This window comes from Apium graveolens, chromosome 1 (genome assembly GCF_009905375.1).
Source record: "Apium graveolens cultivar Ventura chromosome 1, ASM990537v1, whole genome shotgun sequence".
In the NCBI taxonomy this organism is placed as follows: Eukaryota; Viridiplantae; Streptophyta; class Magnoliopsida; order Apiales; family Apiaceae; genus Apium; species Apium graveolens.
The window spans coordinates 2,929,812-3,001,900 of NC_133647.1; the positions used below are offsets into that span (position 1 = coordinate 2,929,812).

The 72,089-nt window shown below is 36.6% G+C and overlaps 1 non-coding gene across 1 annotated transcript; it reads right to left on the bottom strand.

Moving 5' to 3' along the window:
* Window positions 1–40,736: 40,736 nt before the first annotated feature.
* LOC141680918 (small nucleolar RNA R71) lies at window positions 40,737–40,843 on the bottom strand. The gene has a single exon (XR_012558448.1). It is a non-coding gene; the product is annotated as a small nucleolar RNA R71 (small nucleolar RNA).
* Window positions 40,844–72,089: the final 31,246 nt, after the last annotated feature.

Consider the following 72,089-nt stretch of genomic DNA (forward strand, 5'->3'; position numbering starts at 1 on the left):
TATTTTACAAATAAACGAAATAACGCGCGGATTAAATAAATCCTAAAAATCTCCAAAATAAAATTAAAATTCCGGGAATATTCCAAACTTAATAAAGTACAAATCTCATAATTTTTAAAACACTTCTGAATTTAATATTGAATTTACAATATAATGCAATCAGAAAATCATTTAAAGATTATTAATCAATAAAATATTGATTTCTAAATTTCATAAATTCCTAAAAATAATAATTAACATTGTAAAGTGATAAGAACAATTTTAGAGTCAATCCAAATATTTATGGAAATATATTTTGAATAAAATCACCTCTAACCATGAAACAAATAACATAACGTCAGCGCTAATTACACAAATGCTCCACGAACACCAATAATCACACATAATTATTAAAATATTAACAAAAATAATATCCAACTGATAGAACCCATATACATAATTTATTTATTTAATTATTTAGTAATCACACCTTTAAAAATTACAAAAATGTACGAGTCGTTATATCCTTCCCCCCTTAAAAAGATTTTATCATCAGAATCTGATCTAATTAAACAAATGAGGATATTTGTCAAGCATATCTGACTCTAACTCCCAAGTGGACTCTTCCACTCGAGGATTCCGCCACAGTACTTTAACTATAGGAATAGACTTATTTCTAAGAACTCGCTCTTTATGATCTAGGATCTGGATCGGCTGTTCTACATAGGACAAATCTGGTTGAAGCTCGATCGGTTCATATTCAATAACTTGGTTTAAATCGGGGATATAACGCTTCAGCATGGACACGTGGAATACATTGTGGATATGTTGTAATTGCGGTTGCAATGCCAATTCATAGGCAACCTTACCAACTTTCTTCAGTATTTCAAAAGGTCCGATATATCTAGGACTTAATTTGCCTCTCTGTCCAAATCTAACCAATCCTTTCCAGGGCGACACTTTTAGCAACACCAGCGATCCTATTTCCATCTCCACGTCTTTTCGATGAAGATCAGCGTTCTTTTTATGTCTATCTTGAGCTGCTTCTAACCATTTTCGAATCAATATAATTGCATCCTTGGTCTGTTGAACCAACTCAGGGCCTAATAATTTCTTTTCTCCTACTTCATCCCAATAGAGAGGGGACCTACACTTACGTCCATACAGGGCTTCGTAGAACGGCATTCATATACTGGCATGATAACTGTTATTATAAGAAAACTCAATCAGCGGCAAGTGCTCATCCCAATTTCCATTAAAATCCAAAGCACAAACCCTTAACATATCTTCTATCGTCTGAATGGTTCTTTCACTTTGTCCATCTGTCTGTGGATGGTAGGCGATACTCATTTTCAATTTAGTCCCTAAACCTTCCTGGAATTTCGTCCAAAATCTGGAATTAAATCTTGGATCTCAATCCGATACGATTGAAACAGGAACTCCATGCTTGGTGATAATTTCATCCAAATATAATTTAACTAGCCTGTCCAAAAAATACTTTTTATTGATCGGAAGAAAATGTGCAGACTGGGTCAATCTATCAATAATTACCCAAATTGCATCATGGTTCGATTTCATGTTTGGTAGTCCTACTACAAAATCCATCGCGATTTCTTCCCATTTCCACTGTGGAATATCCAACAGTTGTAACAATCCACTTGGTCTTTGATGTTCCGCCTTCACTATCTGGCATACATGGCATTTGTTAACCCAACTTGTAATTTCCTTTTTCATTCCTGGCCACCAAAAGTGCATCTTCAAATCTTGATACATTTTAGTGCTTCCCGGGTGAATGGAAAACTTAAAATTATGAGCTTCTCGCAATATCTCATTCCTTAGTTCAGTTACATTAGGAATCCATATCCTCGAGGAAAACTTATACATACCCTTGCTATCCTTTTGTGTGCAGAGTTCTTCTCCAGTTAAACTATCTAACTCTCGATCCATCATTTCTTCCTCACACTTCTGGATCTTGTCCATCAATTCTGGCCGAAAAGTGATCTCATACAATTTTCCTTGATTTTCGTCTGTTACTCGAACCTCAATTTCCAGCTTCTCCAATTCTCTGGCGAGTTCCTCAGAAATTTTGATTGCATTCAACCTTTCCTTCCTGCTGAGGGCATCTGCCACTATGTTGGCCTTGCCTGGGTGATAATTAATAGAACAATCGTAATCCTTAATCAGTTCTAGCCATCTCCATTGTCGCATGTTTAGATCCTTCTAAGTGAATATATACTTTAAACTTTTGTTATCTGTATAAATTTCGCATTTTTTCCGTATAAGTAATGTCTCCACAGCTTCAACGTGAACACGATTGCTGCTAATTCCAAATCATGCACTGGATACTTTTGCTCATGAGGCTTTAACTGTCGGGAAGCGTAGGCAATGACTTTATCATGTTGCATTAATACACAACCCAAACCTTTCAAGGAAGCGTCACTATAGATCATGAAGTTTCCTATCTCATCTGGCAATGCTAATACTGGAGCTGTTACTAACTTCTTTTTCAATTCTTGGAAGCTTTCCTCGCACTTCTCTGTCCAATTAAATTTCTCATTTTTCCTGGTCAACTTGGTCAATGGAGTCGCAATCTTGGCAAAATCCTTTACAAATCTTCGATAATAACCTGCTAATCCAAGGAAACTTCTGACTTCCGTCGGAGTCTTTGGTTGTTCCCACTTGGATATAGCCTCAATCTTTACGGGATCCACTTTAATGCCATCTTTACCTACTACGTGACCTAAGAATTGAACTTCCTCCAACCAAAATTCGCACTTCGACAACTTTGCATACAACTGCTTCTCTCTTAGCCTTTGCAGGGAAATCTTCAAATGATTAGCATGATCTTCTCTAGTCTTCGAATAAATGAGGATGTCATCAATAAATACAATCACAAACTTATCCAAGTATTCTATATACACCCGATTCATTAAATCCATGAAGGCAGCTGGTGCATTGGTCAATCCAAACGACATTACTAAGAACTCATAATGTCCGTATCGAGTCCTGAATGTAGTCTTTGGTATGTCTTCAGTCTTAATCTTTAACTGATGGTAGCCTGATCTCAAGTCAATCTTCGAGAAACAACACGCTCCCTTAAGTTGGTCAAACAGGTCATCTATCCTTGGCAGGGGATACTTGTTTTTAATGGTTAACTTGTTTAATTCCCGATAATCAATACACAATCTCATACTTCCATCCTTCTTCTTTACGAATAACACTGAAGCACCCCACGGGGATACACTTGGCCTAATCACGCCTTTGTCCAATAATTCCTGGAGTTGCTTAGCTAGTTCTTTCATTTCCACTGGAGCCATGCGATAAGAAGCCTTTGAAACTGGTTCTGCTCCGGGAACTAAGTCTATGGAAAACTCAATTTCACGATCTGGTGGCAATCTGGGCAATTCATCTGGAAAAATGTCTGGGAATTCCCTTACTATTGGAATCTTGTCTAAATCAAGTACTTCTTTCTCCACGTCTACCACATGTGCTAAGTAAGCTTCACATCCTTGTCTTAACAATTTCTTCGTCTGGAGTATCGAGAGAAATTTCTTTTCTTGCCTTTGTCCTTGATAAGTCACCTTAATATTATCCTCAGTAACCATCAAATTTTTCTTCTTCTTACAATCAATGTTAGCCTTATACTGGGACAACCAATCCATTCCTAAAATCACGTCGAACTCTCCTAGCTCGAAGGGTATTAGATCAGCCGAAAAAGAGTATCCGTGGATTTCCAATTGACACTTAGGGCAAAACTGACTCACTGAAACTCTATCCTGATTGGCTACTTCTATAGTCAAAGGTTCAGCCAAATCTTCTAACATTAAGTCCATCTTAATCACACAATTCCTTGATATAAAAGACTTAGATGCTCCTGAATTAAATAAAACTTTAACAGGTACGGAGTTGAGAGAGAGCGTACCTTCCACTACGTCTGAGTCCTGAGCATTGGACCTTTTTGTCATTTTGAAAGTTCTGGCTTTAGCTGTGCTGGATGCCGGTCCTTGAGATGCAGTACCTTGAGTAGCTGTCTTACAATACCAAGCAACGTGTCCCACCTTCCCGCAGTTGTAGCAAGTAATTGCGGGTTTCTCTATATTGCATTCAGATGCGTAATGACCCTTTTGATGACATTTGAAGCACTGAACATCCTTTTTGCACGGGCCACTATGTCTCTTCCCATATACCTTACAATCCCTTAGGAATTTGATGACTGAGCTGGAGTGGAGGCAACTGAGGTGGCAGCAGGCCTAGCCTGAGGAAAATTCTGTCTTCTAAATCTTTTATTTCTGTTTTGGCCAAACCTCTTTTGAAACCTCTGACTAGATCCCCCTGGATTCGTTTCACCAGTGATGCTTTCAGATTTCCGTTTCCTATCGCCCTTTTCCTTGGCTGCCAACTTCTGGTCACTTTCAATTACCAACGCGGCCAGAACTACGGAGGGATATGTCTTGAGCTGCAAGGCTTCAACCCACTGCGAATTTCTGGCTTCAGTCCTTGCTGGAACCTCTTCGCTTTCTGAGCTTCAGTATTCACATACACAGGCACCATTCGGGCCAATTCCGTAAACTTGGCCTCATACTCGGCTAACTCTTTTCATCCTGCTTCAATTCCAAAAACTCAACTTCTAATTGGTTCTGAAAACAGTCCGGAAAATATTTTTCCAAGAATAACTCTGTAAACCTGGCCCAAGAGACAGGGCCTTCTCCTTCCACAGCACGGGTGGATTCCCACCAATAATTCGCTTCACCCTTGAGAAAATAGCTCGCATAGTCTGATATAAGATTATCACTTACTTGCGTAAGGGTGAAAGCTTTCTCTATTTCCTTTAGCCAAATCCTAGCAACAACTGGGTCCACCTCGCCCTTAAATTCTGGGGGCTTTACCGACTGAAAAGATTTAAAACTCACAGTTTGGTTCACTTCTCTTTGCTGAGGTTGTTGCTGAAGCTGCAGCTGTTGTTGTTGAATTTGTTGTTGCTGCTGCTGTATGAACTGCTGCTGTTGTTGCTGTTGTTGTAGAAATTGCTGCTGCTGCTGAAATTGTTCTTGCTGCTGAGCCATTTGATTAGACTGTTGGCGCAGCAAATCTAGCAACTCACCCATAACCGGGCCCCCTTCAGAAGCTCTGCTAGAGGAATTGGATGGGATATTCTTCTTGGGCGGCATTCTCCTGAAACATAACAAATGGTTTTAGTTAAAAAGAATTTCCCCCGGGTAGCCACATTTTCATATGCCAAGAGAATGCTGCTGCAATAAAATATTCCCACCCTCAATTAGTTGGGGTCCGATTGTAATGAGTGGCTAGATTTAACAAAATCAGCAACCAATTGCAACAATAAAATAACAACAATAATAACAGCATGCCACTAGCCGCATACACCAATACTTATAACTACCACTAGTTAATATCGCAACCTACTAACTAAATTCACGTGGTTGGACTTATTCTCGAGGAAAACTATCTAGGAATCCCTATTCACCATTACCAATGGCACCTATAGCAGGAAAACACACTAAAGATCAGGGCAGTTCCAGAATCCTCAAAATATGTCAGGGTTACACCTTCGAACCCTCGACTAGACTCTTAAACTTGCTCCTCCAGATGTGAGTTGCTGATTCACTCCCTATATACCAATATTACCCCTTTCCAACTCTACTCCTAACCTAAATCAGGGATTCAACCCTGTAGCTCTGATACCAACCTGTGACGGCCTCAACCCAGGGTTAGGAGTTGACGTCACTAACAAAAATGAAACTATAATTATAAGACAACTACTTACTTTATTTCAACATAAACAACTCTTCCACAAGATCTTTTCCAGGTTCAAGTATAACTTAGGTTACACACTTATTACAAACCGTCTTATTAAAAACAACCTGCCACCTGTAACTATTATTTTACAGCAACTCACAGACCACACTTCCCAGACACAACCTATTCAGAGGAGCTCGACACAGGAGGAGTTGGAAACTGGCCCTTAGCAAAACAACAACATCCCCTAAGCATCTGCAATGCGAAAATATACAAACACATTTGCAAGAGTGAGCGATCAACCGCTCAGCATTACCACTTTATGATTGCTAACTAAAACAGTTTATAATAAACAATTGTAGGAACAGAAATTACAACTTGTTAGTAGAAAACAAGTAAAACAAGTATAAATAGATAAAAACTGATAAACTGTTAAAAAATGGATCTTTAATAGCTAGCATGCTCTCTAAACATTTATTAATAGTAATGTGTAAATAATAATGTTAAATTTTAGCATGCTACTTCCATTTTCAAATCATTCGTCCCATCGCAGGACCTATAAAACTAAATGTTCCGTCACGGGAACCATAAAACTTGTCCCATCACAGGACCTATAAAATTTTCTCATCTCCGGGAACCTCAAAATCGCTTGCTCAGATATAAAAGCATTGGATGATCCCTGGTGGGACAGCTGATCAGGCTATCCTATGAAACTTGTTCCGAAACTCAGAGACTAGCTAGGTCTCTGTCACGCTGGGCGGGTGGTTATAACAGGGTGCGCAACCACCTCACCTCTTACACTAACTTCCAGGCTGTTACGGGCCTTCTGCGCACACTCATCCAATTATCTGATCATTTTTATCCAGTTTTTCCAAATTACTTACCTATCTCTCGTCAAAACAATTATAACACAGCACATTTTCCCAAAACATTTTCGTTTTATTCAAAACTTAGAGATAGGTATTTTCAGAAGTTACTTTTCCCCCAAAACACAAGTTAGTAAAGCAATTTGAAACCTAGGGGATACGTAACTTAAATCGTTCTGTTCCATTACGTAAGTGTAAATCAACAATTATGCATATAGTACTGAACTGTAAAAGATTTGTTCAGGGGTACTTGCCTTAATACGCTTTAACACTAATTTTTGACTGGCTTTGCACTGACCGGGATGCTAAGGATTTCAACTGGAACCTACAGGAACCAAAATACCCTAAATTAGACGTCCGAATATGCTTGACTATCCTCGCTAACAATCTACCCATATGTTAACAAACCCGATTCGTAACATTCTCAATATAATAATACACGTATCAATTAGGGTTCACGTCTTCAAAAGCCGGTTCAGTGTTCATTTTCGTAATATAGGTATATTTGTCCTTTTATGAAATTAGGGTTATCAGTTTCGCAAAGTATTCCATCACAACGCATAATCAGGTTTTGTACAAAATAGTTACATATAATCGATCGACGTTCTGATAGCCATTGGGTACGTCCTCGTATTTCCGTAATTAAATTTCCCGGAAATCGGGCAACACCTCCTTTGATTATCAGCTAACCCGTCGAACATCCCGACATCAAAACAATCACAATCACAATCAACCACAACTAAATCCCAACCACCGATTTCAGTCATCAATATCAGTCCAAAAATTCTCAGTTACCAATCAAATACAATTATTAATTATTAGTCGTGTTTTTATGTTTTAATCGTACTTTATTTGCAATTCGCACATTAAATCGTATTTTGTATATTAAATTGTAGGACTCAGAACAACGTCATCACGGTCCACCGTCGGCTCGCCGAAGCTCATCGCCGACGGCGATAAAATTCGCGGGTTCCGTTTATAACAGACATCCAACACGAATTTCATCGATTAATTATGATAATCCCGCACGAATTTATTTATATCATAAAACCTTAATCAAATAATTCCTGCAGCAGATAAAATAAATTAATTAATAATTAATATCGAATCACCACTGGACCAAACAGAACAGCTGAAATCAAGAACACAAACACAATTCACGCGCACACAACTACAGGCAACCACCGGAAAGCCTCACGCCACCACACGCGTTGCACGCACAGGCGGCGGTGACTGTCACCGGAAAACAAAGAACCCGACACACACACAATCACAAGCACGCACATACACACCGTTACACGCACGCACACACAGCTACACACACAACTATACACGCACGAAGCACACAGGAAAAATCGAATAAGCAATCGGAAAAGGAAGGGAAGTAGGGGCGACGAGTCGCCGGGAAAGAAATTGAAGCAACAGCGGCTTACCAGGCCGAGAAGAACGAAACGAACGGAATACAAAGAGGAGAGAAAAGAAATTGATCGAATGAAGATGAGACTGGAGGAAGAGATCGATTGTGAGAGGAGAGGAGAAAGGCGGTGAGAAAGAAAAATGAGAGAGATGAGGGACGGGGGAGGGTTACAGGGGATGGGAGGGTTTGTATTTTGTATATTGTTTTCTTTTCTTTTTTTTATTCACAACACGAACTCTGAAATACCCGCAAAACACGAAACACATATATTTAAACGGGCAAATTTCGAGTAAAATAATTCTAACATTTTACCAAAAATAATTTTAAGATTAACACAATAATTAATAATTAACTAAACAAAATTTTTATAGATTTTTAAAACATGCACTGGATCCTTATTTTACAAATAAACGAAATAACGCGCGGATTAAATAAATCCTAAAAATCTCCAAAATAAATTTAAAATTTCCGAAATATTCCAAACTTAATAAAGTACAAATTTCATAATTTTCGAAACACTTCTGAATTTAATATTGAATTTACAATATAATGCAATCAGAAAATCATTTAAAGATTAATAATTAATAAAAAATTTATTTCTAAATTTCATAAATTCCTAAAAATAATAATTAACATTGTAAAGTGATAAGAACAATTTTAGAGTCAATCCAAATATTTATGGAAATATATTTTGAATAAAATCACCTCTAACCATGAAACAAATAACATAACGTCACCGCTAATTACACAAATACTCCACGAACACCAATAATCGCACATAATTAATAAAATATTAACAAAAATAATATCCAACTGATAGAACCCATATACATAATTTATTTATTTAATTATTTAGTAATCACACCTTTAAATATTACAAAAATGTACAAGTCGTTATATGAGGTCCTCATGCATGTTTCTCCCCTGAGACCCGTTCCAGAGATTCCATCCCCTGAGCAAGAGCCTGTTATGCCTGCTAGGACTATTCCTGTCCAGATTGGTGGCAAGTTAGCCCAGGATCGAGACTTTGTTTACTCCCGCAAGTTTTAGCATGTCATTTATTGTAATTATTCATACATATATATATATTCTTTTTTTTCTCTATTTTTTCATTTTTTATGAAGATATATGCATCCCATAACTTCTCCAAACTTAAGTATTTACGTACTAAACTCAAAAGAGAATAACCAAAATTCTAAACATCAACAAACAACTACCCCTCAAGAAACAAGCATATCCCATTCTCAATTTAAGAGCACAATAAGTGTGTGTTAAGAAATAAGCTCTGCACAAATGAAACTACGCATGTAATATCTTTGACATGTGATCATATCAAGACTTAGTCAAAAACAAGGTACACATAATATCATCACAAGTCACCAACTATGACTACTACTAATTTGAGATCATGCTATGATGAAATACAATGCAATGTAACTAACATATATGTAACTATATGATACAATGCAATCTATATAATTTTTTTTATGTTTTTTATTTATAATGCAACCACTGAGAATACATCCCCATAGTTAAATGAGTCAATATCTTCAATGACATAGTAAACTAATATTTCTACAATATAAAAGAATGAAAGAAATTGTTTTTCCTGAACAATCTAACAACAGAATTACAGAAGGGGGATTGAATGGAATTTTAATTTCATTTTGAAATTTGAAAACTTTTTAAGAATATATATATAACAGTGTTTGAATAAGCTAGTTGTGGATAAGAAATATTGAAGTATTCAAACACAAAGTAAATAAACATGAATGTTTAAAAACTTTCTGGTGGATTAATTTTCACCAGAGATATATATAAATGTGAAAGATCTTTGTGATGCAAAAGCACACGGCTGCTTAAAAGAGTTCTTACAAACTAAATTGGAGAGTGCTAAAGATACAACTTACAAATACTCTCTTGTTCTTGCTTGTATTGAGTGTGTCAATGGATCGATTTCTTTAATTCTTGCTACTCTTGGTTTATATATTACCAAGTTACATGAGTGATAAGACAAAACATATATCTATTATCTAGGTCTAATAACATGTTTCTCCATTTCTCTGTCCCTTGCAATCCAGATAGATATAACATCTTTGAATGTATGTCCCTGTTTTACATGAAAATGGAAATGCTTCTTGATCTTCATAATCCTGATTACAGGCTGCCACATTCCATTTGTGTACAATCAACCCGTTTAACTGTCAAGTCGCTTTCAAATGCTATTCAGATCTGATTGTTCTTTGAGACTTCAATATTATCCGTTGAGTCTGTTGTGAATCATCCGTTGAAAGTGCCTTGAGTCATCCGTTAAGGACTTTGCAGATTATCCGTTGATAGTGTTTCCTTAGCACTTGATACTCTTTCACTTATGCAGAATTACAATGCATCATCTATGTTAGGTCACACAACACTATAGAAGGGGGTTGAATATAGTGTCTATACAATCAAATCAATTTAGAACACAAAGTAGTAGTTTATTCTATCGTAAAAAATGCTATTACAGTAGGCTAAACTACTCTCTCAGTGATGAACAATATCACTAAGAGCTGCTAGGGTTACATGAATAATCTTTCTCGTGAATAATAGCACATATAGTATAAACCCTATGTGATGTTTATATAGTACACAGTTACAAGATATCTTCTAATTGATATGAAATATATATCTTCCTAAAATATAACAATCAGATATTATCTTCTACAAATATTCTAGTCATCCAACTCCTAAAGCATATCTTCCTTTCTTTTAGTCCAGATCCTCTCCTAGAAATCAGCCACACTTTACTTCTAAAGCATATCCTTCCTTAAGTTCTGATATCACAAGTTCTGATACCTTAAGTTATGATATCTTCCTGTCTTCAGTAAATCCTGATTTCCAGTAAGTCCTAATAAGTTCTGATATTAAGTTCTGAAACTAAACAAATCAGATTAGACATGACATCACAAATATACCTAACAATCTCCCCCAACTTGTAAATTATGAAAAATATACATGTTAATAGATTTGATGATGTCAAAAACATTTAAGTACAAATTCAATGAGAGTTTATTTAGATAACTAACTACAACTTACAGTCACCTTTTACCAATTTTACTGAATCAACCTGAATCCAAAATGATTCTTGACAAAGTTTGATATCAGCTACTCTTCTGCATTTCTCAGGACTTGAGCTAATGTAGCCTTGACTTTCTTCAGTTCTTCATCTTGACTTCCAATCTGGTAAATGGTAGTCCTAAGTACTGAAATATGATTTCTTTCCAATCCATCACCAAGTCTGATTACCCTTGGATGAGAGGAGTCTTCATTGTAGCATAGACATTTTTCTTTCAGAATAACTTCCATCTTAGCAGAATTCTTCTTCATTGGAATTTCATTTCCATCATCTTCAACTATTTTTGGAATAAATTCTGCAACCCTTGATCCAGAGATTCTGGTTTTATCCCTTATGGTCTTCATCATGAAATTTGACCATCTTCTGGTAACCTCAGACTTTACCTCCAAAAGATAATGTAAGAATTGAAGTTCTTTAAGAGATTTGTTCAACACATCTGATTCTGACATTCTGTATGTTCTTCCATCTTTAAGAAATAGAATCAGCTTTTCCTTGACATTACTCTTATTATGAGCATTCAGTACCACTTGAACAGATATAACCTTGTCAATGTGTTTTTGTGTAACTTCCTCAAGTGGTTTGTTAGTTAATTAAAATGGATCTTTGATAGTTACTTCAACTCCGGTTTTCAGCTTGGCTTCGCTTGATCCTAACCCTGACCTGTCTCTTGCTTCTCTTGCATTTAATTCAACAGTCAAGAAATCAGATAGCAGTTGACTTTTCTTAAGATCTGATGGTTTAACATATTTCCATAGGAGTTTCTTCTTATCAATAACTATCATCTTGCCCAAATCAACTTGACCTATGTCAGAGGTTGATGTCTTGATGACTTGTTCAGGATTTGCAGATTCTTCTATAGCTTGCTGTTTTGAACTTTCTTCACTCTGAACAACTTGAGCTATGTCAGAGGTTGTCTTAGATTTGTTAGATATATTTGATAATGTCACGACTAATATGATTTATGTTTAGTTTTCAGATCTTACTTAAACAGGACAAATCAGTACTTAACTGAAATCAGCACTTATACTGAAGTCAGAACTTAAGTCATCAGTACTTAAAATTCAGGAGATATTTATCAGAAGATAATATCAGGACTTAAAGGAAACGTTCAGATAAGGAAGGCAGCTGATTTACAGGAAGAGAAGATCGAGACAAACATAAGAAGAGATATGCATGAAGATGGAGTTCTATGAAGAATAGAATACTTGGAAGAAAAGATATCTGATTGATATATTTTAGGAAGCAGAATTATATTCCATATCAATTAGCGATTATCTTGTAACTGTGTAGTATATAAACACAGACATAGGGTTAACACTATAAGTGTTATCATTATCGAGAAGATTATTAATTGTAACCCTAGCAGCTCTCGTGATATTTGTTCATCACTGAGAGAGGATAGTTCCATACTGTAATAGAGTTTATTGTTTGAATAAAGTTTGTTTTCTGTTACTTGAGTTATTAAAGTTCGATTTGATTGTGTTATACACTGTATTCACCCCCTTCTACAGTGTGTGTGACTTAACAAGTGGTATCAGAGCCTATCAGTTAACACACAAACAGTTTTAAGATCCAAAAACAATCATGTCTGAAGTAGAAACTCCAACTAAGCCCACCAAAACTGAAGAACCTCCAAAGACACAAATTCAAAGCCGATATGAGACTATTAGAGTTCCCATATTGAGACCATCTGAATATCCCATATGGAAGGTGAGGATGACCATGTTTCTGGAAGCTACAGATCCAGAATATCTTGATAGAATCAAGGAAGGGCCTTACAAACCAACCGAGCTTGCTATTGCAGTTGCAGGTGAAGCAGCAAAGTCAGTACCAAAGGAGAAGAGTGACTACACTGCTGAAGATATCGCATCAATTGCTAAGGATGCTAAGGTACGACACTTACTACATAGTGCCATTGATAATGTAATTTCAAACAGGGTAATAAACCGCAAGACTGCAAAGGAGATATGGGATGCCTTGGAAATAAGATGTCAGGGAACTGATACGATTAAGAAGAACAGGAAGACAATACTCACTCAAGAGTATGAACACTTTGACTCAAAGGCTAATGAGTCATTGACTGATTTCTATGATAGATTTGTCAAACTCTTGAATGATTTGTCACTGGTTGATAAGGAGTATGATCTTGAAGATTCAAACCTTAAATTCCTGTTGGCTCTTCCTGAAAGCTGGGATTTGAAGGCAACAACAATAAGAGACAACTATAATCTTGATGAAACAACTCTTGATGAAATTTATGGGATGCTCAAGACTTATGAACTTGAGATGGAACAAAGAAGCAAGAGGAACGGTGGAAAGTCAAGGACAGTTACTCTTAAGGCTGAAGAAGAATCCCCTAAGGCAGCTACCTCAAGGAAAGGCAAGGGTAAAGCTCTCTTCACAAAGTCTGATACTGAGTCATCAAGTTCTGATAGTGATGATGACTCAGAATCTGAAAGCTTGCCTGAGACAGATGCTGATGAAGAGATGATGAAGCTGTGTGCCCTTATGGTAAAAGAAATCACAAAGATTGCATACAGGAAGTTCAGGAAGGGAAAGAAGTTTTCCAGGAAAGGTGCAAGTTCTGATAAGAAGAATTTCAGAAAATCTGAGGGCAAAGGAGGAAAGTCTGACAGAGGAGATTATACAAATGTCAAATGCTACAACTGTGGTGAGAAAGGCCACATATCTCCTGATTGTAAAAAAGTGAAGAGTGACAAAGGCAAGGCTCTTGTCACAAAGAACAAAAGCTGGACAGACACCTCAGAGTCCGAAAGTGAGGAGAATTATGCCTTGATGGCAAATGCTGATATGGCAAGTGCTAAAAGCAGTTCTGAAGCTGCTGAGTTAAAGGTACCTCAAACTACTTATGCCTTTCATACTGATGATATTAATGAGTTGAGAAGATATCTTAAAACCATGTTCATTAGCTATAGAGATCAAACTTTAACATGTGAAAGATTAACTTCTGAAAATCTTGCTTGTAAAAAGAGGAATGACTATTTAGAAAAAGAGTTAGTCATGTTCCATCAAACTCAGAAAGATAGAGATGATGCTTTCTATGTTAGGGATGAAGTACTTAAAATGAATGAATCTCTAAAAGCTGAGTTAGAAAAGGAAAGAGAGATTATAAGGACTTGGACTAACTCTGGCAGAACAATTCAGAATTTGTTAAGTAATGGAAACTGGAAAGAGGGCTTAGGTTATGGAGATGATAAGAATGATAAAGGAACTGTAGATATTAAGCCTATAGTTGTTAAACAAAAGCCAAAGTTAAAACCTGTTAAGTTTGTAGCTGTAAAATCTGATATTGAGAGATCAGAAGTTAAAGAGGAATTAACTTTTGACAAACTATAACAGGAAAAGACAACTGAAGTAAACGTAGGCTTAATGACAAAGAAGCAGCTTAAGCATAAGCTGAAAGATGTTAAGAATGCAAACAAGGTAAAATCACCTAGCAAAAATAGGAATGGAAATGAAGGTGTGAATAAAAGCAATGATTATAAGCCTGTTCCTGATGCTCCTAGAAAAACATGTCATAACTGTGGAAATTCTAACCATCTGGCTTCTTTTTGCAGGAAAAATAAGAACATAAACTCCTTACTTTCAAAGTCAGGAGTTAAGAGTCAGTCTGTTAGATATAAGCCACAAAATCCTTGTTTTCATTGTGGTAGTTTATGGCATTCCATTTATACTTGTAAGGAATATCATAGTCTGTACTATGATTATTATCAAATAAAACCTTCTTTAAAGAAAGTTAGCATTGTTCCTTCTAGTGTAAGTTCTGATTCAAAGTCTGATAGTGTAAATTCTGATAAGAAAAATGTTAACATAAACTCTGATGCTAAATCCGCTGCAAATGTTAACAAACTTAGTAAGGCCAAAGGATCCAAGCAAGTCTGGGTCCTTAAAACTAATCATTAGTGGTCTTTGTGATTGCAGGGCAACAGGAAAAACATCCTAGTACTGGACAGTGGATGTTCAGGACATATGACTGGAAATAAAGCCCTGCTATCAGACTTTATGGAGAAGGTTGGCCCAAGTGTTTCTTATGGAGATGGCAACATTGGAAAAACATTGGGATATGGCAATATCAATCTTGGGAATGTCATCATTAAAGAAGTAGCTCTGGTCTCAGGACTTAAACACAATCTGCTGAGTGTCAGTCAAATCTGTGACAAAGGTTATCATGTGGATTTCTTTGAAGAACACTGTGAAGTTGTAAGTAAATCTACAGGCAAAGTTGTTCTGCAAGGATACAGGCGTGGTAACATTTATGAAGCCAAGCTTTCAATAAGTACCGATGGTTCTGCAATCTGTCTGATGAGTAGAGCATCAATTGAAGAAATCTGGAATTGGCATAAGAAACTCTCTCATTTAAATTTCAACAATATAAATGAACTAGTCAAGAAAGATCTTGTGAGAGGACTGCCAAGTCAGTATTTGCTCCCGATGGTCTTTGTGATTCTTGTCAGAAGGCTATACAAAGGAAATCTTCATTCAAGAGCAAGACTGAATCATCAATTCTTGAGCCTTATCACCTACTGCATGTTGATCTATTTGGTCCAGTAAATGTCATGTCTATTGCAAAGAAGAAATATGCTATGGTCATAGTGGATGAGTTCACCATATACACATGGGTGTATTTCTTGCACACAAAAAATAAAACTGCATCTATCTTGATTGATCATGTCAGGCAACTGGATAAATTGGTCAAAGATTCTGTGAAGGTAATAAGAAGTATAATGGTACTGAGTTCAAGAATTTGATAATGGAAGAGTTCTGCAAAAAACCATGAAATCAAGCAGGAATTTTCTGCTCCTGGAACTCCACAGCAAAATGGAGTTGTTGAAAGAAAGAATAGAACTCTCATTGAAGTTGCACGTACAATGCTTGATAAAGCAAAGCTTCCAACCTATTTCTGGGCTGAAGCTGTGCAGACTGCTTATTTTACTCAGAATGCAACACTAATTAACAAGCATGGAAAAACACCATATGAGATGGTGAAGAAATAGAAGCCAAATCTGAAGTAATTTCATGTATTTGGATGCAAGTGTTTTGTTCTTAAGACTCATCCTGAACAGCTATCCAAATTTGATCTAAAAGCTGATGAAGGAATCTTTGTTGGATATCCACTTTCCACAAAAGCCTTCAGAGTCTATAACTTGAGAACAAGAGTGGTCATGGAATCTATCAATGTCTCTTTTGATGATAAGAAGATTACTGGACTTGAAGATTTCAATGATCATGAACAGCTGAGATTTGAAAATGAAGACTTAAATTCTGATCCTGACAGTCTAAATCCTGATACTGCAAACTCTGATGGATTAAACTCTGATGTTATTGAAACTGTGGTGACTACGCCAAAGGATGATGCACCTAAGTAGGGGGAGCATACTGAAGATACAACCACATCTCAAGAAACATCGGAACATACATCTGGCTCTTCAAGTTCTGATTCGTCAAGTTCTGATAAGCCAAGTTCTGATAATTCTGAACACTTAAATTCTGAAGAATCCAACTCAGAGAGCATAGTTTCAGGGGGAGCATCAGAAAATATTGATGAAGATAGCACGGATCATGGGGGAGAATTCAGTTCTAGAGAAAACCTTCCATCTGCAAGGAAGTGGACTAAATCACATACACCTGACTTAATAATTGGAAATCCTGATGCAGGTGTCAGAACTAGAATAGCTACTTCAAGTGAATGTCTTTATAATTCTTTTCTTTCTCAGACTGAACCAAAGAAAGTGGAAGAAGCTCTTCAAGATGCTGATTGGGTGCAAGCAATGCAGGAAGAGTTAAATGAATTTGAAAGAAACAAAGTCTGGACCCTAGTGCCAAGACCAAAGAACAGATCTGTTGTTGGTACAAAGTGGGTATTCAGAAACAAAATTGATAGTGATGGCATAATTACAAGAAATAAGGCAAGGTTGGTTGCAAAAGGATATTCTCAACAGGAGTGAATTGACTATGATGAAACATTTGCACCAGTTGCTAGATTGGAAGTCATAAGGATATTTTTGGCTTATGCTGCTCACAAAAAGTTTACTGTCTTTCAAATGGATGTGAAAAGTGCTTTTCTCAATGGAGAATTGGAGGAGGAAGTATATGTTGAACAACCTCCAGGCTTTGTAGATCCCAAATATCCTAATCATGTCTACAGGCTTGATAAAGCACTTTATGGCCTCAAGCAAGCTCCAAGAGCATGGTATGAGACTTTAGCTCAGTTTCTTCTGGAAAGTGGATTTAACAGAGGAACTATAGACAAAACACTATTCTACCTCAACCATGGAAAGGACTTACTTCTGGTTCGGATATATGTTGATGGTATCGTCTTTGGTTCTACAAATGACAGACTTTGCAAGAAGTTTGCCAAACTGATGCAGTCAAGATATCAAATGAGTATGATGGGGGAACTTAGCTATTTTCTGGGCCTTCAAGTCAAGCAGAATGAAGAAGGCACTTTTATTTGTCAAACCAAGTACACCAGAAATTTGCTGAAGAAATTTGGAATGCAAGATTGTTCAAGTGCATCCACTCCCATGGCCACTGCAACAAAACTAGATAAGGATACTGGTAAATCAGTAGATATTACTGATTACAGAGGTATGATTGGCTCTCTACTTTATCTAACTGCTAGTAGACCTGATATCATGTATGCTACCTGTCTTTGTGCAAGATTTCAAGCAGATCCAAGAGAACCTCACCTAACAGCTGTGAAAAGAATTTTCAAGTATCTTAAGGGAACAGCTGATCTGGGATTGTGGTATCCCAGAGAATCAGATTTTAAACTAATAGGTTACTCAGATGTAGATTTTGCAGGTTGCAAAATTGATAGGAAAAGCACAAGTGGAAGCTGCCAATTTCTTGGAGGCAGATTAGTTTCTTGGTTTAGCAAGAAACAAAAGTCAATTTCCACATCAACTGCAGAAGCAGAATACATTGCTGCAGGAAGCTGTTGTGCACAGATTCTTTGGAGGAAAAATCAGTTACTGGATTATGGGTTAACATATTTTAAAATCCCTATATACTGTGATAATCAAAGTGCTATTGCTATGACAGGTAATCCAGTTCAACACTCAATGACAAAGCACATCAGCATTAGGTACCACTTCATAAGGGAACATGTGGATGAAGGTACAGTGGAATTGCATTTTGTTCCAACAGATCAACAACTAGCAGATATCTTCACAAAACCACTCTATGAAGCTACTTTTACAAGATTGGTAAATGAACTTGGAATGGTTTCAGGTTCTTTCTCTAAATCTGCCTAGTTTTTGTTCTGATGCATCAGACTTTATGATCAGTATTTACAGAAATTACTCTCTTTATGTATTATATGCTTAATTAAAAATTGCTTAAGTACTGATTGTTGTCTGATGTGAATTTCTAAACTCTGATAGTGATATGACTGTTTATGTGACTATTCAATCCTATGAGGATAACTGTGCTAGATACTAACCTAGTAGTCTTTACCATACTAGAGATCCCATGTTAGAAGTAATCATTTATATGGAAATCTATTGACACAAGCAAATTCTGATATTGAGCTTAGTCACGTTTACTTCTATCTTTTTACTAAGTCAAAAACTAGAATAATGCTTCTCATCTGTTAAGTTCTGATGTTAGTAAATCTGATGGATGTACTAAGTGTTGATAAACCTCACTCATCAAAAGAAAAAGTAAAAGAAAAGAGAATAAAAAATCAGGTACTCCTTTGAGATCTAGAGTAAAAATGTGGAAGGGACGACCCAAGTGCATTGCTGGTATTAAGTAATATGCATCAGAAAAGCAAATAATTATTTTTCTTGGTGAGTTTTCACACTCTATGATTACTGGAGAAATACTCTGATAATAGCATAAATTCTGATAAGCAGTCGTAACTCACTTACACTGAGAAGCCACTGTAAAATGGAATTTCAAAAGATGCATAAAATAAGCACAAAACAGTGGAGGTGGACTCATGCATGAACTCATTCAAAAGTAAACTTCAGAATAATGACAGATTTTTAGTACAGTTCTTAGTTATGCCTTATTTCTAAGATGTACTGAAGTGAACCAGACCTTATTCTTTGTCTGATATTTTGCTTAATGCACACACTTACACTCCATATGAATGATGAAAATTTCAGTAGCGATCAATGATGTTTTAGATGAATAGTTTATGTATCAGATTGCATAAATTCTGAGGACAATATCTGATGGAAGTTCTGATAAATAAGTTCTGAAGAACTGAAATCAAAATTTATGTGAAGAATCACAGAGATGGCATTCATTTTTCGAGTTAAGAAATCATGTTCTGATGACTGTTAAGTTCTGATATAAGTCTAAGTGCTGATATTAAATTCTGATCCTCTATTTGACTTATTTGTGGTTAAAAGCTGAAACAGTCTTATTTTAAATCAGAATATGTACGGGTGAGATATTAACAGTCAAAACAATTAGGGTTAGTGGAACACGTAATGCACAGTAATATTTACTTGTTACTTGTGCGCATTAAACCATGTTTTACACTTCAAATGACTGTTTTTCTTCTTCCCAGTCTAGGGAGACGAGGTAGAATTATTTCTACTTGTCCGCATTAATTTTCCTTGTGTCTTCTGGCATTCTATTGCCTATATAAACCAACACTTCACTCCAGCCTACACATCATTTATTTTCTCGCATACTCACTCTCTTTTCCTTCATACCAACACAAACATGGTCAACTACAATATGTTTTTGAACTATGAGACCTTCAACATGGAGCTGAGCTGTAAGGATTGGCAGCAGGAATGGCACGTAACTGTCATTCCTGATGAGATTTGGGACTCGGTTCCCCAGGAGGTTCTCACACACCTCCTGTTCTTTTACATGGACTACCATCGCCATCTGGAGCGATTGGAAAAAGAAAGGCTGGAAGCTATCCGCCAACAAGAGCGAATCATACGACTCGCTATTCTTTTTTTAGAGAGTAGGAAGAAGAAATAATTTGTTTTCTTCTTCCTGTTTTTCTTCATCGTCAGTTTTGTCCGGCTTCTTAGCCAAGGACAAAAGCTGTTGATGTTAGGTTTAGAAGCTTAGGACAGTCTTGTAATCTTCTGATGTAATTTTCAATTTCATGAATGTATTCTCTTAATATATTAATGGAATTTTATATTTTTACAAGATTTTGTCTCTGAGATGTTTTGCAATTCTACTGCATCGTTAAATCCTGATATATCCATATTCTGATGACCATTTTAATTATTGATTTAAATTAAGTTCTGATTTTACAATATCAGTACTTATTTACTTGATTTATTTTTGGCCATTCTCTCACTTGAATTTTTTTACAGAATATTGGTTTTGTAGTGAAAATGATTAAATAAGTGGGAATAGTTTAAATTTTGAATTAAAACTGACTTACCACAATTAATGGGATTACTTGGTAAGTGGAACGGTTTTTCCTTGAAAAATTGCATGTGATAAGTAATGATTACTATTTTCCCATGCCCATTAACTATTCCTTATAACTGCATGTCTGACAGGTGTCCAACGGTTATTTTTTTAACCACGTATAAGTAAGAGAGAGAGAAGATTATACAATCTTTTATTTACTTTTACATTTTATCTCTCTTTCTTTGCTTTTACTCTCTCTCATCTCCTGACGATTATTTTTCATACAGACATTTTATCAAACACCTTATAGGCAATCTTAATTTTTAATTTTTCTCATGGCACCTAAGGATTTGGAGCTAAGTTCGTTCCCAACAACTATGCTGCAAACCTAAATCATGATGAAGCTCCGTCTAAGTTACATTTTGTGCAAGATCTTCTTGCACACAGTGAAATTGGGTATGCATTGACCCAGCCTTCAGTCTTTTCAAGCCAACAAGTTCTGACGTTTTGGCGGGCTGGGCATTTTGATAATGGTGGTGCTAATGGTACTCCCAGTATTATTTTTCAAGTGGGTGATTCTGAACATGTGGTAACTCCTGGAACAGTTCGTCAAGCTCTACGTCTACCAGAAGGCTGTATTTTCTCAACTCCGGAGGAATCAGCTTTACAGCAGCTCATGGCTAATTTGGGATATGAGCAGAGTTTGGCTAAGCTTGGACAGTTGAAATGAGCTCATATCAGGAAGGAATGGAGCTTTTTCTTTGACTGCATCACTAAAGCCTTTGGGAATAAGTGTTCCAACTTTGATGTTATTCCAATAATGAGTCAGCACATCGGGTATGCCATTATAAACCAAACTCATTTTGATTTTGCAAGTGATGTGCTAGGTTTTATAGGGGATAGGATGACAGAGGATAGGACTATTGTCTACTTTGCTAGATTCTGTCAGCTTATATATAATTTCTGTTGTGCTGTTGAACCCCAACCTACCACTGACTTATATCCACCCTTTAAACTTGCAAAACGTGCTTTTAATGACTTGGTAAATGCTGACCTTAAGAAAACGGTGGTTAGACCATTACAGATTCCTCAATCTGTAAAACAAATCCTAGTAAATGCTGATCCTCAAACCTATAGATCTGTTTATCCTGATGTACAACCTACCACCACATCCCAAACACCACACCATCAGAACATACCACACATACATCTATACCTCAACCCTCTCTCAGAACATATCTCAAAACTTATCTCACACCTTCACAGACAGCTCAACCTTCATCCTCAGCACCAACTATGAAGCCTTCATCTTCCAAGCCCAAGAGGACAAAGACTGTTCCTCAGACACCACAGAAGAGAAGGAGGATTTTCTGCGAGATGAGTCTAATAGTGAGGAACAGGTTTCTGCATCAGAACCTGTTGTAAAAGAAGCTGAGAAGGTCCCTTCTCAGAAGGATTCTGGAATTGGGGGATCTAAGCTTCTCAAAAGGCTTAGAAGAATGACTTTTGCTGAACCTCCCAAGGAATTCCCACCTTCAAAGAGATACAAGAAACAGAGAGCTAAATGGCCAGCTTCAAATGATGAGGAAGCAGCAGCTAAGGAAGGAGATCAGGAATCTCTGATCTCAAAAGAACCAGAATATGCTGAAGCTACTGCCTCTCCCTCTCCATTGTCCCCAACCCAGGAAGCTGCTACAGATAAGGCAAACACACAATCTATGTCTCCTGTACATGAAACTGTATCTCCTGTAGACCTAGGCACAAGTGCTGAAGTTGATATTCATAATTTGGTTGTGCCTGAGATTCTCTACTTAAAAGCTCCAACAACAATTAATCCATCGACAACACGTTATACTGATGCTACTCAAACTCCAGAATTATCTACAACACCTTCTCTGCATCTAGATATTGATGATCAAAATATAGGTGAGCATCAGGATATGACTATTGATCAGAACTTGCAAACAGATCAGCCCTTAGAGGATGATGCTGAAGTCTCCATTACTTCTCATACTGTTGTTTTATCATAAGATGTTGATTCTGTCAGTTCTGATGCTTCAAGTGCTGATACTACTGGTGATGCTGCTATTAATGCAGATGCTGATGAAGCTGGTCCTTCAGGACATGCACCTACACAAACTGTTCACAAATCTGCACTACTTGAGAAGTTTGTGACAAGAGCAGCACCAGTACTTTGGAGTGAAACTCCTAGAGGACAGGAGTGGACTAAGGAATGGAACTCTGTTACCTTTGTTCCATCTGAAAAGAATCTTGCTGAGCACTTGACCAAAGCTGATGAAATGTTAATTAATGATGATTTCTAGACGCAGCTTCGAGTCACTGCATTGACTACTAGACATCTGCAAGGTCTTCATTCAACAACTCATGCAGAGTTACATAAAATTCAGGAAGAATTGTTCAAGCAAGAAACGGTTAAGAAAATTGAAAAGAAAAAATTCTTCCAACCTACCTTTGACAGAGTTGCTTACATTGAGAAGACCCAAGAGAAGCAACAGTCTCAGATTAATGATATTTTGAAAAATCAAGCTTCTCAGCAATCTCAACTCGATGATATCCAAGCTTCAGTGGAATTGCTTGTCTCTCTTCTCTTACCTGCTGATGCCAAAAAGGGGGAGAAAGTAATTAAGTCCAAATGCAAAAGTGATCAGACACTGAAGGGGAAGGATGATGAAAAAGATGACCAGGGAAACTCTGGAGTGGGTGGAGGTCATGGTCAAGGTAGAAGTTTCTCATCAAGAAGAACTGAAATTACAAGTCACAGGATAAGTTCTGATGCTGGAAAAAGAATTACTTCTGCTACTGGTAAAAGGATAAGTTTTGATGAACTTTTGGATCTTGATGAAGAATTATCAAGACAGTTATTTCTTAAGGAGAATCCAAGAATGGACTTTGAGAGTCTGATGGAAGAAGAAGCTAGACTTAAGTCAGAAAAGGTCAAATCTAAATCTAAAGCTTCTGTTGGTAAAAAAAAACTTCCAAAGACCAAAGGCATTGTGATAAAGGAAAGAACAAATCCTGAAGCAACCAAGGCTAAATCACAATTGCAGATAGATCCAAGGTCCAAGGGCAAAGAGAAAGTTGGTGAACCTATCAAGGTTTATGTGCCTCCTGTGGATGAAGAAATTACTGTTGAAGATGCTGATCTTGCTCTGACTTCAAGAAAAATTTCTAAGACAACCTCTGACATGGCTCAAGTTGTTCAGAGTAAAGATATGGTTAGTTCTGATATCTCAAAGAACCAAGTAACCTCTGACATAGCTCAAGTTAACTTGATATCAGAAGATAAATCAAAGGAAACCTCTGACATTGCTCATGTTAAACCTTCAAAGATACTCCTACCAGGATTCACCAAAGCCAAACAAACTCAACCTTTGAAGACTGTTGTAAGTGGTTTTGAAGCAAGAGTGGTTACTGGAAATGAAGCAAGAGATAAATCTGGATTGGGTAGTGCTGATGAAAGAAGAATACAGAACACAACCAATGATCCAACTTCCTTAAGTGAACCAGGTATTGGAGCTACTCCTGAAAGATTGAATCAACTAGATACTGTACAGATGGTTTACCATACCTACTTGAAAGAACACATCTTGTTGTACTTCATGACAGATGGTAGGGTTTATCATATAAGGGAAAATGCCATTCCACTGAAGTATTTTGAAGAATTGGAACATGTATTATTCTTACTTCAAGTGAATGATAAAATAACAGAAAGTGTTGTAAACTATTTGAAGAGTCAAATTCAGAGACAGAAAAGGCTTTATTCAGTTAAGTCTGATAGCACATATCTTCCAAAGTACAGAGATAACAAAGGTGATACTGTTGAGATGAAGTCTAACTCTGCTAATATTATAACTACCTTTCTGGGTTACAAGGCTGTGGAATTCAATCTTGAGTCTGACAAGGCGTATTTGATCAGACTGGATCAGGACATAAAGAAAGATAAAATTAATGATCTCAGGGCTGCAATCTTTCAAACTGGTATAGATTCTGCAGAACTTAAAGATGCTAAAAGGAGGATGATTGATGAACTCAGATATGCTGAGAGATGTTTGTTAAAGAACTATCTCAGAACAACTCCTGACATCAGAGAGATCAGAAAGTGAAGCCAAGTCAAGATCTATAACTGCTCAAATTCTGATATGACTACAGACTGAAGTTGTTATCAGAAGTTAAAGTTTGTTAAGCTTTAAGGACTGTAAGTTGTAGTTATCTAGTCAAATTCTCATGCATTTGTACTTAATATTTTTGACATCATCAAATATATGTTAAACTTGTATATTATGTTAATTTACAAGTTGGGGGAGATTGTTAGATATATTTGATAATGTCATGACTAATATGATTTATGTTTAGTTTTCAGATCTTACTTAAATAGGATAAATCAGTACTTAACTGAAATCAACACTTATACTGAAGTCAGAACTTAAGTCATCAGTACTTAAGGTTCAGGAGATATTTATCAGAAGATAATATCAGAACTTAAAGGAAACGTTCAGATAAGGAAGGCGGCTGATTTACAGGAAGAGAAGATCGAGACAAACATAAGAAGAGATATGCATGAAGAAGGAGTTCTCTGAAGAATAGAATACTTGGAAGAAAAGATATCTGATTGATATATTTTAGGAAGCAGAATTATATTCCATATCAATTAGCGATTATCTTGTAACTGTGTAGTATATAAACACATACATAGGGTTTACACTATAAGTGTTATCATTATCGAGAAGATTATTAATTGTAACCCTAGCAGCTCTCATGATATTTGTTCATCACTGAGAGAGGACAGTTCCATACTGTAACAGAGTTTATTGTTTTGAATAAAGTTTGTTTTCTGTTACTTGAGTTATTAAAATTCGATTTGATTGTGCTATACACTGTATTTACCCCCTCTACAGTGTGTGTGACCTAACAAGATTCTTCTACACCTTTCTTCTTTTCAGAGTTTCAACAGTTGCATCTTCAGGAGAAGCATCATCAAAAACCTGAACCATCTTGCACACAGGATCCATCAGAATTTGAGGAATCTTCATTTCCTGTTTCTTGACTATCTCCCCAACTTTTCCTTTTCCCTTGTCTTTGGGATCAGTAGTAGTTTGAGATCTAGTACTTGATCTTGGAATCTCTGTGGAAGATCTTTCTTTTATCACAATACCTTTTTCCTTAGGCCTTGGAGGTTTCTTTGCATTAGAAGCTTTAGACTTAGGATTTGTCTTCTCAGCTGCAAATCTAGCTTCTTCCTCCTTTAGAGTGTCTAAATCCATTCCAGGATTATCCTTGAGAAACAATCTTTTAGCAATTTCTTCATCAAGAGTCTGAATCTGGGGATCCTTATAGTAGACAGTATTCTCCCTTCCCTTAAGCTTCAGAGTTTGTAAAAACTTCTAAGAGTCTTGACTTCCAGACTGAATCAGAACATCAGAATTTATCATCAGAATTTGATTATCAGAACTTGATATCAGAGTTTTAGCATTCACAACTTCATAACTTGAATTCTTCTGTGTAGAAGATTTGCTAGAATCAGAAATTAGTTTCTGTGAAGAAACTTTGTTGCTTTGCTTGCCTTGACCTTGACTTTGACCTTTGCCCTTGCTAGGGTTTCCCTGGTCATCTTCAGAATCATCCTTTTTCTTCAGTGTTTTGCTAATTGAGCATTTGGACTTAACTACTTTCTCCCCCTTTTTGGCATCATCTGACAGGAGTAGAGAAATAAGGAGTTCTACTGAAGATTGGATTTCATTGAGCTGTGTTTGTTGAGAAGCTTGATTCTACAAGACCTCATCCAGTTGGGCCTGCTACTTGGTTTATACTTGCTCAATAGCTTCCACATTTTCAAAAATTGGTCTGATAAACCTATTCTTGTCTAGCTTGAGCATCAAGTCTAGCTTATCAGATGCTTCCAGAAGTTTATCAACCTTTTCATGAGTCTTGGAGTGTAGACCTTGAAGTGCTTTAGTACTGAGAGCAGTGACTTTAAGTTGGTGCTTGAAATCAGAATTTGTCAGCAACTCATCAGATTTTTTGAAATATGTTCTGACAGAACATGTGAGCTAGGAATGAAGTCAGGTTCATTCCACTTCTTTGTCCACTCAACTCCATTAAAAGTTTCCTCCCATGGAACATGAGCATCTTCTTCAACAAACTTAAGTAGTGCCTCCTTTCCAAGAATTAGAGCACTGACTGGAGCACTTTCTGGAGCACTTGCTGGAGCACTATCTCCAGCATCTGATAAAAGCTCATCATTTTCTGAAAATACAAGAGTGTGTGTAAGTGAAGGAGATTCTGGAACTACTTCATCTGTTTCAGGTTCCAAATTCAAAATTGGAGTAGTAGGAATTTCAGCATTTAATGGAGAAACAGGTGGAGTTGACACTTGTGCTGGTGGTGCTTCCGGAAACAAGACAGTTGGAATATTCAGCCTGTGAATGTCAATTTCAGGACTTAATCCTGAATCTTCAACTGTAGCAGTTTCTTTGAGTGGAGAGATAAGAGGTGTGATCACTGTGTCTTCAACAGTGTCTTCAGGTTGAGGTGGAGCTGGCAAAGCTTCAATGACTGTAAGTTCTGATGAGATAAGAGATTTCTGATCCCCTTCCTCAGCTTCTTCAGCATCCTCATATTGAGCTTGTGTAATTTTCACACCTGCTCTCTTCTTCTTTGATCTGGACTTTGGTTGTGAAGGTGTTGCTTGAGCAGCATCAGAACTTGAAAGTCTTTTTCTTTTCAAAATCCCAGAACCCTCAGCTTCATTCTGTTTTTGAGGAGTTACCTCTTCAGCTTCAACCTCCTTCTGAAAAATTACCTTTTCAGCTTCTTTTGTCACAGGTTCTGATGCAGGAACCTGGACTTGATCATCCTCATCAAATTCATCCCTCGGAATAATCCTTCTTCTTCTCCTTGGTGGAGATTTAGGCACAGAGATAGTCCTTTTAGGCCTAGAAGATTTGTCAGATTTTATAACTGGCACTTTTTGAGAAGTACTAGAGGTTTTGAATTTGAGAGGTGAGGTTCTGATAGTAGGTGCTGATGATTGTGGTTGAGAGGATTGTGCTAGTTGAAAGTAGGTTCTGATAGTAGGCTGTGGTTGAGTATTCGAAGGCTGTGTTGGTGGAGGTCGAGAAGTAGTAGCCTGTGTAGATGCAATATCAGGATATATGGTTGTGTATGTGTCAGGATCAGAATTTACTAAGAATTATTTGACAGATTGAGGAATTTGGAGGGGTCTTAGTCATTCTTCTTATTATCAGCAGATAATAAGTCTGTGAAAGCCCTTTTGTGAAGTTTAAAGGGTTCAATTGTCTCACTAAAGTTTTGAGGTTCATCAGAACAACAGAAATTATATATAAGCTGACAGAATCTAGCAAAATAAACTGTGTTGTTATCTTCTTTCATCCTATCACCTATAAAACTCAAAATTACAGTTGCATAATCAAAATAAGTTTGATTAAGAAGGGCATACCAAATTTGCTGACTCATTATTGGGATAACATCAATGTTGGAGCATTTGTTGGCAAAGGCTTTGGTAATATAGTCGAAAAAGAAGCTCCACTCCCTCCTGATGTAGGGCCTCTTCATTTGTCCCAGCTTGGACAAAGATTTCTCATACCCAAGATTTGCCATCATATTTTGAAGAGCTGACTCCCCAACTTGTGAACTGTAAGTACGGTTTTCTGGCAGATGCAAAGCTTGTCGAATAGTAGACAGGGTGGCCAAGTGCTCATCTTTCCCTGTTTTAAAAATAGTGCTTGGGGATCCATTTTCACCACCATCATCATAAACTCCAGACCTCCAAAACTCCAGAATTTGCTTGCCTGAGAGAATCTGTGGTTGGGTTAGAGCATACCCAATTTCACTTCGAGATAGAAAGTCTTGAATGAAGTGATGTTCTGAAGGAGCCTCGTCCTTGTTGAGAATAGCCATGTAGTTGTTGAGGACAAACTTGGCTCCATCATAAATTAGATCTTTAGGTGCCATTTCTGTGAGAAATCAAGTGAAAATCGTGTGTTTTCAAGGTGTTTGATAAAATGCCTGTAAGAAAGTCCATCAGAAAATAAAGAGAAAAAGAGAGAGAGGGAGAGAGAGAGAGAGAAATAAGAGATTAAAGTAAGAGATAAGGTAAAAGATTTGTATAATCTTTTATCTCTAATATTTATACTCTTCCCAATCAACGACTCTTTTTGGAAGTAAAACAGACATGTGACACCTGGCAGCATGTAAACAGTCAAAACATTATTAGTGGGCACGGTAAATGTGCAGTAATTATTGCTCACATGTGGTTACCAAAACAAACATGCAACCCATTAACCAAATGATTATCACTGTTTTTATCTCACTTAATTATTTTCTGATAAATATGACTGTTACAGTAAAAACTACAAATAAGTCAAGTAAATAAATAATGCCACGTAAGCATCAGGATTTGCATCAAAACTTGACTATTATCATAATTTAACGATCATCAGAACATGGCTCCTGTACTCAAAAAAAGAATGACTGTTTCTATGTTTCTTCACACAAATACTGACTGGTTTCTTCATAGTTTAATCATTAGAACTTTCATCAGAACTTGTCCTCAGAATTTATGCAAATAATACTTAACTGTTTGTCAGAAACAACTTAATCACCACAGTAATTTTCATCATTCATATGGAGTGATAGTGTGTGTATGTGCAAATGATCATATAAAGATTAAAGTCTGATAAACTTCAGTATATCTTAGAAATAAGGCATAACTAAGAAATGTGCTTAAAATATGTCTTGAATTGTGAAGTCTACTATAGAATAAAGTTATGCAAGAATCCACCTCACTGTTTGTGCTCATTTTATGCATCTTTTGAAATTCTTTAGAAAGTGGCTTCTCAGTGTAAATGAGTTACAACTGCCATCAGAAATTATGTTGTTATCAGAGTATTTTTCCGGTAATCAGAAAATATGAAAAGTCACCAAGAAAAATTAATTTGCTTTTCTAATGCATATTACTTTATACCAACAATGCACTTGGATCTTTCCTTTCACATATTTACTCTAGATCTCAAAGGAGTACCTGATTTCAATTTTTCTTTTCTTTTGTTTTCTTCAGATAAGTGAGGCTTATCAAGCATGTAGTTCATCCTTAAGATTTACTGACATCAGAATTCGACAGATAAGAAGCAATAATCTAGTTTGTGACTTAGTAATAAGATACACAAAGTAAATTTGACTCAGATCAAAATCAGAATTTGCTTGTGTTATTGATTTCCACATAAATAACTAATTCAAACATGGGATTCATAGTTTGTTAAAGAATACTAAGTCAGCATCTAACAAGATAATCCTCATTGGATTGAATAGTCACAGAACATTCAAAACACTTTCAGAGTTTATAGAATCACATCAGATAATAAGCAATATTTAATATATAATAATTTAAGCACAGATTACATTGAGATAAGAAAATCTGTAAACATTAATCATAAAGTCTGATGTATGAGAACAAAAACTAAACAGATTTTGAGAAAGAACCTGAAACCATTCCAAGTTCATTTATCAGTCTTGTAAAAGGAGCTTCACATAGTGGTTTTGTGAAGATATCTGCTAGTTGTTGATCTGTTGGAATAAAATGCAATTCCACTGTACTTTCCATCACATATTCCCTTATGAAATGGTATTTAATGCTGATGTGCTTTATCATTGAGTGTTGAACTGGATTTCCTGTCATAGCAATAACACTTTGATTATCACAGTAAATAGGTATTTTAGAAAATTCTAACCCATAGTCCAGTAACTGATTCATCATCCAAAGAATCTGTGCACAACAACTTCCTGCAGCAATATATTCTACTTCTGCAGTTGATGTGGAAATTAATTTATGTTTCTTGCTAAACCAAGAAACCAATCTGCCTCCAAGAAATTGGTAGCTTCCACTAGTGCTTTTCCTGTCTATTTTGCATCCTGCAAAATCTGCATCCGAGTAACCTATTAGCTTAAAATCTGATTCCCTAGGATACTACAATCCTAGATCAGCTGTACCCTTAAGGTACTTGAAAATTCTTTTCATAACTATTAGATGAGGTTCTCTTGGATCAGCCTGAAATCTTGCACAAAGACAGGTAGCATACATGATATCAAGTCTACTTGCAGTCAAATATAGAAGTGAGCCAATCATACCTCTGTAGTTAGTAATATCTACTGATGCTCCAGTATCTTTATCTAACTCGGTGGCAGTGGCCATGGGAGTTGATGCAGTTGAACTGTCTTGCATTCCAAATTTCTTGAGTAAATTTCTGGTGTACTTGGATTGATTTATGAAAGTACCTTCTTCAGTTTGCTTGACTTGAAGTCCCAGAAAATAGCTAAGTTCTCCCATCATACTCATTTGATATCTTGACTACATTAACTTGGAAAATCTTTCACAAAGTTTTGTATTTGTAGAGCCAAAGATGATATCATCAACATATATCTGTACCAAAAGTAAGTCCTTTCCATGGTTGAGGTAGAATAAAGTCTTGTCAATTGTGCCTCTGTGAAATCCACTTTCCAGAAGGAATTGAGTCAGAGTCTCATACCATGCTCTAGGAGCTTGTTTAAGGCCATAAAGTGCTTTGTGAAGCCTGTAGACATGATTTAGAAATTTTAGATCTATAAAGCCTAGAGGTTGTTCAACATATACCTCTTCTTACAATTCTCTATTGAGAAAAGCACTTCTCACATCCATTTGAAATACTTTGAACTTCTTGTGAGCAGCATAAGCCAAAAAGATTCTTATGGATTCCAATCTAGCAACTGGAGCAAATGTTTCATCATAGTCAATACCCTCCTATTGAGAGTAACTTTTAGCAACCAGCCTTTCTTTATTCCTTATGATTATGCCATCACTGTCAGTTTTGTTTCTGAACACCCATTTTGTATCAACAATTGATCTGTCCTTTGGTCTTGGCACTAGGGTCCATACTTTATTTCTTTCAAATTCATTTAACTCTTCCTGCATTGCTTGCACCCAATCAGCATCTCGAAGAGCTTCTTCCACTTCCTTTGGTTCAGTCTGAGATAGAAAAGAATGATAGAGACATTCATATATTGTTGTTGTTCTAGTTCTGACACCTGCTTCAGGATCTCCAATTATTAAGTCAGGTGTGTGATTTAGTCCACTTCCTTGCAGATGGAAGTTGATCTCTAGAACTGGATCCTCCCCCATGATCCATGCTGTCTCCATCAGCATTTTCTGATGCTCCCCCTGAAGTTATGCTCTCTGAGATTCCAGAATTTGAGTTGGATCCTTCAGGAATTGAAGAATTAGAGTTTCCAGAATTATCAGAATTTGGCTCATCAGAACTTGCTGAATCAGAACTTGAAGAGCCAGTGACTGGTTTTGATGCTTCTTGAGAGTCTTGAGATGTAGTATGATCATCAGCTTGCTCCCCCTAAACAGGTGCATTTTCCTTTGGAGCAATTACCACAGTTTCAATGAAATTAGAATTTAACCCGTCAGAACTTATAGGATCAGGATTTAGGTCATCAAAATTTACAGAATCAGAATTTACATCTTCATTTTCAAATCTCAGCTGATCATGATCATTGAAATCTTCAAGTCCAGTAATCTTTTTATCATCAAAAGGTACATTGATAGATTCCATGACAACCCTTGTTCTCAAATTGTAGACTCTGAAGGCTTTTGTGGAAAGTGTCCACCAAAAATTCCTTCATCAGCTTTTAGATCAAATTTTGACAGCTGTTCAGGATGAGTCTTAAGAACAAAACACTTGCATCCAAATACATGTTCTTTCTTTCTACAAATCCATTCTGATATGGAGTTCCAGGTGCAGCAAATTCCTGCTTTATTCCATGCTCTTTGCAGAACTCTTTCATGATTGAATTCTTGAACTCAGTGCCATTATCACTTCTTATTATTTTAACAAAATCTTTGACTAACTTATCCAGCTGTCTGACATAATCAGTTAGAGTAGATGCAGTTTCATTTTCTTGTGCAAGAAATACACCCAAATGTATCTTGTGAACTCATCCACTATAACCATAGCATTTCTTCTTTGCAATAGATATGACATTGACTGGACCAAATAGATCAACATGCAGTAAGTGATAAGGCTCAAGAATTGAGGATTCAGTTTTGCTCTTGAATGAAGATTTTCTTTTTTTTTTTGCCTTTTGACATGAGTCACAAAGACCATCAGGAGAAAATACTGATTTTGGCAGTCCTCTCACAAGATCTTTCTTTACTAGCTCATTTATGTTGTTGAAATTTAAATGAGAGAGTCTCTTGTGCCAATTCCAGCTTTCTTCAATTGATGCTCTGCTTAACAAACAAATTGCAGAACCATCAGAATTTATTGAAATTCTGGCTTCATATATGTTGCCATGTCTGTAACCTTTCGGAACCACTTTGCTTGTAAAATTACTTACAACTTCACAGTGTTCTTCAAAGAAATCCACATGATAACCTCTGTTACAGATTTGACTCACACTTACCAGATTGTGTTTAAGTACTAAGACAAGAGCTACTAATTCAATTTTGACATTCCCAAGATTGATATTGCCATATCCCAGAATTTTTCCCATGTTGCCATCTCCATAAGAAACTCCTGGGCCAGCTTTCTCCACAAAGTCTGATAGCAGGACTTTATTTCCAGTCATATGTCCTGAACATCCACTGTCCAGAACTAGGATGTTTTTCCTGTTGCCCTTCAATCACAAAGACCACTATTGGTTAGTTTTAAGGACCCAGACCTGCTTGGATCCTTTGGCCTTTTTAAGTTTGTTAGCATTTGCAGCGGATTTAATTTCAGAGTTTATGCTAACATGTTGTTTATCAGAATTTATATCAGACTTTGCATCAGACTTTACACTAGAAGGAATAATACTAACTTTCTTCAAAGAAGGTTTTATTTGATAATAATCATAGTATAAACTATGATATTCCTTACAAGTATAAATGGAATGCCATAAACTATCACAATGAAAACAAGGATTTTGTGGTTTAAACCTAACAGACTGACTCTTAACTCCTGATCTAGGAGATAAAGAGTTTATATCATCATTTTTCCTGTAAAAAGAAGCAAGATGGTTAGAGTTTCCATAATTATAGCATTTCTTTCTGGGAGCATTAGGAATTTAATTATTGCTTTTATTCACACCTTCCTTTCCATTCCTATTTTTCCTAGCTTCTTTTACCTTGTTCACTTTTCTAATCTCTTTCAGCTTATACTTAAGCTGCTTCTTTGTCATTAAGCCAATATTTACTACAGCTGGTTTATCCTGTTTTAATTTGTCAGAAGTTGACTTTTCTTTGACTTTTGTTTTAAAGTCTTTCATCTTTTCAGATTTTGACTTGTCTGAATTTGACACAAACTTGACAGGATTAACTTTTGAGTTTTCAGCTTTCTTGGTAAAGTTTGGTTTAGATGACACAGTTTCTTTTTCTTCTTTATCATCTAGGTAACCTAGTCCTTCTTTCCAATTTCCACTTTCTAAGATTTTCTGAGTTGTTTTTCCAGAGTTAGTCCAAGTTTTAAATTTCTCCTTTTCCTTTTCTAGTTCAGATTTAAGAGATTTATTCAGTTTTAGCAGTTCATCTTTAACATACAAAACCTCATATCTTTCTTTCTAAGTTTAATGAAATATAACTAACTCTTTTTCTAAGTAGTCATTTCTGTTTCTAAGAGCAAGACTTTCAGATTTTAATCTTTCATTTTTTAAAGTCTGATCTCTAAAACTAAAACTAATGAACATGGTTTTAAAGTATAATCTTAGCTCAGAAATATCATCAGTATGAAAAGCAAGAGTTGAATGAGGTACCTTCAATTCAGCAGTTCCAGAACTGCTATTAGCATTTGCCATCAAAGCATAGTTCACCTCTTCTTCAGAATCTGAAGTGTCTACCCAGTTGTTCTTCTTTGTGATAAGTGTCTGGCCTTTATCACCTTTTCTTTTCTTGCATTCAGGAGAGATGTGGCCTCTTTCACCACAATTGTAGCATTTGACATTTGAGTTATCTCCTCTGTCAGACTTTCCTCCTTTGCCTTCAGTCTTTCTGAACCCTTTCTTTTTAGAACTTCCACCTTTCCTGGAAAACTTCTAACCCATTATGAATTTCTTGTAGGCTATCATTGGGATACCCTTCACCATAAGAGCACACAGTTGCATCATCTATGCATCAACATCCACTTCAGATAAATTTTCAGATTATGAATCATCATCATCAGAATATGATGACTCTGAATTAGACTGTATGATGAGAGTCTTTCCTTTACCTCTTTTTGAGACAACCACTTTAGGAGATTCCTCCTCAGCTTTAAGTGCAACTGTCTTTGACTTTCTTCCATGCCTTTTGCTTCTTTGATCCATCTCAAGTTCATGAGTCTTGAGTATACCATAAATTTCATCAAGAGTAGTTTCAGCAAGGTCATAGTTGTCTCTTATGGTAGTAGACTTCAAATCCCAATTTTCAGGAAGAGCTAAAAGGAATTTTAGATTTGAATCTTCAAGATCATATTCCTTGTCCACCAGTGACAGATCATTGAAGAGTTTGGAAAATCTGCCATATAAGTCAGTTAGTGACTCATCAGATTTTGAGTCAAAGTGCTCAGACTCCTGTGTGAGTATTGTCTTCCTGTTCTTTTTGATGGCTTCAGTTCCCTGGCATCTTGTCTCCAAAGCATCCCAGATTTCCTTTGCAGTATTGCATCCAATTACCCTGTTTGACATGACATTGTCAATTGCACTATGAAGTAAATGCCTTACCCTTGCATCCTTGGCAATAGATGAGATGTCTTCAGGTGTGTAATCACCTTTCTCCTTTGGTATGGTCTTTACTGGTTGATCAGCAACTGCAACAGAAAGCTTAGTAGGCTTATATGGTCCATCATTAATTCTATCAAGGTATTCTGGATCTGTGGCTTCCAGAAACATAGCCATATTTACCTTCCATATAGGATACTCAGATGCTCTCAGTATGGGAACCCTAATACTTTTATATCGACTGTGGGTTTGATTGTTTTGAGTATCTTGAGTTTTGGTGGGCTTAGGTGGATTTTGTGTTTCGTCAGACATGATTGTAAGCTGGATCTCACTGTTTGTATATCAATATAGATGCTCTGATACCACTTGTTAGGTCACACAACACTATAGAAGGGGGTTGAATATAGTGTTTATTCAATCAGATCGATTTAGAACACAAAGTAGTAGTTTATTCAATCATAATAAACTCTGTTATAGTAGGTTAAACTACTCTCTCAGTGATGAACAATATCACTAAGAGCTGCTAGGGTTACAATGAATAATCTTTCTCGTGAATGATAACACATATAGTGTAAACCCTAAGCTGTGTTTATATAGTACACAGTTATAAGATATTTCTAATTGATATGAAATATATCTCTTCCTAAAATATATCAATCAGATATTATCTTCTACAAGTCTTCGAGTCATCCAACTCCTAAAGCATATCTTCTTTTGTTTTAGTCCAAATCCTCTCCTAGAAATCAGTCGTACTTTACTTCTGAAGCATATCCTTCCTTAAGTTATGATATCACAAGTTCTGATACCTTAAGTTCTGATATCTTCCTGTCTTCAGTAAATCCAGATTTTTAGTAAGTCCTGATAAGTCCTGATATTAAGTTCTGAAACTAAACAAATCAGATTAGACATGACATCACAAATATATCTAACAATCTATTTACAATTAGCAAGCATATTCTGCATATCTTGCTAGTAGTCAACATGACTTGAAATTTCTAACAACTTCTAAACTTTTAAGATATTGTAGTGTACATGAATGTGCTACAGACTTATTTAAACATAAGCTACTCCATTACTTTGATGGTCAAACAATCATTTAACTTATCTACTTAGAGTTTTTTGTAGAGTTATCATCAAGCCTACACCATAGCAATCTCCCCCAATTTATGTCTAATAGAACTATAGGCATAAATTCAGGTTAACTTGATGATAATAAAACACCCTAATTAAAAACTAGGCAGTAAGCAGTAGATAAGTTGCAAAATGCTTCAAATAAAATTTGATTAAAGAAAGTTGAGTATGGTTACATGTCATTTCAAGATGCTCCTTTAGCTTGAGCTGATCATTTCTTTCTCCCTGAAACTCTGGACCTCTTCCCCAGCTTATTGTCATTCTCCTCAATTTGATGTTGGAGTTGTCTATAGAATTTAGCTTCATTACCATCATTGGGATCCAGCTTATCCTGCATATCTCTGAGAGTTTCATTGCTAGATATTTGTAGCTGATCTTCAAATCTGAAAAATCTTCTGACTCCCCTTTCATCTCTAAACTCCATCATCCAGTAAGGTCTCAAATGAACTGTATCACAAGTATGTAGGATAGTTAAAACTCTAGGCAGTGCATTTGGATCTCTCCAACTTTGTCTAATTTGTTTGATCTTGTTAAGAACTTCAGTTTTGGCTATTTTTGTGAAACCAAAATCCTTCTTCATAGCAGAGAACACCTTTATTAAAACAATGTGGCTTTCATTGAGGATTCTGTATAGGGGTCAAATAATCTAGTTGCCTCCCTTGTATCTAAACACTAATCTTTCTAGTAGCTCGGTGTTAGCATAAATTCCCCTTACATCATCAAGCTCATCCAGGTAGAGATTAAGGTCTGAGAATTCCTTGATGTCACATATGAACAATTGATCATCTTTGTTGACTTTGGGCTTGGGCTTGGAGATCACTTTGTGTTGAGGTGGATTTGAATTGACTCCCATAATCTTCCCCTTTCTTCTGTTCCTCTTTTTAGTGGGCACTGGAAGGTTCAAATCAGGTAATGGTAGACTGTCCCAATATATAGGTTCATCCTTGGGTATGATAGGCTCACCATGAAAGTTGATACCCGGATAAACCTTGGCTTCAACAGGTTCTTAAGTGGACACAGTTGGTTGACTTGAAGTTGTACATTGAACCTGATCAGTTTTCCTTTCAGTAGGACTAGCTGGCCTTTTTACATTGGCCTTCCTTCTAATTCCTTTTACCCACTATTATTTTGCTTCTTTCTTCTTTGGATCATCAGCTAAAGTTTTCTCGGTTATATTTGAAGTAGCAGGCATCTACATTTTCCTTTTTCCTCCTTTAGTGGCATGCTTCAATCTTCTTTTCTGAGCTTCCAGTCTTGCATTTTCTCATCTTTAGCTTCACCAAACTGAGGGTGTCCAGAAATCACACAAATCATCTTGCCATGTCTATAGATTCTTGCAATTCTTTATGTCAAATTGGCATCCTTAGTGGTCTTAAAGCTTTTAATTGAAGCACCCATCAGTTTTTCTTCATCTGGCCTAAAAGGAGAATAATCAACTAACATTGGATACTTTGCTGACATAATGGCATTTGCCTGTTCGGGTTTCAACACCATAAAGTTGTTGAACTCATTTTTCATAGAGGGCTCACCATTTTCTCCATTTTCTAGCTGCATGTCTTTTATGGTGATTGGTCTCAACTGAGTGAAATGTCTCACTGATTGAGCTTGAGTAGCAGTTGAGACAAAAACCTTCTCAATTCTGTCATCAATCTTCTTCATTTGCTCTTTTATTCTGAGCTCAGCTGCTACTAGATTGATCACATCAATATTGTCTACAATTGGTGGTTGAGAGATAGTGATAGCTGGTACTACCACTTTGCTGACTTGAAGATTCACATTCTTTTCCCCTTATTGAGTTGGACAATTTCATCATCCCCCCCCCCCGTTTTATTATCATCAAGTGAAATAGGGTTGGAAGTTTGAGAAGCCACCAACTATTGAAGTAATTGAGTTTGAGCTGCTTGGTTTGCAAGTATCTGGGCCACTGAGTACTCAACAGCTGTCATCTGGAACCCAAGGCCTCAACCATCCTATTGAGATCATTGTCCTTTCTGAGTTTCTGGTGAGTATCCTTCATAGTTGACTCAGGAAGCTTAAACTATATTCTGTCATTAATGTCTTTCTTGACTGCATCAATGGCTTGTTTGAGCTCATCCACATCTTGATTCTATTTATGAGTCTGAATTTTATACAGCTATAGAGATTCAAGATGGGCTTCTAGAAGACTTATGGTACTAGCATTGCTAGTGGCTTCAATTGCTGATTGAGTCTGAGAAATAAGCTTGAACATTGTGGAGTTGTATTGAGTGGCATTTATGACACTTTATTACGCTCCGTAAAGCTTTGAATTGGTGTATTTGTACTCAAGTTATTGGTATTTTAATGTGTTTTCTAGTGTTTTTGTATTTTCAGGAATTTTCCAGGTAATCAGGTGAATTAACATTATTTTGGTGCTAATTTGGTGTCAGGAAGGTGTTGGAATAAAGCTAGTGGAAGACCAGCTCAAATCAAGAAGGAAAAAGAAGAAGTCAAAGTTTTGATCAGAGATTCAGCGCACCCGTGCTGTTAAAGCACGCGGCCGCGCCCAAACATCAGAAACCCAGCGCGCCCGCGCTGATCAAGCGTGCGGCCGCGCCGTGTCGGGATAGAAGAATTTTGATCATACTTGGCTTTTTAGAGAAAGACTTCTACTTTGCATGGGGCTGCTATATATTCATAACTTTAGGTCATTTTTCATAACTTATCAAGCCAGAGACATATCAGAGCTAAGGAGAAGACGGTAAGAGGCCTATAGCACAATTCAACAAAGGCGAAGACGATCTAGTTTATTCTTGTGAATCTTTGTTTTGAGTTGTAATCTTAAATGCTCGTTTCTTGTTTTGTTGAACCTATACTCTGGTGTTAACTTTTTTTTATTATTCGTTATAATAAAGACTACGTTTATTATACCATGATTTCATCAGAAACCACGTCGATGATGAGTCCGATTATGGGCTAATCGTTATCGTGGGGTTCTAGAAGATTTATTTATGGATTTCTTTAGTTGATTTGTTTCGATGCCTTAGTGTGTGGTGATTGTATGATAACCTAGTATTGGTTGGGCTTATTCATCTTATGAGTGTCACGAACTTATAAGATAGTGTGTTAATCTTTAATGAAGCGAAAGTGAATTTAAAGATTTAGAACTTGCCATGCTAACATAGGTTCATGTATTTGTTATGCATGATTCATGGATAATTTTAACCATCTTACTTGCCATATATAATCAAGATAGATAACTTGTGCTTAAACCCTTATGTTGTCAAATTCTATAGACATATAGGGTCTCAATATAATTAGTGTCTATTCAGCTTCTATCTCTTTTGTGAATGTCTGGTAGTATGGTATTCATATAACAAAATTTGGTGTTTATCAGTTTTGTGTTGTCTAATTACTGTCATCACCATTACATGCTAAAGTTAAGAATGAAAAGGCTATTGAATGAAGTACGTAATGAAGTTAGAATCCCATATTTGTCATATATATTAATTCAACCATTCTTATTCTCTTAGTTATAACTGTTAATTTAATTCTTATAAACAACATTAATTTGTTATCATCTTAGCATTGAATAATAACAATACGTTGTTGCTTAAGTGCATAGATTATAAAGTAACCTAAAACAGTCTCTGTGGGAACGAATTTGATTTATATCTTATACTACTTGCGAATGCGTATACTTGCGTGTAATTTTAGCGCATGTTTAGCGACTAACAAGTTTTTGGCGCCGCTACCGGAGACTCGGTTTTAATTTTTAGTTTATGTGTTTTCCATCAGTGGTCGTTAAAGTTCATTGACTTGGACATTGTTACTTATCTGTTCTCTTGTCTTATTTCAGGTACTCTAGCGAGGGTGTATGCATACGCGTTCGCGGTCTCGTAAGAGAACTCTGGATAAAGCCGAGGAAGAAGTTGTGGTGGTTCGAAGGGAAGTTTTTGAAGAAGAAAAGAAGGTAGAAGAAGAAGAGAAAGTCGAGGAACCAGTTTTAGTAGTGATGGGAGATCAAGCATAAAATCCTAAGGCTTTGATGGACTATTCTCAACCTAAGATCAATGACATTCAGTCAAGCATCATCAGGCCAGCCATCAAGGCTAACACTTTTAAGATCAAGTCAAGCACGATTCAGATGATACAGAACTCAGTTCAGTTTGGGGGTTACCATACTGAAGACCCCAACATGCACATCTGGGATTTCATCGAGATTTGTGACACTTTCAAGTTCAATGATGTGACTGAAGATGCTATCAAGTTGCGACTCTTCCCATTCTCTCTGAGGGATAAAGCTAAGTGTTGGTTACATTCTCTACCAGCAGGGTCTATCGCCACTTGGGAAGATCTTGCTCAAAAGTTTCTCACTAAATTCTTTCCTATGGCGAAGACTGCTGCAATCAGGAATGCTCTTACTCAGTTTGCTCATCAAACTGGAGAATCTCTGTGTGAGGCTTGGGATCGATATAAGGAGATGCTAAGGAAGTGCCCACACCATGGCATGCCTGATTGGATGATTATAAACTGTTTCTATAATGGATTGGGTGCTACTTCTAGACCCATGCTTGATGAAGCATCATGAGGAGCCTTGTTGGTTAAATTCTATGATGAAGCTTATGAATTGATCAAACTGATGGCTGCTAATGAATACCAGAATCCTTCTCAGGGACTGACTCAGGGAAAAGTAGCCGGAACTCTGGAGTTGGATGCAGCAACTGCTATAGATGCCCAACTTAAGGCTTTGATGATGAAGATGAACACTTTGGCTAATTATGGAGTTAATCAAATTGCTAGTGTCTGTGAGCTTTGTGTTGGTGCCTATGAGACTGATCAGTGTGCAATTTCTAGTGAATCAGCTTAGTTTGTGAGCAAGTTTTAGCGTTCACAGCAACCTGTGCCAGCCACTTATCATCCCAACAACCGCAATCATCCTAATTTCAGTTGGAGCAATATGCAGAATACAGTTCAACAGCCTTATCAGCAGTATTAAGCTAAGCAGTACAACCCCCCTGGTTTTCAGCAACCGCAATATGCACCAAGGCAGCAACTCCAGCAGCAACAAGCTAATGAAAAATCTGAATTAGTGGAGTTGAAGCTTATGTGCAAGAGTCAAGCTATTCTATCAAGACCTTGGAAAATCAAATTGGATAAATTTCTAATACCTTACTAAATCGTCAGCTTGGTACACTACCTAGTGACACTGAAGTGCCAGGAAAGAAGGAAGCTAAGGAGAAGGTAAAGGCAATCACTTTGAGGTCTGGAAAGGTTGTGAATCCCAAACAAACTCAAGTTTCGACTGAAGAAGTTGGGGCTAAAAAAGAAGTAGAGCTGCAGGAAGTAGAAGTGGAACCAAAAAAGACTACTATTGAGCACACTCCTCTTGAGGGTAATACAGGGGAGAAACAGATCTATCCTCCACCGCCTTTTCCTAAGCGGCTGCAAAAGAAAAAGCTGGATAAGCAATTTGAGAAGTTTCTGGAGGTGTTCAAGAAACTTCATATCAACATACCTTTCACTAAGGCTCTTGAGCAGATGCCTAGTTACGCAAAGTTTATGAAAGGTATACTCTCTCGGAAACTGAAGCTAGATGATTTAGAGATTGTCGTTCTCACGGAGGAATGCAGTGATGTGCTGCAACAGAAGTTGCCTCCGGAACTTAAAGATCCGGAAAGCTTCACTATTCCGTGTACTATTGGAAAAGTGTCTTTTGACAGATGCTTATGTGACTTGGGAACTAGCATCAATCTAATGCCTTTGTCAATCTTCAAGCAGTTGGACTTACCTGATCCAAAACCGACTTATATGACTTTGTAGTTGGCCGATAGTTCTATTACATATCCGCGAGGTATTGTGGAGGATGTCTTGGTCAAGGTTGATAAACTCATCTTCCCTGCTGATTTCGTAATTCTTGATTTCGAGGAGGACAAGAAGATTCCCATAATCTTGGGAAGACCTTTTTTGGCAACTAGCCAAACCTTGATAGATGTGCAGAAGGATGAGCTTATAATGTGAGTGCTGGATCAGGATGTAACTTTTAATGTGTTCAATACTATGAAATTTCCTACAGAAAATGAAGAGTGCTTAAAGGTGGAGTTGGTCGAGTTTGTGGTGACTTCGGAACTTGATAACTTGATGAGGTCTGATGCCTTAGAGAAGGCCTTATTGGGGAATTCAAATAGTGAAGATGACGAAGGTGAAGAGCAATTGTAATATCTAAATGCTTCTCCCTGGAAGAGGAAGATTGATACACCTTTTGAATCTCTTGGAATGGAGGAATTGAACAAAGCTCCTAAACGCCTCAAGCCATCTATTGAGGAAGCTCCCACTCTTGAGCTTAAGCCTTTACCTGAGCATTTGAGGTATGCTTTTTAGGTGATGCATCTACCTGAGAGAGTTCAAATCGGCAATTGGTTGGACTATAGCAGATATCAAGGGAATCAGCCCTTCTTATTGCATGCATAAAATTCTGCTAAAAGAAGGTAGCAAGCCTACGGTTGAGCAGCAAAGAAGACTTAATCCGATCATGAAGGAAGTAGTGAAGAAGAAATTTTTTAAGTGGATAGATGCAGGGATCATCTATCCTATTTCTGACAGTTCATGGGTGAGCCCAGTTCAATGTGTGCCAAAGAAAGGTGGAATTACTGTGGTAGCAAATGAGAAGAATGAGCTTATTCCTACACGAACAGTCACGGGGTGGAGAGTTTGTATGGACTACAGGAAGCTGAACAAGGCCACTAGGAAAGATCACTTCCCTTTGCCATTTATTAATCAGATGCTTGATAAATTGGCTGGTCATGAGTATTACTATCTTCTGGATGGCTATTCAGGTTACAATCAGATTTGTATTGCTCCTGAAGATCAGGAGAAGACTATCTTCACTTGTCCATTTGGTACTTTCGCCTTCAGATGAGTTTCTTTCGGTCTGTGTGGTACACCAGCCACATTTCAGAGATGTATGATGACCATCTTTTCTGATATGATTGGCCAGAATGTGGAGGTGTTCATGGACGACTTCTCTGTATTTGGAGATTCTTTCGATGAATGCTTGTAAAATCTTGGACACGTTCTCAAGAGGTGTGTTGAGACCAATCTGGTTCTTAATTGAGAGAAATGTCACTTTATGGCGCGACATGGCATTATTCTTGGGCACAAATTTCGAGTAAGGGTCTTGAGGTGGACATAGCCAAAGTGGGGGTCATTGAGAATATTCCTCCATCTATTTTTGTTAAGGGAATTCGCAGTTTTCTTAGTCATGCGGGTTTTATAGGCGTTTCATCAAGGACTTTTCTAAGATTTTGAAGCCATTGTGCAGTTTTCTAGAGAAAGAAGTCCCTTTCAAGTTTGATGACGAGTGCCTTGCAGCTTTTGAGGCATTGAAGAAGAGTTTAATCAGGGCACCCATTATAACTACACCTGATTGGAATGAACCTTTTGAGATGATTTGCGATGCAAGTGACTATGCAGTTGGAGCAGTTCTTGGATAGAGGAAGAACAACATATTTTATGTGGTCTACTACGCTAGCAGGACCCTAAATGGTTCTCAACTGAATTATACTACTACAGAGAAAGAACTTTTGGCTATTTTCTATGATTTTGAGAAATTTCGATCTTATCTACTTGGGACTAAGGTGACAGTTTTCACTGATCACTCTGCAATTCGATATCTCATCTCAAAGAAGGACTCGAAGCCTAGATTGATTAGATGGGTTCTTCTGCTTCAAGAATTTGAACTAGAGATCAAGGACAGAAATGGGTCTAAAAATCAAGGTGATGATTATCTCTCGCGTTTAGAGAACACTAATGCTACTTCATTGGAAAAGACATTGATAAATGAGTCTTTCCCCGATGAGCAGTTGTTTGGAGTGCAAGAAGATGAACCGTGGTTTGCAGACATTGTGAACTACCTTGTAAGTAATATCATGCCTCCTGATTTATCATATGCTCAAATGAAGAAGTTTCTATATGAAGTGAAGTGGTATATGTGGGATGAGCCATTTCTTTTTGGCAAGGAGCTGACCAAATTATCAGGAGATGTATTCCTTACAGCGAAATAGGGGGGATCTTGCGAGATTTCCACTCAACGGCTTATGGAGGATATTATGGTGGAGAAAGACAGCAGCTCGTATTCTTCAAGCAGGTGTTTTTGGCCGACCTTGTTTAAAGATGCTCACCAGTTCATTTTGAAATGTGATCGATGTCAACGTGTGGGTAATATATCTAAGAGGGATGAGATGCCTCTTAATGTGCTTCTCGAGGTTGAGGTCTTCGATGTTTGGGGAATTGACTTCATGGGGCCATTTGTCTCATCTTGTAACAATCAGTACATCCTGTTGGTGGTTGATTATGTGTCAAAATGGGTTGAAGTTAAGGCGTTGCCAACGAACGATATGAAAGTGGTGCTTAATTTTCTTCACAAGCAGATATTCATAAGGTTTGGAACTCCAAGAGTCATAATCAGTAATGAGGGGTCGCATTTTTTATAATCGCAAGTTCACTGCTATGATGAAAATGTATAATATGAATCATCGCATTACTACGACTTATCATCCTCAGACAAATGTTCAAGCTGAGGTGTCTAACAGAGAGATCAAGTGTATTTTAGAGAAAGTTGTGTGTCCATCGAGGAAAGATTGGTCTTTGAAGCTTGATGAAGCTATTTGGGTGTATGGAACAGCATACAAGACTCCATTAGGAATGTCACTGTTTCAGTTGGTCTATGGTAAGGGGTGTCATTTGCCAGTGGAGCTCGAACATAAGGCATATTGGGCTTTGAAGAAATTGAATCTTGACTTGGATTCGGTTGGAAAGAAGAGAATGCTTCAATTGAATGAACTCGACGAGTTTCGACTTCAAGCTTATGAGAACAACAAAATGTACAAGGAGAAAGTCAAGAGGTGGCATAATAGGGGTCTAGTACTCAAATCATTTGTGTCGGGGTAACAGTTCTTTTATTTAACTCTCGTCTCCGTCTTTTTCCTAGAAAGTTGAAGTCAAGGTGGTCAAGGCCCTTCGTAATCAAAACTATATTTCCGCATGGAGCGGTGGAAATTTTTGAAAATGATTCGGGCCAAGCATTCAAGGTCAATGGTCAGAGGTTGAAGCATTACTATGGTGACACGGCAAACCACGAGGTGGTTAGTTCCGTTCTATTGTCTGCTCTATTTTTCCAGAAGGTAAGCACGCCCACGCTGATTTAGCGCGCGGCCGCGCCATTTTTCTAGAAGGTGAGCGCGCCCACGCTGTTCAAGCGCGCGGCCGCGCCGGGGTCCCGAATTAGAAAAATAAAAACAACTGTTTGAAGAGTAAAAAATGTGATTTTTGCTACAAAATCAATTCCCAACCGAATTTTACTCTTCCACAATCCAAATTTCCCTCCCCAAATCAAATCCATTATTCCCACGATTCCCATAATCAATTCCCACTTCTAAATTATATCTAATTCTAATCTCCCCACCTATAAATACACACACACACTTATACACAAACTTCTCCACCACTTCACAAATTCTCAAACACAAATCTCTCTCAAACACTTAGTTTTTATTCTCTCTTATTCAATCCCAATAGCACCCAAGAGACAAAGAACGCAAGTAGGCAGCAGCACCACCGATTCTTCATCTGTGGGTGGTGTGAGGCCAAGGTTTTCTACTCCTGAGGCTGAAGAGGAGTACACGAGGATTTTCTCGAAGCCTATTGCTAAGGAGCGAGGTTTTCTGCCATCAGGGAAGGATGATAAGTTGTTGGAGATGATTCTTGAGATGGGTAGGATTGCTTTTTATGAGGCTCCCGCTGTTGTGCACATGAGTGTTGTGCGGGAGTTCTATGTTAATGCTAAGGCAGAGAAGAATGGCTTCACGGTGGTTAGGGGGATGACTGTAGAGTACAGTGCTGATGCCATTAGGAGGGTGATTGAGCAGCCCGCAAGGAAGCCCGATCAGGACACTTGGATCTGATCGTTGCGATTCTGTGTGTGCATGAGACTCACTGGAAGTTCAAGAGGGGCACTACCGATTACTCCACGTTCCCTGCGTCGTGCATGAACAGGTTTGCACGAGCTTGGAATTCTTTTATCTTTGCTAACATCATTCCATCTTCTCATGTGCATGAGATTACTGTGGAGCGTGCTCGTTTGTTGTGGGGTATTCTTCAGGGCGATTACATTGATTTGGGGATGGTTATTTATCAGGGGATTTTGAGGTTCTTGAGAGGAGTTACTACGGGTTCTATACCCTATGCGTCCGTTGTGACGAAAGTGTGCCTGGCAGTTGGTGTTTGTTGGCCCGCACATGAGCAGCTACAGCTTCCCAGTGCTCATATCGACAGTTCTACACTGTTGAGTATGCAGAAGTGGTATGGAGGGAAGCTCGATCCTAAGGGGCTTGGTTATTCATATGATCATCTGCCAGGTGGTGTACCAGCAGATCAGACTTTTATGGGAGGTTCTTCGAAGGCCCGTCGAGCAGCAGGGAGAGCTCAATAAGGAGAGGAGGCTGGTTCGTCGTAGCAGGAGGCAGCAGTAGCAGAGGTTGGAGCTGGTTTGAGTTCGACGAAGTATAGGCGTCTAGCGAGGAGGATGGATGCGATGCACGACATCCATAGTCGGTTTGCACATGATCTTACTCAGGCACTTGGGACAGCTTTCAGAGCCACCGGTGTTGACATCCAGTGGCCAGTATTTGGTGAGGACTTCCTGTATTCGCCTCCAGACATGCCTGACACTCCACCCGTTGAGGGTGATGCTTCAGATTCGGAGTAGGTATGCCTGATTCCTTACTATTACCTTCAATGAGGACAGTGAATATTTTAAGTTTGGGGGTAGTAGTTGAAGGAATATCTTTTGTGTGAGTCACATATAGTTGCATATTCATGATAGTGTTAGGTCACACAACACTATAGAAGGGGGTTGAATACAGTGTTTATACAATCAAATCGATTTGAACACAAGTATGTAACAAAGATCAAGTATATTCAATAAACTCTGTTACAATATGAACTGTTGTTCTCTCTCAGTGATGAACAATATCATTAAGAGCTTCTAGGTTACAATGTATAATATTCTCGATAATGATAACAAATATAGTGTAAACCCTAAGCTGTGTTTATATAATACACAGTTACAAGATATATTCTAATTGATATGGAATATAATTCTGTCTCCTAAAATATATCAATCAGATATCTTTTACAAGTCTTCTCATCTTCTAACTCTTTCCATGCATATTATCTATTGTTTTAGTCTTGATCTTCTCCTGTAAATCAGCTTCATTCCTTAACTGAAAGTCTTCCCGCACTTAAGTACTGATATGTATCTTCTGATGACTTTAGTTCTGATATTAAGTTCTGACTACAGTAAGTTCTGATTTCAATAAGTCCTGATATGTCCTGTTGTTAAGATCTGAAAACTAAATACGGATCATATTAGACATGACATCTCAAATATATCTGACAGATAGTTTAGTGCATATAGTTTACATATTTTGCGATGTAGTAGTTTTTTATTTTTGGTAGTTTGTATGATAGTTTGTTCATATAGTTTCATGCATGTGCATAATAACATGATCCCTTCGTTCAAAAAAAACATGATCCCTTAGATGATTTTTCAGATTAATTTGTGATATTGGTGCTAGTGTAGTGATGTCATATTTAGTGATGTTAAGTCTTATCGAATTGATTTGCATGCTAGAGACAATTGTATTTCACTAAGTCTTATAGGTTTCTAGAGTGCTAGATCATGGTCATGGTTTGTTTGTTTATCGAGAATTAATCGCTTATTTATATTTAGAATTTTGGATATTCTCTTAATAATAAATTATCATGGATATTTAAAAATTGGAGAAAATTGGATTTCATTGCTAGTTGTGTGGCTAGGTGTCAAATGGCTAGTAGCCGGCTCATATTTATATGAGTAGTCTAGGGTTGAGCGAGATGGAGCGAAACGCACTCGTTCATAAATTTGTAAAAGAAAAAAAGAAAAAAAAAGAAAAGAAAAAAGAAAAGAAAAGAAAAAGAGTGTTATGTATAATTGATCACGAGTGGGCTCTTTAGTACTTGAGTTATTAAGTTCTTAGGGGACTTTGTGCCTAGTGACCTAAGGCTTTTATAGTCTGGGATCCGTTAACCTAACGCTCGCTACATGGTTACTATAATATAAGTCTTTTGTGGACCTCACTCATTGCACGATCAAATAAGCATAGTTGTTTTGTTTTGTTATGAATAAAAGCATGAATCCATGTAAAACTCCGATATAAGAATTGAAGTGTTATAAGTTATTTTGAGTCTAGCTTTTATTCTATTTATAAGCTTGCGATTGCTTTGATAAGTAGTGAGTCATGATTGTTGATCTAGTTGCGATAGTATATCTGTAAGCAGTTGCACACACGCACGTCTTTGGTTTGTAGATTGATTTGTGGGGTTTGGTTGATCTTTATGTGAATAACTGCATTTGTTAAAATGTTGCTTGTTGATTGGTTTAGTTATTCTATGGGGATCATTGCATTCATTTAGTTGCATTCATGCATTTTTATTTCTTGTTCTTTGAAGCTGTTTATGCTTGAGGACAAACATCGATTCAAGTTTGGGGGTATGTTGAGTGGCATTTAAGACACTTTATTACGCTCCGTAAAGCTTTGAATTGGTGTATTTGTACTCAAGTTATTGTTGTTTTAATGTGTTTTCTAGTGTTTTTACATTTTCAGGCATTTTCCAGGTAATCAGGTGAATTAACATTATTTTGGTGCTAATTTGGTGTCAGGAAGGTGTTGGAATAAAGCTAGTGGAAGACCAGCTCAAATCAAGAAGGAAATAGAAGAAGTCATAATTTTGATCAGAGAGTCAGCGCGCCCGCGCTGTTAAAGCACGCGGCCGCGCCCAAACATCAGAAACCCAGCGCGCCCGTGCTGATCAAGCACGCGCCCACGCTGTGTCGGGATAGAAGAATTTTGATCCCATTTGGCTTTTGAGAGAAAGACTTCTACTTTGCATGCGGCTGCTATATAATCATAACTTTAGGTCATTTTTCATAACTTATCAAGCCAGAGACATATCAGAGCTAAGGAGAAGACGGCAAGAGACCTATAGCACAATTCAACAAAGGCGAAGACGATCTAGTTTATTCTTGTGAATAATTATTTTGAGTTGTAATCTTGGATGCTCGTTTCTTGTTTTGTTGAAACTATACTCTGGTGTTAACTTTATTTTATTATTTGTTATAAAGACTACGTTTATTATACCATGCTTTCATCGGAACCCATGTTGATGATGAGTCTGATTATGGGATATTCGTTATCGTGGGGTTCTAGCGGATTTATTTATAGATTTCTTTAGTTGATATGTTTCGATGCCTTAGTGTGTGGTGATTGTATGATAACCTAGTATTGGTTGGGCTTATTCGTCTTATGAGCGTCGCGAACTTATAAGATAATGTGTTAATCTTTAATGAAGCGAAAGTGAATTTACGGATTTAGAACTTGCCATGCTAGCATAGGTTCATGTATTTGTTATGCATGATTCGTGGGTAATTTTAAACATCTTACTTGCCCTATGTAATCAAGATAGATAACTTGTGCTTAAACCGTTATGTTGTCAAATTTTATAGACATATAGGGTCTCAATATAATTGGTGTCTATCCAGCTTCTATCTTTTTTATGGATGTCTGGTAGTATGGTATTCATACAATGAAAGTTGGTGTTTATCAGTTTCATGTTGTTTGATTAGTGCCATCACCATTACATGCTAAGGTTAAGAACGAAAAGGCTATTGAATGAAGTACTTAATGAAGTTAGAATCTCATGTTTGTCATATATATTAATTCAACCATTCTTATTCTCTTAGTTATAACTGTTAGTTTAATTCTTAGTTATAAACAACATCAATTTGTTATCGTCTTAGTATTGAATAATAACCATACATTGTTGCTTAAGTACATAAATTATACAGTAACCTAAACCAGTCTCTGTGGGAACAAATCTGATTTATATCTTATACTACTTGCGAACGCGTATACTTGCATGTAATTTTAGCGCGTGTTTAGCGACTAACAAGTTGAAATGGTGATAATTGCACTCCTTGGTTAACATCCAGGCTGGAGTACTATTAAAGGTACTATGACCTGTAGCCCCCCCCCCCTAAGTCCATGCCAGCTTCATCAGTATCTTCCCCATTAGACTCACACTACAAGAAAAATATTCATAGACATCGGTTTTTGGCCGATGTCTATGCTATTTATCAACCGATGTTGATGTCGGTGATGTCTATTCTAGACATCGGCCATAACCCGATGTCTTTACTGGCTTAGACATCATTTCTGGCAAAAAAACTGATGTCCATGCATTGTTTTTTACAAAAAATGTTAGAAATAAATAATTTAATAAATAAATTACACCTATTACAACAGATTAAACATATAATGAGCTATGTTTTTTTCACATAGACATCGAATATTTTTATTTGGGTGATGTAAAATCAGATATTAAACATCGATTTTTTTAGTGAAATGTGATGTCTGTATGCCAATATATACATCAGTTTTATCCCAAAAAAAGTGATGTCTATGTTCAATTTAGACTTGAACATGTTTGTCTTTGACATCAGTTGTTTATCTAAAAGCAATGTACATTAAATTTTTTGACATCAATTTTTCTTCTTTAAAAGTGATGTCTATATTTTCACATATATATCAGTTTTATCTCACAAAAACTGATTTGCATTTTATTGGTTGACATCAATTTTTACACAATAAAAGTGATGTATATTTAGTTATTACACTACTTACACAATACAAAAATCAAATTATTCTTAGACCAAAATAACAACCAAAAATGAATTCAATAATAACAAAAACATCCCTAAAGTCTCAATCATATCAAGAATTCCTCTGAAAAGGTTCACAAGCAACTCTGGTTCTCTGTCTAATAATTTAACAATGACAGGTTTCAAATCATTCAACCCAGTCTGCAAACTGCTAGCAGAGTGGCTAATAAAATTCTTTACCACTACCAAATCTGCAGAATCTGATGCCTTCAGCAGCAACTTCAACAGAACAGATACTTCTGGGGAGAAGGAAGAGTACCACCGCGAAAAACTTTTCAACATTCTGCTAATATGCTTCTTAGGACCTGAAGTAAATTTGGTAACAAATGTTAAGTGACCGGCTTAAGTAGTCTACAATTTACCAGTATGCTATAAAGTTTCAAGCTAGCAATTCTACAATAAAACATTGCATATTTATGCTACGTGAATCCAAGAAGGATGTAAAAGCAACCTCACATGATTACAATTTTCACTGAATAGGGCTTATTCCAGAAAATAATATATAAAATAAGTCTCTAAATGGCTTTCTATTAATTATTATGCATCAATATCTCATTAACCAATTAAAACTTAGGACATGCTTTTAGACACTTAACAACAGGTACTGTCCACAAATTATTACTTAAAATTTGTCTGTCCACTAGAATCTCTCATTCAAATCCAGACCCCAAGTCATGCTTTGGGGGGGTACAAATTACAAGAGCAAAGAAAAAAAGAGCAAGGAAAAATCAAAAATGTAAAAGATAAAGGAAATCAAATATACAATCTTGTCTGCAGCCTTGAAAGAAATCTTGCGAGACTTAACTAAGAGAATCTTGTTACGTCCAAAAAGGTTTTTAGAATATTTAACACCTACAAATGCAAGGAAATAAATAAATTGCACAAAAGTAAAACAAATAGTTGAGGTACATTCATGGCTTATCGTAAATGTTATTCCCGTGTACATGCTTCTACAAAACCAAACACAAAATAACCGCCAAAAGTCAGATGCACAAGAAAAGTCAAAATCAAATATTAAACAAATAACAACTTACTTAAAAGTCTCTTCACATAATTTTCCTTGGGTTTAAACATCTATTTAGTGTTACTAAGCACTAGTGTCGCAACGGTGTTAAAACTTCTTAACTTAACTTGCCGCATGCCCCTTCATCCACAATAGTCTATAATTTGTTATCAACTCAAAGCTCCTAATCGATCTTTGCCTTGCTCAAATATCATCAAACAAGGAGAAAAAGAATAAAGTATGGTACCACAAGATAAAAAAATTAATTTTTACCTTTAAGTGAACTACAACATATTCGATGGTCGCCCCTGCTCCAGAGTATTTTGTCTGCAGCATACAAATAGAGGAAGACAATTTAAAATGTTATCAATAAAAGCAAAGGAAATAGAAAAATTAAACAAATAACCAATCAAATTAAGTCATTGATCAAGTTGACTTAAAATCTGTTAATCTAATATACAACCAAACTTTCCTTTCCGACGAAGGTACAGCTATACAGGTTAAATAGTTCACAACTACCATCTAACAGAACAAGATCCTAGAAGTTTATGCATGTTAGTGATCTAGTTGTGAAATAAACTTGACCCTATATTTTAGGAAGCCATCAAAAATTTCCAGAAGACAACTTTTTTAATATTGAACATAATGTTACATCATTAGCCATATATAGGGTCAACTGACTCCAAATATCATAAAATAAGACCACATCTTAAATTATCCATGGCCAGAAGCCAAAACTGGTCCTACATTATAATAATCACAGTTTTGAGCTTTAGCCAGCCTATTATTCATTAGCCTTATATTAGGCAGTAAGTTAAGTTTCATCACTTTGATTTCCCCTTCAACTACTTAACTATAGCATACTGAATTTTTCAAACATGTGTTTAGTACATATACTAGATCTTCTTCTATTTACGTGCAAACCTTGTCAAATGGAGGGACCATGTTTGCAATGTTTCGGACTATAAAGGCTTCTCCAGGCTGAAAATTGAGGATATGAGATGGGCAAACTTGAGAGTCTGAGCAGGCAAACACCAAAAACTGCAGGACGGTAGATAGAGAATACACAATTAGGATCACGACATGGTTTAGTAACCATAAAAAAACTTTGTTACGAGGCAGTAATCACACTAAGATATTTTGGGCGGCATGTATATACTAACCTTTGGGCTCTGCCCCTTGGCAAGCTCACCAAACAAATCTGGATTCTTTCTGCAAAAAGAGGCAGGGCATGAATCCAATTAAAATTCTGCAATCAAAGAAACTACATTGCCGTCCAATGATTTTATTATAACAAAAAATTGATCAATCAACAACTGTCCACATTGTCAAATTCAATCAAACATCAGCTCATTCATCTTCACTTGTTTTCAGGAGACAAAAATAAGACACCTAATAAACAACATCCCTCTGAAATTACCGTTAAACCGGTTAAAAAATGTTGTTGTGTGCGATAGTCAAGTATCTACATGTTATCTGGTAGATCAGGGCCTTTCAAGTAAAGTAATCATGATTGTCACTCAGGGTCAAATGTATAACACCAATCTTCCAACATATAAAAATGTTGTTGGAATCTTGTAGAATGAAGATATAACAAAATGCAAGAATACAATTTAGTATTCTATATTAGACTTTAGTATACTTTACCAGCACCACTAGTCAGACACAGACTACATAAAATGATAATTATAGGAAGCAGTACTTATATAAACAAACGACATATTCATATTCAACAAAACCCTTTAACAAAACTTAGTAACTCGAAAGTAACTCAAGTACCTGGACAAAATTATTCGACTGAACAGCTTTCCTCTCATCTACAACCTTAAAAACAAACAAATCCATAAATTGGCATTTGCCTAATTTCCACAACCATATAACAAGATTCAAATAAAAACCAAACTACTTACCAGATTTAAACACCCGGGGAATCACAATAAAGACAACTAACAAGAAACCCATCATCAGTGTAAGTATAATTTTCTCCATATCCTCCCTGCACACAAATGAAAACCTAATTTACAAAAATCAAAAAAGAAAAATCAAACAAAATTACAAATTTACAGACAAAACACCCAAATTACCTAAATCTTTAAATCTTTTACTCAAACTACGTCCTGTGTACAACAAATTAAAAAGTATTAGTAACTTCAAAAGATATTGAATTAATAAAACATTTAGGGTTTTGATTTATAAAAACCCAATTTATAAAATTAGGGTTTTGATTTCAAAAACCCTCAATTTATAAAATTGGTCTTCCGAGAAGACCATTTCAATTCGAGTACAAAGATAACTTACCAGAGTACAGAACTTAACATAGATAATTAACAAATATGAGATGAGTTGAGTTGAGAGAGATGTAAGCGGAGTAGAGATGGTGAGACGGTGAACGGAGTTCATCGTGATGGTGAGCAAGGAGAGAGAGAGGGGTTCGAGAGAGAATGAAGGGGTTCGAGAGAGAGAGAGGCCGTTTTTATTTTTTAATTGTGTGAAGATAGATGAAGAGAGATGGTGAGGAAGGGGGGAACAAGAAATTGGTGAAGGGGGGAAATTTTGGAACAGATATTGGCAGATTTTGACTAAGGGGGAAAAATTAAGGTAGGCGCGAAAAGTTTTTTTTTTAGGTGAAGTTTAGACATCAGTTTAATAATAACCGATGGCTTCAAAGAACAAAGACATCATAAAAACACGGGGTAATGTCATTAAATCTTTTAACATCAGTGGCACCTACAACCGATGTCTAATGTGTGATGTCTATTGACATTTTTCTTGTAGTGTCATCATCAAAAGAGTCACCAGAATCATACTTAAAATCATCCCCAGCTGTAGGTGGAAGAGATTTGATTGCATCCTTTGCTCTTAGCATTGAATCTGTAGTATGTACCAGATTGAGAATCCTCTCTGCTTCCTCATTGCCCTGAGTAGCCAAAGTCTGATAGGCTGTAACAGGATGAGTAAACATCTCAGCATCTAGGGAAATAGAATCTATGACAGCTTTGTATTCTTACTAATATAGTCTTTTCCTTTCTGCCTCATTGATACTCATTGATTCACTTGCAATGGCTTCCACCCTTATTTCTCCAGTACCTGCCTTTCTCTCATGTTCTCTCTCTTTTTGCATCAAGGGCTCCCCTTGGCTCACCACCCTCACACCCTCACCTTCACCATTTAAGGTGGGACTCTTATCACTCATTTTTGCCACGCTGGAAAAATTAGCATGCATATGTTCACTATTTTCTTCTCCTTTTGCCTGGGAGCAACCCAGCCTCTCACTAATATCACTTCATTCCCTCAATCCTAAGAGTGATTGAACAACTACTACATCATCTGCACAAGTAACAATTTTAGATATTTCAGGAGGTGCAGAGACTATCAATGGATGACTGCTGTTAGGCTTAGACGTCGAAGGACATTCACTGATCAACGGATGAGGAATATATGTCGAAGAAGTAGAAATAATAGAGGTAGGAGTTCAGACTATAGTTGAATATGTGGATATTGATTTTAAATCTAGGTGCACAGATTCTTCTACAGTTTGAGAAAGAATGGGTAACCGAGCCAACAAATCATCAATAAGATGATGCTCAGTTGCACTAGATTTTTGCACCTCCATGAATGTAAGAGAAGGAGAATCAGGAACTGATATGTGTATCATATCCACATCCAAAGAGATAGTTGGAGAGTTTTGTGTATGTGGTGTTTCGATAATGAGAGATTTTAGCTGTGACTCCACATTTGTTGGAGACACATCAATATGAATTTGAGACGGTGCAGTAACTGAGTCTTGGACTACAGTTGGCACTGTGTGTACACCCTGTGACTCCCCCATTGGTTTTGATTTCTTCTTTCTAATATAAGTTTGGCTTTTGTCTGTGTCCCTCACCCTTTTGGCCTGTGCTCTTAGTTGAAAGCTTGTTTAAATAGTTACATCCTTTTGGGAGGCTGCAACTAGTAATGAGATAATTTCCTTATTAAGCACTAAAGTCTGTTGGGAGACTATATTGTGGCTGGTTTGGGTCACACATACCTCACCCTCCTTATCTTTGGGGCTTCTTTAATGTTCACCCCTTCCCTCACCCATCTGCCTACCCTGAGTACTCCTCTCAAGTGAAGTAGTAGTTGTTACAACTGCTGTCTTTTTAGAGACAACATAGGTTGGCTTCTCAGACTTGGATTTAGATTTAGTTTGGGTAGGCATCTATTTGGTCACTGTCACATATGACATTGCCACAATTGAAGTTAAAGAAGTAATGGGTGGAGAAGAGATTGGAGCATAAGTAGTTACCTCAATTACATGTTGTGCCTCAAATATTGGAAGTTAGTTGAGGAGCACTGCATTGTTGAGGTTGTTCCTGCTCAGATCTGCATGTACTCTCTTTTCTTGGACCCAAAAATCAAGCTTGTTATTTGGGTTCTCAATTACAAGGTTCTCAGAAACAAAGTTAGCTAACATCATAAAGAATCTAGCATAATATATGTTCTTTGACCTTTCTTAATATCTACTAATTTATACCATAATTCCATCATGACAGAGTTACTAAAGTTAAAGGATTGTCATTAAAAAGCATGTATTGCATGTTAACCATGGAATAAGTAACTGTATCAAAATTGCTACTTTTTCCAAAAAATACTTTGATAAAAGAATCACACAGAAAGCTCCATTCTTTTATAAGGCCCATTCTCCTAACCTCGCCTAACTTTGTGGGAATGAGAGAATAACCCATAGACCTAAGAATGATGCTCACATCTATGTCTGTATGTGGAACAATAGTATTGTAAATAAAAACATGTTTATATTTCATCATAATTAATACAGTAATCATTACCTTTCAGAGAAAAAGCAATGGTTTTGTCTTTTGAGTTGTACACCGCCGTGGTCCAGATTTGCTCCACAACTTCATAATAGATTACTGGAGACTCAAGCATAGCATAGCTTAGTTTGCAGTTGCAAATGAAGTCCATCATCTTGTGATAGTCCTCAAAAGCAGCAATTTTCTTGTCCACCAGTGCCACGAAGTTGTTCTTCTCATAGACAAATCCAGACTGAGACATAATCTTAACTACGGGTGCCATTCTTGTGAGTAGAAAACAGTTACAGAGAAAGGGGGTTTATGGAGATGAAGGGAGTAAAAGTTGTTAAGTAATTTAGAGAGAGATAAAAGTAAAATACATAAATGAATTGGGCTTTTATACTAACTCTGAAAAGGATTAATAAATAAGAAAAAATAAAATAAATTATACAATGGAATTTTGCCAAAAATAACCGTTTAAAAATAAAGCAGATTGTAGAAATTTCAAAATCAATCCATCTATAGATACATACACGCTGTGAGTAAAGTCAACGACTAGGGTTTGGAATTAACGGCTAAGATTGAATCAACTCAACGGATACATGATGTGCCTTTATCCGTTGAAAGATAAAGTACTCAGAAACAATTTGAATTTCAACAGATAATCCTTATCCGTTGATTGTTATCAGTATTTACCTTTAGCAAATCCTAATTTTGGTGTCAGGATCTGACAGCTAGCAAATCCTGATTTTTAGTGTCAGGATCTGACCATTTACAAATCCTGATGCCAATGTCAGGATCTGATAACTTGCAAATCCTGATTTGTACTTTAATAAAGTCAAAATTATTTATGGCTGCTTTATTAGACATCAAAATAACTTGGGAAGAATTAAGCATACCTAAATCACTTATCAACCTAGTGAAGGTTCATCAAGTGGCTTGGTAAAGATGTCTGCAAGTTGCTACTCACTGGGAACGAAATGAAGTTATACTATACCATTCATAACATGTTCTCTGATGAAGTGGTACTTGATGTCTATGTGCTTTGTCCTTGAGTGCTGCACAGGATTTTCAGTAATGGCTATGGCACTTGTGTTGTCACAAAAAATTGGGATCTTGTCACTTTCAGACCATAATCCAACAATTAATTCTTCATCCATAAAATCTGTGCACAACAGCTACCAACAACAATATATTCAACTTCATTAGTAGAAGTAGAAACTGAGTTATGTTTCTTACTAAACCAGGACACAAGCTTGTTTCCTAGAAACTGACAGGATTCTATATTACTTTTTCTGTCTATTTTACAACCTGCATAATTTGCATCTAAATAACCAATTTAATCAAATCTAGAATCTCTAGGATACCAAATACCAAATTTTGGTGTTCCTTTGATATATCTTAAAATTCTCTTAATAACTACTAAATGAGATTCTCTAGGATCAGCCTGAAATCTAGCACAAGGACAAGTAGCAAACTTTATATCTGGCCTACTGGCTGTTAAATATAAAAGTGAGCCAACCATGCCTCTATAACTTGAAATATCCACAGATTGTTCAATAGTGTTCAATTCAAACTTAGTAGCAGTGGCCATGGGAGTTTTTGTAGATGTGCAATCCATTAAGTCAAACTTCTTTGAAAGATCATGAATATATTTGGTTTGACTAATAAATATTCCATCACTAACTTATTTAACTTGTGAACCAAGAAAGTAAGTTAGTTCTCCTATCATGCTCATTTCATACTTACTTTGCATCCGTTTGGAAATTTTTTACAAAGTTTCTCATATGTAGAGCCAAATATAATATCATCTATATAAATCTAAACAAGTATATTAGAGTCATTAACATTTCTAAAGAAAAGAGTTTTGTCAACAGTACTCTTGTGAAATGATTTTCTAAAAGGAACTTCAACAAAGTATCATATCAGCCTCTAGGTGCTTACTTCAAACCATAAAGTGCTTTCAAAATATAGTAGACATAATCTGGAAAGTTGGGGTCTTCAAAACTAGGAGACTGACTTACATAAACTTCCTCCTCCAAATCTCCATCCAGAAATGCACTTTTGACATCCATTTGATAGACTTTGAAATTGGAATGGGCTGCATAGGATAGAAAGATTATGATGGCTTCAAGTCTTGCAACAAGAGCAAAAGTCTCATCAAAATCTTTTCCTTCTTGTTGACTGTAGCCCTTGGAAACCAATCTAGCTTTGTTCCTGACGACTATTCCATTTTCATCCATCTTGTTTCTGAATACCCATTTGGTGTCAATAGAATTCTTGCCTTTAGGTTTGGATACCATCTTCCATACTTTATTCCTTTCAAATTGGTTTATCTCCTCTTGCATGGCTAAAACCCAATCAGGATCTAACAAAGCTTCTTCTACCTTCTTTGGCTCTTCCTGAGACAAAAAGCTTCTGTATAGAAATTCTTCTTGAGTGGCTTTCCTTGTTTGCACTCTTGAAGATGCATTACCAATAATTAGTTCAAATGGGTGATCTCTAGTCCATTTCCTTTGTTTTGGTAGATTAGCTCTAGATGAAGAGGCCTCAAGGTTGTCTTGATGTGTGACTGAATTTTGATTATAAGAAACTCCCCCTGAGTTTGTGGATCTTTGACTTGAAGTTGGGGTCCTTTCTGTGTGTGATCTATACTGACTTTCAACTCCTATTGATGGTTCAATGGATGTTGAGTTTTGCCTTTTGATGGATGATGCAGTTTGTCTTTCAACGGATGATACACCTTGTCTTTCAACGGATGTAGAATTTTGTGCTTCATTTGTTGCTGACTTTTCTGCATTTTCCTTGGAAATCATTTCTTGATCACTTTCATCATCACCATCATCACAGTTTATCACAACATTGTCAAATTTGAGGCTTTCATGGAAATCTTCATCCCGCAGTCCTTCGATCTTCTTATCATCAAACACAACATGTACAGATTTCATAACAATGTTGGTTCTAAGATTGTAGACTCTATATACTTTTCCCACAACATATCCAACAAAGATACCTCCATCTTCTTTGGCATCAAACTTTCCATATTTCTCAGTTTGATTTCTTAGTATATAGCATTTACAGCCAAAAAAAGGAAGAAAGTTCAGTGTTGGCTTCCTGTTCTTGAACAATTGATAAGGAGTTATGCATTTTTCTTGATTGACCAAAGAAATATTCTGAGTATCGCATGCTGTATTTACAGCTTCTACCCAGAAATAAGTTGGTAATTTTGATTCCTTCAACATAGTTCTTGCAGCTTCCATAAGAGATCTATTCTTCCTTTCCACAACTCCATTTTGTTGTGGAGTCCTTTTTGCTGAAAACTCATGCATGATCCCACTTTCTTCAAAAAATAACCTCATTGCAGAATTCTTGAACTCGGTTCTATTGTCACTCCTGATTCTTCTAACCTTGAGATTATGATGATTGTTGACTTGCATTATATGATTGATAATGATTTCACTAGTTTCATCTTTAGATTTAAGGGAATATGTCCAAGTGAACTTTGAGAAATTTTCCACAATCACTAAGCTATATCTTTTCTTTGAGATCAACAATACATTTAATGGTCCAAATAAGTCCATGTGCAATAGTTACAGTGGTTCTTCAATTATTGATTCAAGCTTCTTTTTGAATGATGCCTTGATGTATTTTCCTTTCTGACAGGCATCACACAGTCCATCTTTTGAAAACTCAACTTGAGGAATGCCTCTGACTAGGTCTTTCCTGATTAACTCATTCATAGTCTTGAAGTTCAGATGAGACAGCTTCTTGTGCCATACACAACTTTCATATTGACTTGTTTTGCTGAAAAGACAAGTGACAGATTCTGAATTTGATGAGTTGAAGTCAGCTAGATACATATTTCCTTTTCTCACTCCAGTGAGAACCACATTGTTGTTGTTCTTGTTTGTAACAACACAACCTTCTGAATTGAATGTTACTGAGTTGCCTTTGTCACATAGCTGACTGACACTCAGTAGATTGTGCTTGAGTCCATCAACTAAGGCAACTTCTTCAATTATGACATTATCTTTAGATTCAAGCCATATCCCATAGTATACCCTTTACAGTCATTTCAAAAAGTAATACTTAGGCGAGCTCTCTCTTTATACTCAGTGAGCAGGGTAGAATCTCCAATCATATGCCTTGAGCAACCACTATCTAGATACCAAAAATTCTTTTGGTTTCCCTGCACAATCAAAATCAAATCAAGTTAATTTTGGTACCCAAGTTTCCTTGGGTCCTACCTTGTTAGCCTTTTTCTTAGGTTTCCTAGGCTTTCTACCATCAGAATTAGGTGACTAAGAATCAACCTTAGTCCTAGGGGATTGAATATAAATCCCATGATCAATTATAGAATTATTATGCACAGTTTGATCAACATGATATGGCATTGAATGTGCAAACATTTTATTCCAATAAGGCATGCTAAATGACATTTGTGGCATATTGAATGCAACATAATAAGGATTTTATCCAAATGGCATATTAGCAAATTGTGCATTCAAATTCTGTGCAGGCATAATATACATGACATTCATTGGTAATGTGGACATGTTGGGAAATGAGGGAGGTGCAGACATGGGTGCAGCCTTAGCAGATTTGCAATTAACAGACAAATGATTAACACTACCACACTTAACACAAATTTTTCTAGGTGCATATTTTTTAGGTGTGTAGTTGTTATGTTTGTTAATTCCTGCTTTCCTATTTCTGTTATTCTTCCTTTTAGAATCTTCTTTGACCTCAATTTTCTCTAATATGTTACTCAACTGCTTCATTGACAGATGCCCCACATTTACTCTTTTGTTCTGCTTGGCTTGACTTGATTCTCCTGTAACAAAGTTCTTCGAAATTGATCCATATTTCTCATTGAGTTTAGCTAGATTGGCTTTGCTAATTGGTTTTGTTTCAATCGACGGATGTGGTTCCTTGTCTTTCGACGGATAATACTTTTTGGTTGTCTATGGATATACTTCATCATCCGTTGACTCCACATCTGTTGATTCACCTTCTACCAACTCAAGATCCAGTTTCTCCTTGCTCTTTTTCCAGGCTTCTTCACAGAATGACTCTATTCCTTGAACTTTAGCAATTTGGGCATGTACATTTCTTGATGACTTACAAGCCTTGATTACCTCCTGCTATTGCTGCTTTCTCAAAATTTCCTTTTTCTTCAAAGATTCAGTCAATTCATCTTTTGCAATCTTACACTCTATCTTCAGTTTATCAAACTCAACAAATTTAGTTTCTGACACAACATTTCTCTCACTTAAAAATAGATTATTATCTTTAATTCTTGTGTTTTCTTTAGTGAGTGATTTAAGTATAACATGTAAATGATATAATTCAGTTGACATGTCATTTATAGCATCATTACACTCATCTTTAGAAAGGTGTGCTAAATTAGTAGTGATTATCTGATTGCTTGAAGAACTGACTTCTATTTCATCTGATTTGGCCATTAGGGATAGGTTGACATAGGTTGGTTCTTTATCTTCATCTTCTCCGTCTGCTGCCCAGTCATTTTCTTGAGTCAGGAAAGCCCTTTCCTTCTGTTTGAGCAATTCAAAGTACTTCTTTTTGTAATCCACAGGCTCAAACTTCATTTTCTCAAAATCAGGCTTTCTGCATTCATTGGAAAAATGACCACTCAAGCCACATTTGAAACACTTGAATTTTGATTTATCCACCATGTTTCTATTTGTCTTGGTTGATCCAAAATTCTTTTTGAATTTGAGCTTGGCAAATCTTCTTGATAGGAAAGCCAGATTTTCATCTATGTCCTCCATTTCATCCTGACTAGGATAATCTTCATGCTCAGCCATTAGCCCATTTCCTTTGCCTTCACAAACCCTTGAGTTTGGTACAGATTCCACAGCTTCAACCTTTATATCTTTCACTCTCTCTTGTTCAGCTACCTATGCAATAGATTCTCCCTTCTTCCTTCCTTTCTCTAACTGCTCATCTTGTTCCAACTCAAGCTCATAAGTTTTCAGAATACCATAAAGTCTTTCCAAAGTAAACTCTTTATAATCTTGAGAGTTTTTATAAGAAACTATCATAGGCTTCCAGTCTTTTGGTAGAGATCTGAGGAATTTCAGGTTAGAATCTTTTTTCTGATAGACTCTTCCATGCAGCTTCAGTGCATTTAGTAGTTTTTGAAATCTACTAAAAATGTCACTCAAAGATTCACTGTCTTCATAATGAAAGTGCTCATACTGCTGGATTAGAAGTTGCATCTTTTTTTCCCTCACTTGTTCAGTTCCATCACATATGATTTGAATTGTATCCCAAATATCCTTAGCAGATTTACAGTTGATAACATTGTCAAACATATCGCTATCAAGACCATTGAACAAAATGTTCATAACCTTTTTATCTTTGTGCACTTACTTAATGACTTCATATGTCCATTCAGATTATTTTTTTGGAATACTTTGCTCATTGCCTACAGATCCATCAGCATCTGTAGTAGCTCTTCTAGGAACATGAGGACCTTTATTGATACAATCAACATACCTTTCATCTTGAGAGAGGAGATACATGTGCATTTTCACCTCCTAGTGGTGATAGTTGTCTTTATCCAGAAAAGGGATTTTCACTCCAACATCCTTCCTGCTTATGTTGTTAGTTATTTTGATCTTTAAACTCTTAGTGTGTCAAGAGCTTGCTCTGATACCAACTGTTATTCCCGAACAATCTAACTACAGAATTATAAAAGGGGGGTTGAATGGAATTCTGGTTTCTTTTAGAAATTTGAAAACTTCTTGCGAATATATGTATATATAACAGTGTTTAAATAAGCTAGTTGCGGATAAGAAATATTCAAGTATTCAAACACAAAGTAAATAAACAAGAATTTTTAAAAACTTTCGGGTGGATTGATTTTTCCACCAGAGATATATATAAATGTAGAAGATCTCTGTGATGCAAAAGCAAACAGTTGCTTACAAGAGTTCTTACAAACTGAACTTGAGAGTGCTAAAGATACAGCTTACGAATGCTCTCTTGTACTTGCTTGTTTTGACTGTATCAATGGATCGATTTCTTTAACTCTTGTTACTCTTGGTTTATATATCACCAAGTTACATGTGTGATAAGACAAAACATACGTCTATTATGTAGGTCTAAACACATGTTTCTCCATTTCTCTGTCCCATGCAATCTAGATAGATATAACATCTTTGAACGTCCCTGTTTTGCATGAAAATGAAAATGCTTCTTGATCTTCATAATCCTGATTACAGGCTACCACATTCCATTTGTGTACAATCAACCCATATGACTGTCAAGTCACTTTCAACTGCTATTCAAATCTGATTATTCTTTGAGACTTAAGCATTATCCGTTGAGTCTGTTGTGAATCATCCGTTGAAGGCTTTGCAGAATATCCGTTAATAGTGTTTCCTTAGCACTTGATACTCTTTCACTTATGCATAATTACAATACATCATCTATTTACAATTAGCAAGCCTATTCTGCATATCTTGCTAGTAGTCAATATGACTTGGAATTTCAAACCCTAGCTTTACTTTGTATATTAGGATGATTTTGATAGTTATGGTAAAGAGTAGCTTGATGCTTGTTGGTTTAGAGTTTGGGTTGTAATGGTAGTGAATTGAAGGTTGAAATCTTATGGTTTGGTTAAAGGACTTAAGTATAGTTTAAATTCAAGTTTAAGAATAAGTATAAATTGTTAATGTTGAGTTGATTGGGGCTGTTATGATGTAGTGAGGATGGATTTTGGTTGAATGGATGGATTGGGATTGATTGGTGGTTGAATTGGAATGGTATAAAATTGGGAAATCGCGTAAACATAGCCGTCGTAATGTCCGATTTACTTTAGACTGCTTTTGTTCATAACATTAGGACCCGAGAACTCCCTGCTAGGTACTGACCATTGCCATGTTTAGATAGTTCATGTTAAGAGCTTCGTTTTGATATGTGGTTCGTTTGATTCCGATGTACGGTTTAGGAGAAACGGCTGTTTTAAGTAACGACGTTTCGCGAATGAATCATTACCCCTCGCCTTACTTTGAAACATAGGTTAAAGACCTAAAAGGGCTAATTGGAGTATGAAACATTTATGTAAAGTGTGTTAGGCAGTTGGTAAGACACTCGCGAAAGAATCTCCTTAAAACTCGTAATGGTTAATTTATTAAAAATAATGGAGCCGAGGGTACTCGAGCGACTTAAGAGAATCAGTAAGCGCAAAGCGAGCGTTAGAGTCTAATTTGATTAAAGTATAGGTTTACAAGTGACTTTGGTTTAATTCCAACTTACATGTTGTTTATAGGTTACCAGACTCGTCCCGAGCCATTTGTAACCCCCAGTCGCTGAGGCAAGTTTTCTACCCGTATAACTGTTGTTGTGATGTATATGTGTATATGCATGATCTTGCGATAAATGCATATTTGTTATTAGCAAATTCTTGCGATATATTGTAGCATGTGATATGGTATATATGCATGCCTGTTTCATATTCTTGAATTATATATCTGTTGGTTAAAATGCTTATAGTTGCATAATACCTATGCTAGGGATAAGCGGTATTTGAGTTCCCCTTAGTAGGGGATAAAAAGGTGCACATATTTCTAAACCGGGAGTCGATGTTCCCGAGTATAATATATATATTTTATATATATATGGTTATAGTTTTTAAAAACTATTAATCGAATAAGGTTTATTCGATAACTTTATATTATTTAATGAATATTACTTGAATATCCATCCGAGGAATTATGACTCCCTTTATTTTATTAATGAATATTATTTTGAATATTCATTCGAGGGCTTATGACTCCGTTTATTTTATTAATGAATATTATTTTGAATATTCATTCGAGGACTTATGACTCCGATTATTTACTAATTAATATTCTTTACTTTATTAAAGAATAATGTGTCGATAATCAAACTCACTTTTGATTATTCAAATAAAGATATTACTTTCATATAAGTATATCTTTGGTTATTTAATATTCATTTCAAGTATAAGTTTTACAACTTCTACTTCAATTATTTTTATAAAGATTATTCTTTATGGGAATATTATTTAAATAATAATATTCAAATATTTTCTAATATATTGGGACTGATTTATGTTATTAAATCAGCATCACTCCAAACATTCTTAAAAATGTTTTCGAGTCTTCAAAACGATTTTAAAAGTTAGGGCGGATCCCAAAACTCATTTTTTTTATATTTAAGATCCTCCTTTCGAAGGGGATTTAAATACTCGCTCAAAACCTGAGGGATCCGGCTCTGTGGTGTGTTTTATATTCGCAACAAGGTTGCTATTTTGATAAAAGAGTTTTTGATTACTTACCCAACACTCGGGAAGTAAAATTCTTGGAACAAGTTAATCCAATAACTGGCATCGCCTGGGAAATATCGGTGAGTTTTCCTTTCCAATTAGATACTACTTCTTGGTGGAGCCGTATCAACAAGTTTCTACTTGGGGAAAAGGGGGACGAGCTTTACGTTTCAGAGTCATGGATTTCATCTGAACTAGGAGTGGTGTAAGTGGTCGAGTGGCGCCGGCCCAGCCTTATTATATTGGCCCAAATGGCCTGGAAGTTCCGTTAAGACGGTCCATTCCTTAGGAGTCCAGTGTTCGGTTGACAAGTAAATCCGACAGGTTCTCCTCTACATGTAGAAAATGGTGGGGTTGTACTACTACGACTGATCATCGTAAGTGGTCTTCCTGGCACGGCAAACTCCCGTAATGAGTTCATCATCCAATTGGATATTTCTGCAACACTACCCAGAGCACTTCGATAGAAAGGCTACGGTTGGGCGATTGTTGAGTGTTGGCATGGTCGAGTTTTCAAAATGATGTTTGCATCAAATGAAGTATCTCGTAACTTCATTTTATTTTGATGATATTTTAAAGATTGATTCTATACAAGTTTTGTCTTGTAGCTTAATCTATGGGATGAACTATTTATACATTGAACGGTGGTAGTTCAAGTAGTATTCGGAAAAGATATAAGTATATTGGAGTATCTTGTAACTTCATCTTTTAAACTTATATCTAGTAAATGATTATCTTGTGCATGTCAAAGATTTTCAGAAAAACGTTGACACAAGGTTAGATATATGAGATCACATTGCAACGATATTTTTATACAGTTATAAACTGGAACTCTGTGTATATTATACATGTCAGAGGACTTCAAAGATTGTGAAAAGTATATATGTACATATACTGAATATTTTGCGACTTTATCACATTAAGAGATCAAACTTGGTTCATTTCTTTTGACCAAGACTTTCATGAGTACTATGAGAAGGCTCATATATTGTTAATCATTATATATATTATTTTGGTGGGCTTGCTGCTCACCCTTGCTTTCTTCTTCCATCGCATAACAATCGATAGAAAAGATGAACAGGACCAAGCTCCCGATTCGCAAGCGATTAGGAAACGTTCTACAGTTTCCTATAGGCGCTGATGTCGCTGTAGCTGAGGTGGGAACTACCAATAGGCTAGGCTTTGAACTTTTGATGTACCAGACTTATGTATCTTTATCAATTGTAATAATGGCAAAGAAAATGTAAATTTATTCAGAAACCCTTTTAAGGTGTATTGGCTTATAATTGTGGAATAAAACGACTTGTGATTATTTTTGGATATTCATCTCTGAGACTATAACTTGTGGTGTGTGTGTTATTATGGGGTCACAGTACAGAGTAGTTGATTGTTTAATAAGATTGTGTGTTATTAAGGGAAATGGAACTCGTGATAACCCGAATCCCCGACCCCGAATTTGGGGGTGTTACAGAAATGGTATCAGAGCCAAGCGTTATAAACCTCAGAGATGATGTGACATTAAGATAATAAGTTCAGTAAGATAATAAAAACTCTTGCCAAGTTCATAGTCGGGCTACCTAACGTAGTACTAACAGTTAAAACCCTTATGGAAACCCTTATAAATATCGTGATAGAAGCGTAGTTCGTTACCGTATATGGTAGCGGGACTCCGAACCCTGAGGTAGAGGAGCAACAACGCGATGCTGTTTTATTAGTTATTGGAGATCAGATTGTGGACCCGATAGAGCGTCCTCACACGGGACCGAATGATGTTGTTCATATTGAGGATGTAGCGGTTGAGGATGTTGTCCTAGAAGGGATTATCGCTGAGAAGGATCCAGTGAAGGATCCTGACAAGAATGAATAAAGGACCACCGAGGAATTGATGACCATGGTTAGGGCAACTACCAGAGGTAGGATTGGCCGGTCACTACCAGAGGTTCGTTCAAGTTTGTAAAGATAGTAGCCCCTTTAACGCGGCTTACTCATAAGACTGAGAAGTTCGAATGGATAGAGAAATGCGAGAACAGCTTTTAAGAACTGAAGCAAAGATTGGTGACGGCCCCTATGGTGGCATTGTCGGATGGAAAAGAAGATTTTGGGATCTGTAGTGACGCTTCGCATAAGGAATTAAGGTGCTTCTTATACAGCACATCAAGGTAATCGTCTACGCGTCAAGACAATTAAGGGAATATAAAATTCGATATCCCCACCCATGAGCTTGGGCTCGTGGAAATAGTTTTGCCCTAAAGATTTGAGGCACTACTTGTATGGAGAGAAGTGCGAGATTTACACAAGCCATAAGTGCTCTAGTGCATTTTCACGTAGAAAGAGCTCAACATACGCCAGAGGAGGCGGTTAGAGCTAATCAAGGATATTGATTGGGAAATTCTTTATCATTCGGGGAAAGCCAATGTGGTGGCTGATGCCCTTAGTAAAAAAGGAGAAACTCAAGATGATAATATCTTTGGGAGAGTTTATGAGAGATTTTGAGAAAATGAAAATAGAAGTGAAGGTAACCGGAGCCGGTACCGAATAGATGTTTGAGATTGCAATACAGTCCGAATTATTGGAAAATAACATATTGTGCCAGAAAAGTGATGAATGAAGGCAGAGAGCCCACAAATAGATAAGAGATTAATACCGAGAAAGATGATAAGGGAATAATGAGGTATTCCTACAGAATTTGGGTTCCAAATGTTCAAGAGCTTAAAGATGAGATCTTAGATGAAAGCTAGTTTGACGAATAAAATTTAGAGCAAACCCTGAATGTGATAATCAGGGAGGTCGCAATTAAGATATAAGGAACCCAGAATATAATAAAGTGGAAAATGAGGAGTTTAAATTAAAAGATGACCCCAATTATGGGGAGTAGGAAGAAATATTTAGACTAAGAAAACAGAAGTCGAGCGAGATAAGGAGACCCGAGACGGTACTCCTATACGGAAATTCATGGACCTGTCTAAACAGAACTTATACTTTATTCCCAACCACCACCTTGAGGAAACAATGTTGTGGGAAATTCTTTCAGGACCTTTAAGTCGCTAAGCTCTCAGAGTTCCAAGGAACAAGCTGACCCAGTCGAGGCAAAAGCCTGGCTAAAGGAAATAGAGAAATCATTTGAGATTCTAAATGATTGACGAATCGTAAAAGACTGTTTCTGTCACTTACCCTCCTAAGAGAGGGACCACCCGCTGGTGAAAGGCCAAGGAAGGCACGAAGCAAGAGATTTTAATAAACTGCTTTAAGTTCAGTCAATTGTTTTCAGGAAAGTACTCCCAAGGTTATGGAGATAGTGTAAAAGCTTTGGAGCTAGAACAAAAGCGGACGAATATGATGAATTATGAATCTAAGATTGTAAAAGATGTCAAGATTCGTCTGGAGGACAAGAATCCCAGAACGACATGATGTTTGAAGTCAATGATTAGTGGGTACGTGAAATGATTGTAATAGAAAGGAAAATAAAAAGAAACCGAAGTAGAAAGGAGCATAAAGGCAATAGAGTTTGAGGAATGATAAGGGAGTTGGGTATGAGGAAACCCTAAAGATTCGTAGCAATAGAAATAGAAAAGTATGTAATCGTCAGGATGAGGGTGATTCACCATGAGTTAAAGTTGATGATTGAAGGAATACGAGATACATATATTTTATCCCCTGTAAGTTGGGAGGATTCGAGGAAACCTTGAGATAGTTCGAAGGATAAATAATGAGACGCGGATAGACTGAGGAGACAAGGAAGTAAGAAATTAGGAAAATTGGATGAAGGAAGTGACCTTCAAGAATGTGAAGTGTAAGACCGGTGGCTTGATACCCAGAAAGGGAGACGCCAGGTATGAAAGATATCCCAACATTGAGGTGACTGTTGAGATAAACAACAAAAGTAAATAAGGAATTATAAGGAAGAGGTTCACATTGAACATGACCAATATCTTCCAGAACATCCTTGTATCGTTACCAAATTAGGCAAGAAAAGCGGATAACCGTTGTTATCTTTTGGAGGCCATATTGACTGGCCTCATTTTGAATACAGATGTTATTGCGAAATTAGGCATATACTATTGAGGTGGGAATGATTGAATAAGATGCCCTTATCAGGGATATATGACTTGATTTATCCATGGAATGATGCATGTACCTTTTTAAAGGTGGAATTAAGGATAGAACATCGGTAACTTAAAACGAATCCTAGGGGAATGCATAAAGGTTGGCATTTTACCCTTAATAGGGATAGTATGAGTTTTGACAGTATGAATTGGAAAGGATTAAGGTAATAACAACCTTTAAGGATCAGTGGAATTTTTTTTTCCAGAAGTATATAGACAATGATTCTGGTATTAATAAATGGTATCTTGATATGCCATGTGCCTAGGGTGTACCTGATGAAGGATTTAAGGATAACCTTAGAGGTTTTACAAGGAGAAAGGTAATATTCAAAGTTCTCAAGAATAGAAATTTTGAGGAAGGAAATATGGCGTAATTATAATAATGCCAGGTGGGCACGTGTTAAACCACGAGAAAGTATGGATTGAACCAGTAAAGGTCGAAATTGTTCAGGGCAATTAGGGCCTAAGATAAAAGATGTTCTAAGTATGATTGAGAGTCAGTCGTGACAGTGATTAACCTCTAAAGACTGAGGCAATAACTTATGGAAAAATGGTGATAATTTTTTTTTATTTTACTCATCAGATTTTAAGGAAAATATCTTCACACAAGCAGTGATGGGAAATGAGGTAGAAAATTAGTGAAAGTGGTTAAGATGACATTGATTGTAAGGATATATTACTATCAAGAGAGGCCAAAGAGGTGGCCGACACTTTAAGTGTAAGAGGACAATTACAGGCACTCGTGCCAGAGGAATACAGTAATAATGGTAAAATCCGTGAAGGTTGTATTATGGTTTGGAAGATTGACATTCCTTCTGATGACTGTGCAATACCCAACCGTAATAGTAGTTGGTAAAGGTTTAATTCGTGTAATCGCCATGAGCGGGCTATCTATCTCAGAAGGTACTATCTTGAGATAAGCCAGGACCATGTTTCAAAAAGGACTAGACGAACCTTCGAGTTAAGTCTTCTATTGAAGGCATATGATTAAGAATGGTATTAACCTGCAATCATTGCTTTGATTAAAACTCTTCTGCAATTTTATCTGCTGCATGTCATGAAAGTACGTCAGAATTTGGAATGTTCTTCATGAATTATGAATGGTGATTATGTTAACTCCTTAGGAGAATTTGATACGACAGGTATGGACTCCGTATGGTTAGCTATTAAGATTTTATGGAAAGTGAATGACGACAGTAGGTCAGTGGTGGACCATAGTAATGCAGCAATGATTCTGCGAGTAATGAGCTGATTACAACCGTGAGAGTTGTACTGGAATGGATGTTGAGATTGAGTACCACTAATCGCGTCATGTTGACGTATAAGTTAGCTTTGATAGAAAAACTAGGTCGATTATTTACCTATTGAATATTTATTCCTTCTTATCAATAGAGAGTCGTATTACTATACGAGGAAGGTTGCGGTGCAAGCATAGAATTCTAGTAACGATGATGTCTAGAATGAGATTCCAGATTCGATTTTCGATGTTGAGGGAGTTTCAAAGGTGATCGTGTATAAGCTCGAGGAAGAGCATGGGTCCATAGAATGATGGACGGAATAGCGAAAATATTTAGGAAGGTGAAATACGATGCCATAATACTTGATGTTGATATAAATACATATATGTTTTGTTCTCCTATATCAAAACCTCTATAGTTCAGAGGTAGGTTCCAAGCCAGATATTTTGTAGCAGTATATTTTTTTTCATATATACAATTCTCTTCA